We start from the raw sequence: 72089 nt of genomic DNA, 5'->3' as shown, positions 1-72089 counted from the left end.
GGAGACCACTGAAATAGTGGCGCGATGTTTATACGAGTGTTTGGGTTGCCAATAAAGAAACACTTGCTCTCTGAAAAGTTCAGCTTTGCACCTGACATTGTCCCGAATTCACAGAACGCATTCATGGCATGCTGTAGTGACTACTCGTTGTGGACGTAGAGGGTAATATCGACCACGTACGGAGTGATACTATTTTGGCTGTTAACTGTGCTCGCGTTTTATGGTTCTCAAATAAACCTCAGTGCCTTAGGCCAATATAATTGCTTGTTTAAAAAATGATGTCTGCTCCCTCTGTCATAGGAATCGGTATAACGCGAAAGTGAAACGTGTCGTCCCAGGAGTAGTTCATTGTTTAGTGCATTGGGATAAGAGAGCTTGTACAATGTCTACTGTTGTTTGGCAGATATAGCACCGTTTCATGTGGACGCACTCACGTTGACGCCTAGAGGCACATCTCTGAGCCGTCTGACGACAATGCGCAGTCCCTCGTAAATGTTTGAAGCCAGGGAACCGGGTAGGCAGAAGGTAGCTCTGTTACCTTATTCTGGTTGACCTTCCCGCTTTTCTCTCTTATTATTATCTATCTCTCTCTACGTGCACAAGCTTTCACCCAACGTGCAAAGCTATAATGAACGGTAAGACATCTGCAACGTCAACGAAACATGTCGGGAAGGGTGTTTCAGCCTTATTAACGTGAAATCTGTGGAGGGGGGAAGCATGCAGTGTGCGCCGATGTTTCCCACAGACAAAATCACTGCTAATGGGCGGTGAGAGACAGAAGGAAGATTAGGCACAGATACAGGTAGTCCGCTTTTAGTTAACGTGCTCGCTGAGAATCTTTATTGTTCGAGTGCACACGAGAGAAATCTCCCACCGGACCTGCATTGCAAGTCAGGATTTCATGCCTATATATACGCGGTGGCCCTTGAATGGTTGTGCAGCGCAAGCAGTAGCTTTTCAAACACGATAGTTTTCTTGGGATGCTTAAACGCAGAAATGTTTATCTGTCTGTCACACGATTCAGCCACTCGGCCAAAGTTTAAAGGGCCCCTCATCAGGTTTGACAACTTTGAGCCCTGGACACTAAAGTAATGTTCTGGCGCGTTCGAGCACTCATTATGCTCATTGATTCTACCGCGTCCAAGTAAACGTTAATGCGGCACTGGCTCATGATACCGCCACTCTCGTGCCCGTACAAATGTCGCAACTTTCATGCCCGTCCCGCAGAAACAGGCAGTACACCACAAAGAACGCCGACACAACCCCCACGGCCACTACATAAAAAAAGGTAGCGACCATGCATGCGCATGCATGGTCACGTGCGCATGACGTGCCCGAGCCAGCCCGAGCATGCGAGCGGCGTTGCACGGCCGCTACCTTTTTTTATGTAGCGGCCGTGCAACGCCGCTCGCATGCTCGGGCTGGCTCGGGCACGTCAGGCGCACGTGACCATGCATGCGCATGACGTGTTCATGCGTGTGTGTCAAGAGAAGAGGGCAGGGAAGAGATTTGGCTTGCGAAGGCTACACGGGGCGAGTGACAAGGGCTTGAAACTCGCCTCCTCGCATCATGGTTTCGCGCCGTACAAATCATTGTTTTGCTCAGCTCGTAATAAAGCGATTTGAAAAATTCTTGCGGCATACTGCTCTTAATACGGCACACAACAACTTCCAGCGTCTAACTAAAATTTGCTATGTGGCCTGGTGAGGGGCCCTTTAAGCACTTGCTGAACGCCCAGCAATCTTGAACTGGTAGCTGCATTAATACTTGTGAACATTGTCCTTCAAAAAGCAAATATTTCGCATATCTGAGGCGCAACATCAATGCGCAAGTATTTGGTGGTGCGTTCCTTTACCAGAAAATACACAGATACGTAATTCTAAAGATCCTATTGTTTCTTAGGCTGCGCTGAAGATGTGACGCTATGCACAAAAAAGCCCTCTGCCGACGATGTGGTGCTCCCACCTGGCAGTGGTCCTGGGAGCAGCATCACGGGTGGCCGCGGATGAGACCAGAACTCATGCAGCACGGCCAGCAGAAGACTATCGTCGAAAGACGACATTTCTTTCATTCAAGAAACTCGCTAGCAGACGTTGCCTGCGTCGGCGTTGTCTCTCGCGAGGAGGGTGCGTTCTCGTTCCTTGCGAGCTGATAGTGCAGAAAGAGCGTTTCGATAGTCAACGCGCGCCGCTCGCTCTCTCTCTCGCCACATGGCGAGCGCGGAGGCGGTGGCGCCCTCGCTTGCGCTTAAGCAAATCGACAGGACACTACGATGCTCGCCGACACGCCGAGACCCTAAGCTGCTTCGCCCCTAGCAGGTGGCCCAGCGGTCTCATGTGAGTCGTATTCAGGGCATCTCGAAGGTTCTCTAAGCTCTGCAGAAAGACGGACAGGGAGGCGAGGATGCAGCAGGTCTACCGCACAAAGAACAGGCGGCCCTTTATTGAATGCTCGGAATGGGTGTTGTACGAAATTCGTTTAACATGCGCAAAAGTGTATGTTGACCAAATTGGTAGATGCGTCAACAATAGCCTAAGAGATTCTGTCAACCACGTGAAAAATGCTCCTGAAGAAAAGGTCTTGAAGGTTTCCTAGCTAGCCAATGTATAAACTTTCAGGAAACACTTCTGCCATTAAGAAGAACAAAACGCGGATTACTCGAGAAATCCTAGAAGCGGAATGAGCTAGACGCGATAGCGTTAAAGAGCTCGTTTCGCAGAAATGCCGGTGTCGGCGTTGGCGTCGCTGACGGGGTTGTTGGCTGTGAGCGAAAAATGATCATTTTTTCCGTGACCAAAAAACTGAGAAAGATGCAAATAAAATATATACTAAAAATTTTCGGGTTTTTGTGGGAATCGAACCAAGGTCGTCTGCGGGGCAAGCAGGTGTTCTACCACAGAGCCTCGCTACCTCTTGCAAGTGCGTCGAAAAAAAAAAACATTATATATCATGTACTGGAAGGAGTCAGCTTAACGCATGTAGTATGTAATGTTGCGTCGCAGAAGCGTGGAATCGCGCCAGGCGTCAAAACAATGTGAATTGTGCAACGAGGGGGTGTTTTAACGGCCGACCCACTAGCGCTCAGACAGCCTAGTAACGAGGTCGTTGTTTTTGCTAGCCTTGTCAATTTGACTCACACTCACTGTTGGGGACTGCCTAAGCATCGTGGGTTTTATCAGTTTAAATGAAACTTAAAATTGGAAAGGTATAGAATACAATAACCAATATTAATATTTGGGGTTTAACGCCCCAAAACCACGATAGCATTATAAGAGACGCTGTAGTGGAGGGCTGTGGAAAATTCGACCACATGGGGTTCTTTAACGTGCCCCTAAATTCAAGTACACGGACCTCAAACATTGGACAGATTTAGTTGAGCGTACGCAACAACGTACGGACGCAGCCTGCCATAGGAAATGGCTGGCAGGCTGCGTCCGTACGTTGCTGCGGACGCCCAACTAAATCTGTCTACTTTTGCCTCCATCGAAAATGCAGCCGCCCGCGGCCGGGATTCGATCCCGCGACCTTTGGGTCAGTAGTCGAGCGCCATAATCACTAAGCCACCGTGGCGGGGCAGTATACAATACCCAAATTTTCAGATGCAAGTGTAGTCCGCTTTTTGGCTAAGATCAAACTGACGACGTTGCTCGCATGTTGGCGAACACGTGGCTAGAGCGCTCTTGGCGCTGTCCATTATCGATACTGACTCTAGAAGCCAGTTCTTAATGCTGACGCGCCGCGCGCATTCTTGTTGAAGACAACAGATATCCGCAATGAAATGAAGCAGTACTGATCGTCTTCAACCAGAAATCTGTCTTGAAGCTCCACTGGCATTTTTGTAGCTACTAATCTTTATCGGTCGGCGACATCAAACACGACCTGCTTCTACGAGTAATCTTCCTACTGACTGGTTGCCTGGTATGTTCCAGTCTTACTCTGTCTCTGGCAATTCATCTATCTATACTACATAACCTATACGTATATATCAGTTTCGCGGAACTTATAAGTTGCCTATTTATTTGAAACTTGCCTATGTCTTGAAGACACAGCACGAGGAGAAGAAATTATGCTCTTCTCTGTATATTATTGCTGCTTCAAAATAATATTATTCGTTGATCAGTAATAAAATTATTTTTCATAGTACAGCTTTTCTAACATTTGGCTACAAATTTGGCCATCAAACACGTGGCTACTTTCAATACATTTAGAGCGACTTCTTTTGTCGTCAGCTAAACGGCAACCCTGTGATTTGTCTTTGCCCTCAATAGAGCTCCTAGAGGCAATCCCTCTCAGCAGTGTTTGAGCGCCTCGACGACCAGCCATTTTCTGAGCCATCCATTTTGGAATGCCGGAAAGCTTCAGCTTCACACCACAAAGTGAGGGAGGCGCAGCTGATGTTTCGATTATGACACACCCGTATGTGTGTGTATTTCTACTGATATCCTTCGCTCTCTCAATCTTCTCTCCCTTGCTTTTCTGTCTGTTCTTACACCATCCTCAGTGAAGGGTAGCAAACCAGATATTTATATTCCGGTTAACCTCCCTGCCTTTCCGCTCTACATTTATCTCTATCTCTCTCCGATATAACTCTTCACTTGAAGCCGAACAATCTGTTTGTGTTTTTGAGAAGACTTTTTACTAATATTCACAAAACCGAAAGTAAGTGCTTGACCGGAAGTGCTTGGAAAAGAAACAGGATTTGACACTCTGTGCTCGTGCCGCAAATAACGAAGGCGAACATAGGCCATTTTCGGGACACTGCAATCCCTGACAGACTCGCGGTAGTGCTGGGTCTAGGTGGAAGAATTCGGTCCAGTCCTTTCAACATTAATAAATATTGTTACGTAAAATGACACGAGGCGTGACTATTTACAAGTGTATTTGCACTGATGTGCACAGCATCGGTCAAGATGGAGGACAGCACCCACAGCAGGCCGACAGGCCAGTCCTCTTTGTCGTCTTCTATATGCAGAATGTCTGGCTCTTGATGGGTTAGCTACGTAGCATAACCCCCGGCGGTAAAAGCGCCGTCTCGGTGCTCTTTAAACATGTTCTTCAGAAGGAAGGCGGTATTGTTTTAGCCGACTGACGTGCACTACGTCACTGGGCGTGTTTGCAGGCGGGTTAGTCTCCGAGACGGGAACTATCTCGTAGGTGACGTCCGTTACCTGGCGGACGATACGGTATGGACCCATGTAGCGGGATAACAACTTCTCGGACAGGCCAACACGACGAACTGGGCACCACTGGAGAACGAGGGAACCAGGCGAGAAATGAACGTCGACATGCCTGCTGTCGTGGAGGGTCTTCTGGGTTGCTTGTGAAGCCGACAGCCTAGAGCGGGCGATCTGACGCGCGTAGTCTGCACAAGCGATAGCATCCCGTGCGTATTCGCTCGGTGGAGATGTAGTAGCCGGAAGTAGGGTGTCCAGTGGTAACGTCGGATCACGGCCATGGAGCATATAAAAAGGTGAGTAACCGGCGGTATCATGACGCGATGAATTGTAAGCGAAGGTCACGTGAGGTAGCGCCAGGTCCCAGTCATGGTGGTCAGATGAGACATACATGGAGAGCATGTCCGTGAGAGTGCGATTTATGCGCTCGGTGAGGCCATTTGTTTGGGGATGGTAGGAAGTAGTCAACTTGTGCTGCGTTGAGGATGAGCGTAAAAGATCGTCAATTACTCGTGACAAAAATGCGCGGCCACGATCGGTGAGCAGTTGACGAGGAGCGCCATGGTGTAGAATGACGTCGTGGAGCAAAAAGTCGGCAACGTCAGTAGCAGTGCTGGTGGGGAGCGCTCGAGTGATGGCGTACCTGGTCGCATGGTCTATAGCAACGGCGACCCACTTGTTGCCAGAGTTGGACTCAGGAAAAGGGCCGAGAAGGTCTACACCAACACGGAAGAAAGGTTCGGTAGGGATCGAGATCGGGTGGACTAGTCCAGCAGGGGGTGCGGCAGGTCGCTTCCGACGTTGGCATTTATCGCAGGAGGCCACGTAACGTCGAACGGACCGTGCGAGACCACGCCAAAAGAAGCGGCGCCGGACACGGTCGTACGTGCGAGATATGCCCAGGTGGCCGGCAGTGGGCTCGTCGTGAAGCTCATGCAGGACCGTTGAACGCAGATGTTTAAGCACGACGAGAAGTAACTCAGGGCCATCGGGCAGAACGCTACGACGGTACAGCGTGCAATTCAAGAGGACGAACATGCGGAGTGACGCGTCGTTAGGGGCAGATTCGAGACGGCCAATGAGTGATCGCAAGGAAGCATCGCGACGTTGTTCGTCACCAATCTGAAGAAACTGCGACATGGAGATGACGCTGGCGCTAGGCTCGATCACCGATCAGTCTGGCTGTTCAACAGGGTAACGGGACAAGCAATCTGCATCCAGATGGAGGCGTCCAGACTTTTGGCAACTGAGCAGGAGTACTCCTGAAGACGCAGCGCCCACCGACCAAGTCGTCCAGTAGGGTCCTTCAGTGAAGAAAGCCAACAGAGCGCGTGATGATCTGTCACGACACGGAATGGGCGGCCATACATGTAAGGGCGGAATTTTGAAACCGCCCAGACAAGGGCAAGGCATTCTCGTTCTGTTATAGAGTAGTGGCGTTCAGACTTCGAGAGGAGCCGACTTGCGTACGCAATAACACGATCAGTGCCCCGCTGCGTTTGGGCCAATACTGCGCCGATGCCGTGTCCACTAGCGTCTGTGCGCACTTCTGTAGGAGCATCGGGGTCAAAATGTGCAAGAATAAGTGGTGTCGTTAGAGCGGTGATTAGCTGAGAAAAGGCGTCAGCTTGGAGAGGACCCCAACAAAACGGGACGTCTTGTTTGAGAAGGTCAGTGAGTGGGCGTGCGAGTGCCGCGAAGTTTTCACGAAACGGCGAAAGTACGAGCACAGGCCCACGAAACTGCGAACATCATGGACAGAGCGAGGAACGGGGAAGTGCGTTACAGCGCGGACTTAGGTCGGGTCTGGTCGTACACCGAAGGCGTCAACGAGGTGGCCCAACACAGTAATTTGACGAAGACCGAAGTGGCACTTCGAGGAATTGAGCTGGAGGCCAGCTTGTCGGAATATTGATAGAATGGTCGAAAGGCGTTCAAGGTGTGTTGCGAAGCTGGGTTAGAAGATGATCACGTCGTCCAAGTAACACAAGCACGTCGACCATTTAAATCCTTGAAGCAGCGTGTCCATCTTCTCTCGAAGGTTGCTGGAGCGTTGCAAAGACCGAAGGGCATGACCTTGAATTGGTAAAGGCCGTCAGGGGTAACGAAGGCGGTCTTCTCACGATCCATGTCGTCTACAGCAATTTGCCACTAGCCGGATCGGAGGTCGAGAGATGAAAAGAAGGTGGCGCCATGGATAAAGTCGAGTGCGTCGTCAATACGTGGAAGAGGATACACGTCTTTCTTGGTAATTTTGTTGAGGTGCCGATAATCAATGCAGAAACGCCAGGAGCCGTCCTTCTTCTTTACTATTACCACGGGGGAGGCCCAAGGGCTAGACGATGGCTCGATGATATCTTTCGCTAGCATTTTGGCCACTTCTTTTTGAATCACTGCTCGCTCTGATGCAGACACGCGGTAAGGCCGACGGTGGGTGGGTGCAGAGTCACCGGTGTTAATTCGGTGAGTCACAATCTTAGTCTGGCCCAAGGGACGATCATGGATATCGAAAATGTCACTATATGAGGCCAAGACCTGGGAGAGAGCGTCGGCCTGATCAGGAGAAAGGTCTAATCCAATCATGTTTCGAAAAATGGCGGCGTCAGAACCGGGCAACCGTGAGACTTCAGCTTGGTCCGGAGCAGTTACGGCGACAACGTTGATGTCATCGTCGGTTATAGCTGTGAGTTGGGCGAGCGACATCTGGTAGGGCAACACTCGGGGAATGAGGCCGAAATTGAGGAGCGGAAAGAAGACGGAGTTATCCACTATGATGGCGATGGTATGCGGCACAGTAATATTGCGCGTAAGTCGTGCGTCTGTTATAGGTGTAACGATGTAGTCGCCGTCGGGAACTGGAGGGGTCGATGACAAACAGACGTACGTCACTGCTCGAGGTGGCAGGCGAACAAAAGTGGTTGGGCTCAAGCGGCTGACGGGCTTTTCACAGTTATCGGCGAGAAGAGGAAGATCGAGGCTGAGTGTACCAGAAGAGCAGTCAATTAAGGCGGAGTGTGCCGAAAGGAAATCAAGGCCAAGTATCAGGTCATGAGGGCAACGAGCTAGAACGGCGAAAAGGACGACGGTGTGACGACCGGCAATGCTGACACGAGCGGTGCACATTCCGATTACTTCTACAGTACCGCCATCGGCAACACGTATTGCCTGTGTCGTGGACGGCGTCATAATCTTCTGCAAACGGCGGCGTAGAGGGGCGCTCATAATAGACAGGTGCGCGCCTGTGTCAACGAGGGCGGTCACAGGAACATTGTCGACTTTTACTTCAAGCAGGCTATGGTGTGTGGGGAGCGTCAGTAGAGGATTCGTAGGCGTCGACGGTATTGCAGCTTCACCTGCATAAGCTGCAATATCTAGTTTTCCTGCTGCGAGCGTCCAGAGAAGGTCGGCGAGGGAAAGCGTCGAGGCTGCGGAGAGCGGGATTGGCGGCGTTGCGGCGACGGCGAGCGGGAGTAGCGGCGAACGGGCGAAGTAGCGTCATTGGTGAGAGGTTCGTGAGAGGACGAGTAGAGATTGGAGGGTGCAGCGGCTGAGCGTGTATAAGTGGTAGGGCGCATGTAGGTAGGGTAGGTCTGGCGTGGTGGGTTTGACCAACGGCGACGGCAATAGCGAGAAACGTGCCCTGGCTGGTGACAGGAAAAGCAGATAGGCTGGTCATCGGATGTTCGCCATTCCGTAGGGTTGCGGAAAGGCACTGTAGGAGAGGATCGGCGAGCGTTGCCTGGGGAGTAAGGCGGTACTACAGGGCGAGTCAGGGGACATGCAGAAGGAAGGCCGAGGTTTGCAAACTCCTGCCTGACCACAGCTTGAATGAAGGCCACCGATGGCTGTGAAGGGTCAGTGGTGTGTGCTGTAAAAACGGGTGGTTGAATGGGAGCAGGACAGGCAGCTTCAATCTCCCGACGAACAATGCGTGTGACATTGTCATAGGTGGGCGGTTGGGGAGCGGCTTCACAAGATGAGGTTGCGGCCGTGTTGGGAAGCCGCGTAAATCTCTGAGTTATACGGCGGCTCTTGGCTTGTTCAAACTGTCGGCACTCTTTGATGATTGAGTCGACGGTGGCAACGTTGGTATAAACAAGCAGGTTGAAGGCATCGTCTGCGATACCTTTGAGCACATACGAGACCTTCTCCGACTCAGGCATGTGCTCATCAACCTGGCGACAAAGGGCGATGACGTCGTGAATGTACGCGACGTACGATTCCGTAGAGGTCTGTGCTCGAGTTGCCAGTTGATTCCGCGCAGGCATCTGCCGTCCGGCGGTGTTGCCAAAAAGGTCCGGATCTTCTCTTTGAAGGATTCCCAGCTCGTAATGTCATGTTTGTGCGTCTCGAACCACACCCGCGGTGGGCCATCAAGGTAGAAAAGTACGTTGGCGAGCATAAGGGTCGGGTCCCACCTATAGCTGGCGCTGATGCGTTCATACAGGTTGATCCATTTGTCAATGTCAACGCCATCCTGTCCGGAGAATATGCCAGGATCACGAGCAGGAGGTAGGACTACGTAGGTACAAGCCACGGGAGGGGCAGGCGGTGACGACGATGTTCCGTCAACTTGTGACATGGTCGGACCCGCGATGATACGGCCGTTGCGGAGCTTCGTGATGGGTACAGGGAACAACCAGTGCCTCCACCACAAAGATGTTTCGTAAAATGACACGAGGCGTGACTATTTACAAATGTATTTGCACTGATGTGCACAGCATCGGACAAGATGGAGGACAGCACCCACAGCAGGCCGACAGGCCAGTCCTCTTTGTCGTCTTCTGTATGCAGAATGTCTGGCTCTTGATGGGTTAGCTACGTAGCAATATTTATTTGATGAATATTTATCGGTTTATTTATTTTCATATGCCGGATTTCTAATTGCAGGCTGTAGCATATGAAGATATATGCTGTACTATGAACTGCTTTTGTCGCAGGAGCGATCGAGCGCGAACGGCCACCAGTGGTTACATTCTGTCGTTTGAGGAAAAGAGTTAAATGATTTAGCTTACGTTGTTCCATACGGTGTGCTAAACCAGCTTACATTGTACCATACCATGAAAGAGCTATATGCGGATATATGAAGTAACAACTGCGACATTTGTTACTTCAAGCCTGCCCTGTACTTGTCCGTGCGTTATTTTCGGGCGTCCTTCTTTGTGCTTCAGTGGCACGCTGCAAATATCGAACTGCTTCTCGTTCTTCGTGTGACATTCCAATTTCTCGCTATCGCATTCATTGCTTCGCTGTTGCGGCTAAACTGGGACTGTTTTGCTAATAAGATCACGAATAATAACAAGAACCTTTAGTCTTTCAAATGAACTCCTAGGAATAGGATTGTTTGCCGATATCGTTAAGTTCAGAAGTAGTGTTTGAACGTCAGTATTTGTTAAAGAGGGACTTAATGCAATGTGTTCGATGCTGTCAAGTTTACATTTGTCAGTCCCTTGTTATTTATTAAATTATTTATTTTAATTACCGCAGCTTTACAGTGGGCTGTAGCGAATGAAGGTGCGCGTCACCTATGGAACTGCTTTTGTCGCACAAGCGATCGAGCGCAAATAGTTCATGTGGAAATATTGTCTGGTTTGAGAGAAGTGTTAAATGATTTAGATTATTTGTAACATGCCATGGAAGGGGGTGTTTGTGGGTGTGTGTAGATGTGTCGCCATTTAATGGAAGCACGAACTATTTATCACGACAACTCAATGATTTCGAGCATCCAATCATAGGAGAAGCGTATGTGGCCCATTTACGCAGAATTATCACGGAGACGCTCGCCTTTCGAACCATTTAGAGAAGTGGGGGTACTCTGCCTCGGTAGACTGTAAATGGTTGAAGGTCTGAACCAATTGCTGCTGGAACCAAAACATGCATGTCATCTCTTACATCTCCTAAAGCGCACCCGCAGTAATGGCTCTTACATAACTTGTGAGTTTTACTGAAGCATATCGTTACCGTCGGACCTACAAGAGCGGCGCGACATCATTATTAAGCCGTTTTCCGCAAAAATGTACTCTTTCATTTAAATTTTATTACAAACGCATATTGAGGGGTCAAGAGCGCAATATTATGGGTCAATTGTTGCACTAAAGCAATTTTGAACGTTAGATTGTTGAGCAGATTTCCGACCTTTTTAAGCACGCTTCAAGGACCTCTAAACTACTCCAAGTTGATGTTGAGGGAGTGGTTGATTTCCCGTCTTCACTACCCTTCCTAAGGTCCACCTCGCCGCTTTTAACACGAAAGTGTTTTAGATGCGAAGGAGGTTTTGCACGTGGCGACCGTCCGCTTTCTACCACCTAGCATTTGCCATCTGTAACATACTGAGCGCGCGCTCGCGCCAAGGAGAAGTCTTCTTCCTCTTGTTCTTCGATCGCCTTAATGATGATACGTGCAGAGCACTTTAGGGGCCCGGGCTGCCGTATGCCGTCCTAGCTTGGCGTAACGCCGCTAGGACGGCACGCGCTAGCACGTTCGGTCTGTGTAAGCGGCTGGGTATGAAGCTGTGCCCATTCCCCCTTACACTCTCTCAGCAATCACGTGATGGCGTCGGGGATCACCATTCTGCAGACGCGCGATGAACCTGCGTGGCCTGCTCCAACAAGAGTTGGGGACGAGTAACAGCAACAGCAACTACAGTGAATTCATGGTGTGCTCCACTTGCAAGAACGCGTTAACATCAGGCAAGGTGCCCGTGATGAACGGAACTGTAAGTCAACCCATGCGCTGCTTCACATTCCCACATGGTTCTCTTTATTAGCAGGTGGTGTAATTTTTTTCGTCGGCCTCTACCAAGACTATGCTCACCTATTATGTCACGGAAATACATCAGTGAAATGCAGATGACACAAAAAGCAGAAGAAAAAAATGCCCCCACCTCCCCGAAGGGAATCGTGAGGAAATGCGAATGCATTTCTTACGCCGAGAGTACATGGCGTAGTAATTTTAATGACGTAAAGCTGGACACTGCGACGCGCTTAAGTGTCTCCCTTTAGGGCGCCTCTTTCAACGAACGCTTCCTACGTGCGTTCGTAGTCACCTCAGGGGTGTTGCCACCGCCTTTAATGCAGCACAAACGCGTTTAGAACGCGCTGTTTTCAGGCTGTACCAAGGCAGGACAAACGCTACAAACGCGTTTCAAACGCACTGCATTGAGGCGGTGGCGCAGGGAGCAGAGAGAGCGAACGGCGATAGAAGGAGCGGCGAAGCACTGCACCTACCCTCTCCTACACTCTCTCGCACAACATTCTCCGGTTGCTAGGGGGCGAGGATAAGCGCGCGCGCCCGCAGCTGTTGCTATGGGAGAGGGAGTGAGAGCGGAGAGATAACACCTGCCGGCGCGCGGACAACGCCGGATAGCCTGACTAAGAAATGCATTCGCACTTGAAAGTTTTGTTGGTTTGGATGAACTCCTATGGCAGTCGAACCCACAACCTCTCGGTCCGCCAGAACAGGTGACGAACGCTTTAACCCCTGGCTTCTGACGCCCTTGCATGAGACTTGACAAAGGCGCCTTCTCTCTCTCTCACACCTCCCTTTCACAGTGACCTTGGGTGGGGTGGGGTGGTTCCTCCGCTTGGGGTCCAAGTGCAGTTCTGCATCGTGACACTAACGAGCACCGACAATGAGCGCTTCGTTAGTTTCAGGTTTCGGTGCAGTGAGAGACATGCCAGCGTATGGCGACTAGACGCCAGCGTTCCTTTGCACGATGTAATGCTGGCATCCAGGCACGCTATACGCAAGCGGGAAGCGGAACGCCTGCCCACGTTTGCGGCGCAAGCAGCGAACGCTGCCTCTCGCGTTCCCGAAGCGCTGTGTGGTACATGCATGAGCGAAAGCCTAGGTTACCCTGTTTCTTGGAAGCGCACACCTTGGCGTTACTCTCCTCAAATGACGACGCTTTGAGGGAGTGCATAATGACTACCAGAGTTTATTATGTGTTTTAGGCCGCCATTTCTGCGTGGGATTTCCTATATGCTGTATCCAGGTACGTGTTAACAACTTCAGCTACTACAAGGGTTAAATGATGACCATGGGCGTTAGTTTTCAGGACGGGGATGTGCCACCGGGCATCAACGTTGGTGCATCCTCGTCAAACGGTGCTATAACTGCAAAGCACCAACAAACATTGCCTAAGCTCTCATATATCGATCAGGACGTTTACTGACTTCCCTGAAGGTACGTTTCACTTTCGTGTTATACCGACAGATACTACGGAGCGATCACCCATGTTTTTTCCTCGAAAAACAATTGGGCAATGTCAGCACCAAGTGTTGAGCCTAAAAGGAACACGCGCTTTTCGGAGGCATGCTGGTATCTCGAAAACGCCCCAAAAAAAGTGAAACTATATGGTGGCGCACGATTCTCATCCGGGACGAGGTGGCAAGGTAAGTGTAACTGGTAGCGAAGCTTCCATAGAAGCCCATAAGTTTAGAAAATGGCGGCTGATCAGCTGCTCAGAGGCACCCTAGCTGCACATGGGGTTAAGCGCCATCTGTGTGGGGAGGAAAGACTTCCGGCGGTACCAAAATAAAGCGGATGTGCCGCAACATCCGGTACTTAAGCGACGCTCTTTTGTTGGTTTAGCGCGAAATTTGATCTCAAAATTATTTTCGTACGCCCTTGATCGCTAAGGAGTCGCGTTAAGGCGAGCTGGCGACTCTATGACTAATGCGCCTCAAGTCAACGCCAGCTGAACTAATATTGACTCATGAGTAGACAGTGGTGTTTCAGTGTACTGCCGTTTAATTCGGCTTGGTTTTACTAGGAAACTTATTCTTGGAACTTTTAATCGGCGTTCGTGACACTTTCCGCAGTCGGATTAAAGCAACAAGCAGCATGCTCCTCATATTTGCAGCGTTGCTTATTTGCGTCGCACCATACGCAGGTTTCCTAAAGTGCACATTGCTCGTGTGCTCCAATTCTATTAAGAAATGACGCCTAGTCACGCCAAAATTCAAATTGAAGTACGAGTTATAAAATTCATGCGGTATATACAAATACAGAAGGAGGTCTCAAAGTCTTGACACTGTGAGTGAGACCTCCTATAAAATCATACATGCGATATACAACGCAATAGTAAACAGTGGTAGGGATAGAAAAATTAAGATATATAAAATGTACAGATAAGCACGAAAAAACTAACACAAATGTGCAATAACATTCACTCTGTATAATGTCAAGCATTATGACGGTATGGATAGAAAATTTAGATATACGAAATATACAGATAAGCACGAGATAGCGAACATAAGTTATACGAAATATGCACGTAAGCACAAAAAGTAACACAAAAATGCAATGACATTCACTCTGTATAATATCAAGCATTATGAGTTTATTAAGTGCGAACGCAAGCCTTTTTTTAACATTTCGAGGGATCTATTTTTGATCACCAAAGGTAAAGAATTCCACAAGGACACAGACGAGCATTTTGTGGTGAACTTGCCATAATTAGTCCTGGGTTTGGGTCAAAGGAAGTTATTAGCCTTTGTGACATTTCAGTTTTATTCAGTGCTCTCAATAACGCAATTTTATTACACTTCACACAATGAGCACCAAGTGTGGTAATATGCACAAAAAACATGGCTGATCCCTCCGTCATAGGAATCGGTGTAACACGAAAGTGAAACGTGCCTTCACGTTTATTGTAGTGCTTATTGTGTTGTGATATATGTGAGCTTGACAATGTCTCTTCGTGTTTGGGAGCTATAGCACCGTTTGACATGGATGCACCCATGTTGACAGCATGTCTCTATCGCAACGACTAACGCCCATGATCATGATTAAAGCGTTGTGGTAGCTGACAGTGTGAACATATATTTGGGCACAGCGAATCGCGAATCCCGCGTAAGATTGATATCAACAAGCTCATAATCAGCACTGGTACCCGGTATGCACTTCTTCAAAGAGAGAAACGGCACGGTGTGCGCTTTCTAGTAACGGGTAACCGACGCCTGTGCTCATGCATACATAACACACACTGCGCTTCAGCAACACGGGAGGTAGAGGTTCGTAGCCTGAGCCGCAAACGCGTGCTTCCCGCTGGCCTCTGTCTCGCAGGCGCTGCTCTCGCTCCACCAAGGCACGACATTCGCCCCTCGAAATCGCGCCCTTCCGGCAACGCATATTGCAGCAGTTTTGTTAGTCGGTGCTCTCGCAATTGAAGCAGTCGGTGGCGGATAGATCCCGTTGGTGCACGTGGAAGCTGCACTACTCCGATGAGCCGACGCACGCTAACACGAAGCCAAAGGCACAGAACGTAACTGCGTCAAGGCTGCCTCGGCGACGCCAGCGCGGCCAGTCTACCTCTCTGGTATCGAGACGCTTTAACCATGGCCTCCGATATAGCGTGCAATCTCAGAGTAAGCGCTAGTAAGTGTCGATTGTGAAGCATTACTTCTTTTCACATCTCACTGACGGCGGCACTGCCCCGCTCCGCCCGCCGCGAAAGAGAATGTGTGAAAGATATAAGGCGCATTCGCGCCGTGTCTAGCATCTCCCGAGTTAGCTTAGTGGGTAGGGCGTCGGGCGCTTGCCGTCGCGGCCGCAACGTCGTGGGTTCGATTCCCAGCGGGGTATCTTTTTCTTGGTTTTTTCTTTCTCACCCATTGGCGTCCATTTTATCAACGTCATATTCGTGACGGATGTACTTGGTGGACCCCGGCATAAAACACTTTCGTGTTAAAAGTGCCTGGACACTACGTGCACTATGTTTTGCCTTATGCCCCGATAAATTATTATTACATGTAACGTATGCAGGCATGCAAATCGTAGAGCGATACATAACTTGGGGATATGCTAACCGATAGCAGGAGACGAACTTTACGAGCACGCCTTTCAGACATGGCAGGCGTTGCACTGAACAATAATGGAGTGCACTTCTCTTTAGAGGGCGCTAAGAAAAAAGTTTTTCATAATAATTAGACACTGTCATAAAAACATTCTCACATTAATTCTACATATTATTGTTCGGCAAAAAATCCGTGACTTGTTAAACATCAAATTTGCTTCACCCTTAATAAAATTTCAGTTTTCGCTACTAGTGTTTGCTTTCTCCACACTTGTCCCACTTCAATCGCAGCACCCATATCCCCTTGCTGATGTTCCTGGCAATAGGTTCTGAATCGCTTTTCCCCCGAAGCTGAGAGACCTCTTTGGATCGACCTTGGAACGGGTGTGTGACTGACGACTGTAAAAGAAGGGCAGCAGACAATTCTCAACTGATATTTCTCGTTTATGAAACAATAAAGAGCTTATTGCCTAATGACGTCACGGGAACAGAATACTGCCGTCACGAATTCTCCCAAAAAGGCGGGAAATGCCTGGAGAGAATTATGCACTCGTTCTTTGTATTTTCTGAGGATGTTTAGGGACCCATTAAATAATTTCATGGTTGTTTATGAAACATGTATTTGGGTGACAATGTGGTGGCAGGAGTGAATTAGGGCATTTCTCAAGACACCAGAAGCAATTAGCCTGGTGCGCTACCGTTGACGGCGCTGCGAACTGCGATCCGATGACGCGAAAGCAGGCATTCGGCTTTTGGCGTCTGCTAGGATCTGGCTAGGACAGCAGCATTTTGGTTATAGTTCGCTCGCGTCACGCGGCGTTTCTCGACTACTAGCTGTACTTTCTACTAATGATAGTTATTTAGGTGGCTGCTAGCATTGCAGGACGTTAAGAAACGTTAACATTTAACGTATCTTCTATATACCCACAGCCATCGCAGTCAGGATCATGCCCCCGAGTTCGTAGCGTCACTGACTGGGCTGGATGGCGTTCAGATAGCTTACGTGAAAGCGCGAATTTTCCGCAAAGCCAGTGAGAGAGAGACTACGCTGCTTTGTAAACGAAGCGCCATTAATAAAAGTTAGCGTTGTGTAAACAGACTTGAGTTGAACAAAAATTCACACTCCACTCACAATTCTACTCATGTGGACTTGTATGCACAAAACGTTTGCTGACAAAATAAAATTGATAGCTTCACCGACCAGCGGGCGTCATTGCAGCATATTTCATTGTTGATGTTGTGAATCCCTGTTCACGTAGAAACATTAAGATTCGCGATGAGGCTCGCGAAACCTACAGCAGTGACGGTGATGAGAGCCCTGAAAGGGAATGGTACATCTGGAAGAAATGGCACGTGGAACAATTTTTCTGTGTAAATACAACATGGGCTGCGACGAGCAAAACAAAACCAGGCTGGGGTGTTACTTCGCATACCTCCCATTGGTTGGTGAAATTCAGACGCTCCGCCGACGCCACTGCCGAGGGCCCCTTCAATTATGGCCCTTCGGGACGGGGACATCAAGTTCGCGGCGCTTACGTGGGACTTATTTTGCTTACGTCGTCATGGCAACAGTAAAAGGAGCCGCTCGCTCCTTCTCGCGTCTTTGCTCTGAGCATTCTTTTCTGACTTTCTGCCAGGCCTGTATTTTTTTCTTGCCATGTGCGCGGTGCGCCTCTCTTTGCGTGTGTGCATGTACGTGCGCGCGTGCTGTGCTTGGCCGCGCATGCTTGATTTTCGTCTATTCGCTCGTAGTGCGCAATGCGTTTGCATGCACGCAGCCAGAATGTGCCAGAACAAAACAGATGAATTCCACCCACAACACAACACATCTTTGGTCTGGTTTTATGCTACGTTTACAAAAACCCATATTTCTATATAATAGGGCAGGATACACGTTCATGAAATGAACAGAAGGGAAGGATGCACAGCTTTTTCATGACTAAACAACACAAAAGTTCACTATAAGCTCTATAAATTAACGAACAGTGAAATAAAAGAAAATCAAACACAATGAAATGCATAGGCTGTTTTGTGTATAAAAAATATAAGGGACACGAGATATTTATTTAGTGAAATACAGACCATAGTGCCGAGGAGCTTTTGATGTGACAAAGTTATAACAATTAAGGAAGTTCAGGCGAAATGTTAGTGCATGGCGAAAGCACTAAAGGCGCTCAGAATACCTAAAATGGAATAATAATGCGAAGATGGGCATAATAATTACTGTACTAATAAGGAACCGAAAACAAATATTTGTATATTTGATCAGACGTTGCACAAATATCCATGAAATTCTAGACACGTTCACTATTGCTAAACGAAATGAAAAAGCAGATTTAGCGGAGTAAAGCAGTACATTGCACTAAAACAAGTACACATTATTTGGTACTTGACCAGTAGTTGCGACTTAGCTGGTGGCATCGGAATGCAGGCTATAGTCAGTTTATGCTGTAGCACATAACATTCCAAAAAAAGCGCGTTGCTCAGCGGCCAGGTGAAATCAGCCAACAACACCACTTTTCCTTCACCGCGAATACAATACCCAGCTGTAAGATACTGTCACTGATGGGAAGATGGCATACCGGGTGCACTGAGAACTAATGTGATAAACACAAAAAATAAAATTCTGCATATGAGAGGATTGCTGTGCTGAAGGCTCACCAGAAAAATCTCTTCTTGTGTCCCATGCCTACAGTTCAATTTTCTTTGAGTGATTTTCCCATCGGTAATTACAGAAATAATACAAAAACACGCAAAGTACTTTTTCAGCTGTACTACATAGATTTTTCACACTGAAAAAAAGAAAACACTGCGGGCAGAATATAAATATGGTCCACTTGAAGTTGCCGATCGAGACTTCGCAAAGAGAAGATTCTGTAGTTAGCTCCTTCGGGTAGGCTAATGAGCCAGTTCTGGTCTTCTCGAATACTCCGAAAGCGTTTCCGTCGTGAAGAAAGTACAAGTGAAAACTATGAATTCCAACGAGACAAATCACGCAGTGGCTTCTCGCAAAAGTAGTTCCGTCGTCTCGACAGAGTGCAAGTGGTGTTACATTGAGTCTCAGAAACGCGCATATAAAGGATAACAGGTAATAAACAGAAGAAAAAATGCAATGCACGTTTCCAAGTGCGCTGTCATGTCAGAGAAGCTAAGCTATGAGTCTCAATTGCGTTAGTTTTTATGCTTCTGGGAACAATTATATAAAATGTAACATATGGCTCTGTGATGAGTGAAGTGCGCGTTTTCAAAAAGTGCGCGAGAGTGACCAAAGGCGCCGGCGCAAGAAAAGAAAAGACGACGGCTGAATGTGCGTACGCGAATTCTCGGGGCGACAAATGAAGAAGAAGATGTGCGAGCAGGGCGCGTGAAGTTACGCAAGACGAATTTGTCCAATGAGGATGTTCCACGCGAGTCAGAAGAAGAGAGCCATGGGTGCAAACAGAAGAGCGAGCAGACGGGGCTGAGACGTGGCCAAGAGAAGAACGTGACCAGGGCGCGGGGGTGGCGGCCGGCAGAGTTCCTGCATCGAGGCCGCTGCGGGCTCCCACCTGGACCCAAGGCTCTTCCATCGTCTGGCGTTGGCCAGGCACGCCTACGTCTCCTGCTCCCTCTACAAGCGTCGGTGGACGAACGCCGAAAGGTCGCTGACCGCGATTCGCCCGACGCCACTGTCTCTCCGAGCGGGGCCTTCATCAAAGCCCAGTCTGAGAGCGTCCCAGCCGCACCTTCCAGCATCGCCGACTACACTACTGCGTCTCTTCTGTAGGGCTACGTGCACGGAAAGATGAACAGTCTTTCCCTTCCGAACTTAAAACATTTATGCACTATTACCATTAAAAGTTTCATAGTACTGTTAACCTTGTCTATCTCTTGCATGTTTTGTTCCCTTTTCTATCAATTTCTCTCTTTTTCTGTTTGTTCAAATATACTGAGTGTTGTTTTTTTCTTCCGGGCGCAAATGGTCTCGTTTCTCCTTCCCTGGATGATGGTTGTGTCAATCAGGTTTGCTTATACGAACCTACGCGAGAGCTTGTTAATTTAACAGACTCGTGACAGGCTCTCACGATTCATTCATACTTAAAAATATTACCTGTTGCCCAACTCCAATGACACCAAGTGTGGCTGCGCACACTATAATACGTGCATGCTCACCTCTCATACGCATGCTCACCTTTCATTTTACAGCGAAAGCTGTTATGAGATCACAACAACGGCCGCTTTTGGCGCCGCAGTTGTCCGCCGCCGCCTAGGATGGAACGGGGGTTCGAACTTGGGACCTCTGCTTGGAAGCCCAGTATTTTTTCTCAGAATCAACCCGGTGCTTCAATCTGCTCTACAAAAAGACCCTGCAAAAAGGCTTCACGCCGGGAAGGAACCACATTAACATATCTAATATAGCGTGGTAGAAGAGTGAATTAACAACCAGGCGTCACACAACGCGAGTTCTGTAACCAGGTGTCACACAATGCGAATTGCGCAACGAGTGCGTTGTTGAATGCTTCCAACCCATTACCAAGGACTCTGCCAGAATTCTTCATCTTCATCAGGCTCAGCAGCGACAAAGTGCACATAATGCCTTACCGATGTTTAGCGGGTACCACTGTTCTCTGCAGAATGACGAAAAATGGCACAGTGGCTGCTTCCCTACTTCACAAAAATTACCATTATTTATCGCGTAGCGGGTTCTTAGCAAGTGCACTTCGATTGGTTGCCAAGGAAGCCCAGAAGGCCCCCATGATCCATTTGCTCAGGGTCTCAATAACGTTCTTTCCGTCTCTCCCTCTCTTTCTCACGTTACCGTGTGTTATATGCGTGGTGGGAGAGTGAAACAACCACCGGGCGTCACACAATGCGAATTACGGAACTAGTGAATTGTTTAAAGCTTCCAACCCCTTACAAAGGGCTCAGCCATAATTCTTCATCGTCATCAGCCGTCGCATGAGCAAAGTGCACGTAATGCCCTACAGATGTGCACCTGGTACCTCGTTTCTCCGCAGAATGACGAATAATGCCGTAGTGCGTGCTTCCGAGCTTCACGAAATTTATGATTGATGGCGTAGTGGGTACCTCGCCAGTATACTTTATTAGTAGCCCGAAGAGAGTTTATAACGGGCTCTATAAATGCCGCTCTTCCAGCTTACGCTGTGACTGTACTGCGCTTTCCGCGCAGGCCTGGCGTCTTTTATTAGAACACGGAATAATCTTGCGGAGCTCGATCTTGAAATATCATATGCATCATCGCATATAGCACGAATGGCACGTGCCGTTAAACATCGCGGCGGTAAGGGCGCACAACAAGCAAACACCGCGAATACTACACAAAACAGCCAACGCTCGCGTCCATGTGACGGTTCAAGACGAAACTTTATATATGAAGGCCGGCAGCTTGCACGGGCTCCGATATGGCGGCCGTAGCACAGCTGCTGGAGCGTGAAATGTGAGGGGCGGGGTGATGTGGTGCATCGCACGGCTGCATTGACTGCTTGTATTGTGACGCGCCGTGGACGCTAGCTCCAAGGGCGCTTTCAGTTGCAGTCCTGCAGGCCGGCGTCAGGAAGAGTCAAGATGGCGGCGCTGGCCTCATTACGCATCCAACCAGGGCGGCAGTCTTTCCTACTACTGACAAAACACCAACGTCTGGTTTCGATTTCAAAGACGTTGGACGATTCAGTGTATCATGTACACTACTTCGAATATGTTACCGACAATTTCAACAGGCACACCGCCCTTATATGTGTTTAGAAAAATGTAAACGATTCGGAGTAAATTCTACTCGGCTTTTGCAGAGCTACATGCACATTTCGCAAATTTCGCGACAAAAGTACTGCGAATGGAGCCAACCGTACGAAAATTCTCAAGTAAACCTCTTTCTTTTCAGGAACAGGAGGGACGCAAGTTATCCCTAAAACTTCATTTTAAACTAGCATTATAAACTGAACCTATGCATCATTTTGCCAACCACTAGGACGGCATCAGTACATAAGCAGTGAACTGTATTACCATAATTTGAATATAACTCGTAAAACACTACATTTAGCGTAATTATGACGGCTGAAAGTTTCGCTTATGTCGCTTACACCTTGTACAAAATAAACACACGCGTTTAAGTTTGATATGAACGCTGTGCATGGCTTGGTGAGTTTTTTCGTCAGACATCCAGAGTTACCCCGAGCTCAAACCGGTAATCTGGGTAAAGCCGGAGGACGCTTGAGTTTCGCCTTCAAAAGTGCTAGGTGATAGCGTAATCGGGGCTCGTTCGGATCATCTTCTCATTCGCTTCCCACTCTTCGCTCCGTGGTGGACGCCTCAACTGCGCCGCTAGGACAGGAACGTCTGTGTGTGTAACATTGGCCGTTTTTACTCTCCTACAATGCCTACTACAACACAGTTGCGAGGTGCTCTTTACGCACCACCTTATCACTTGTACACTGAAAAAGCTACGAAGCTGCGGCAAAAATGCACAAGCGAAGTGAACATTGCGATAATCACTCAGACCAGGTAAAGAAGGAACTGGTCAAATGAGCGAAATATTAGTTCGTATACGAGGCGAAGTGTATTCGAAGGAAATGGTGTGACACACTTAGATTGAAAGATTACTTCGTTTAAATCGAAATCCTTAGACACCTTTACAAAATGATCCCATTTGGCAGAACGACATGCAACTTCTTTCCTAACCACTTCAAATAGTGTCAGGGCTTTATTGGTATTATTGTTTTTTTTCTGTCACAACACAGTTGCTCCTATTTCGGAGGGACAGCTGCACTGATGCTTTGCTCATTCTCTTCTTTCTTTCGCCCCTTATTACCCTCACCGCATCTAGAGTAGCAAACTGGACATACTCTAGTTAACCTCCCCGCATTCCCTGTATTACCTCTCTATCTGCATACAGACTTTCTCTAGAATGTCTAGCCTTCGAAATATTTCGCAATAAAAGGAAAGCTTTCACTGAGACGTCTTCCATGTTTTTCTCACTGTAGCTACTGCGTTGCCGAATGTCTCAGACCCTCAGTGGTAAACCTCGCTGAAAGAGGGCCCACTCCGGATCCAGCTCGACATGGTCATGAGAGCGCGCAGGAGACCACGGGTCTCAGGCTGCTGTACTCAGGACTCCACCCACGACCAGGACCCATCAACGCACAATGCTATTTTTTGTTTCCCTCTTAAATAAACGTTTTTCCTCACCGTTTCTGAGACCGTGCTGCTGTAGGGCAACAACGTTTGTGCCACCGTGACACCGTACTTTCGAAGCACCAAGACAGTATGCGCAGAAGCCTGTTTTCCTACCCAACTGAGCTTACCACCATCGCTTTCCGAAGGTGTGTACTTCACACCTCAACTTGTACCGGTGGAACCACAGCAAGGAGCTGAAGTTACTCGGAGCAAAGAATTGCAGGAACGCGCTAACGAGCACAAAATCTAGGTGAAAGAAGACGTAAGTGTACAACCAGACAACGACGCTCCCGGGAACGCAGCCACGCAGAAATCAGTACAATCATGTGGTATAGGACTCGTCGGGAACAAGAAGCGCACCGCCTATCCGTCGTTCTACGTTAATCCAATATGCTGCTGTCGCGACAGCGCTCCTGAGTTTGACCGCTGATTTTTCAGTGCCTCTAGCATTATACCAAATGACCACAAAACAGCGGGAGTTTAGTTAAAAACGCCTAAGCATCATTTAGAGGAATTTCGCAGGATATTTTGCGCGGCGTTTCATCAAAGCTCTTTGCTGACTCCCGAGCGAGAGAAGACCTGCGATTTTCTGCACAAAACTGCAATCGCGAGCGCCTACGCTGATACATTTAGGAAGTTCCAAATCAAACGCACAACCTCATATTTATTGCAACTCGTTGTTCTTTGTGTTTAATTACTGTCGCGATGATTGATCTTTTAGTGTCACATTATTTTTGTTGATGCTTGAATTGGCGTCCACTCTGCTGCACCATCTGAGGCAACAAACATCCAACCGCCAAATTATTCAGTGTTATTTCGAGAGCAGTTCATAAGCTTTCTTCAAGAGGTGAAGTTACATGTTGTAAGCTTCATGGCGTCATCATTAGGCTTATGGAGACTTAAAGCGTTATATTTATTCTCTCATTATGCAGTTCAGTGCTTGTATTACGGAGATCGTCTAGTCATTTCGTAAAATAGCGTCTATGTGAGGTTTAGACAGTTAATTTTAAAACATTTGCAGTGTAGAAACCTGTTGCGCATATGTTGGTGAAACGAAAGGGCATTCCCTGGGAATGTTCATATAACTGGCTCCAAACGCACTGCGTGTGTTGCTCGAATGCGTCTTTTGGTATAGAGGAATGCATTTGTATTTCGAGGGACAGCTTAACGCTCTCCCATAGAGTAACATAGTAGGCATAAAGAGTGGTCAACGGGCGCCTTCCACGGCCCGGGCACGTAGGGTTCATGCCGACTCTTAGGTGGCGCGCCGACATAAACTGCACTAGAAGCAATCGCTCACCATGCTGGTATTAAATAACTTATGCATGAAAAGTAATATTTTAAAATGCCTAGTGAGTGGAATATTTCTTCGTACTTTAAAACGGCGCTTACCATGGCTCCAGCGCATCCGAACGAATCATTGTTAGACCTGACAAAACATGGATCACCTGCATTACAGTGACGCCATTGTTGTTACTCTCGGGCTTCAGCGGTACCCACGTTTACACACTTTACAAGAAAAAAAAACGCCAGGCCTGCGCTGAAACCGCAGCACAGTCACAGCGAAAGCTGGAAGAGCGGCGTTTCTAGAGCCCGTTGTAAGCCCTCTTGGGGCTACAATACAAGTACACTAGAAAGGTACCCACTACGTCATAAATCCCAATTTTTGTAAAGTTGGGAAGCACCTACTAAGCCATTATTCGTCATTCTGCGGAGAAGCGAGGCACCAGCTACACGTCTGTATGGCATTATGTGCACTTTGTTGACGCGACGACTGATGACGGTGGCTCAGCCCTTCGTAATGGGTTGGAAGCTTTAAACGGCCCACCAGTTATGTAATTTGCATTGGGTGACGTCCGGTCGCTATTTCCCTCTCCCGTAATGCTGTATAACATACGCTGACGTGGGAGAGAGACGGGGGGGGGGCATGAACTTTACTGAGTCCCCGAGGAAATGGATCATGCGCTTATGGGCTTCGTTGGCAACCAATACAAGTACACTTGCGAGGAACCCACTACGCTGGGTAGCAGGCACTGTGCCAATTTTCGTCATTCTACGGAGAGCCGTGGTACCTGCTAAACGCATGTAAGGCAATATGCGCACTTTGTTGATGCTGTGCCTGATGACGACGAAGAATTATGGCAGAGCCCTTTGCAATGGGTTGGAAGCATTGAACAACCTTCTCGTTGCGCAATTCGCATTGTGTGACGCCTGGTTACGGAATTCGCGTTGTGCGACGCTTGGTGCTTGTTTTACTCTTCTACCACGCTATATTGCATATGCTAATGTGTTTCCTTCCCGACATGAAGCCTGTATAGGACCTTTTTGCAAAGCAGTTTCAAGCACCGGCATGGCTCAGAGGTTGAATACTGGGCTCCCACGCAGAGGACCCAGGTTAGAACCTTGTTCCATCCTGGAATTTTTTTCTTATTTCGTTTTTTTTTTCTTATTTCGAGCGATACTGGTTACGGACACCGGCGGCGGCGGCGTCGGCGGACAACTACGGCGCCAAAAACGGCCGGTGAAATGATCTCATAACAGCTTTCGCTGTAAAAGGTAGGCAAATCGGATTAATTTACGTTGCAATAAGCTTTCACAACTTGTCCCTAGGCCACAGATACCTAATGAAAAGCGCATTTTCAAACGCTATACCATGCGATTGAGGCAGTTGAGCACAAGCGTTCTAGCGCGTATGAAAGCGTCCCCATCACACATCGAGCAATTCAAACAACCGACATATTTCAAACCAAGGAAGCAGGTTATATTGTGCAATAACACATAAAGCATGGCGAAAACAATTTTTTTGGAAAGAAATACTGGTTAAAACCGCCACCTGCTAATTACAAATAATTATGCTACCATACCTTGAAGACGTTTCCAGTGACATAATCCCAAATGACCAGCCCAACATGGTATTGTGCTTCTAATTAACCAGTGCCTTTTCGTACAGGAGATAAGCTCACCTTCAACTAATCAATGTTGCCCGACCTTCTCTCATGAGCCTTTTGTGTACAATGGCTACGCATAACTGACTCAGTCGTGTGGGTAAACAAGGAAGGGAACATGAATGGCATTCCACTTACTGAAAACAATGTCACCCTTGGCTAGGACGCTCGGGTTCTCCATTGTGAAATCCACCGGGATTCGACATAGGATTCCATCTCTAGATCACAATGTAATCGTTGGTGAAGTTGGTGAAGTGTACTTTCGTTTATGCTGAAGGTGACTTTCCTTTTCGCAACTGCAACTCATTGAAAATGTTTAGTTCAAGATGGGTACAGTTCCGTGCAGGGGCCTCAAGCCAGGGAATAAAAGGAAAGCACTGAAATGCTATCAGAGCGACTATTACATTCGCACCAGTTTGCTGATCACGGTGAGTACCGAATAGCTTCGTGCGCCTTGAATAATCCCATGGAAAAACGGAATAGTCCTCCCGTTATCTTCACGCGCATAACCTCATACACCATGGTGTTCACAAAGGTTACAAGCGGGAGTGGATCGTCATGATAAAGAACCCTGAATCAGACCACTGTTCACAACCATTCCAGTACAGCAATTCCCGACGCGAGGACTTGTTTAGACCGTGCAAGAGAGCACGAAGCTGGGAAAACTTACAAACGCTTATTGAATGCAAGGGCTAGTGAAGAATGAAAGTCGCCACCAGAATAAATGAGCAGTTTTGAGATTTTGAACTAATATGACAATAATAATATCTGTGGTTTAACGTCCGAAAACCGTGATATGATTATGAGAGACGCCGTAGTGGAGGGCTCCGGAAATTTTGACCACCTGGGGTTCTTTAACGTGCACCTAAATCTAAGTACACGGGCCTCAGCAGTCGAGCGCCATGACAATTAGGCAACCGTGGCGGGGTGCACTAATAAGAGTAGAGCTAACAATGCCGTGACAGACCGCCCACCCCTTACCCAGCTTACACAAAGTTAAATGGCAGCCTTCACATCTTCCTCAATCTTGTGTAGCCGCAATTGACGGCGGAGTGGGTAGCCCGGTTGTTCCTGGACACCACTCTCCCCCCCCCGCCCCACCGTGAAGTTGTATACAGGAGCGCAAAGCGTCCGCACGCCTTCCCGGACAGCTAGTATTAGACAGCCACAGCGGCAGGGCTAATTTTTCCCAGAACATGCATTATATGCTCCTTGGTAAAATGGGGCATTATTAGTAAACTTAAAAAATTTGATCCCTAAAATAACCTGACCTTATTTAGCTCACTTCCTTAAAGAAGAGCTCGCCTTTCACAAAAACACCCCGTCCCAATCTCATCTCTAAAAAATGGGAAAAGTACGCTTCTAGCTCGGGAGCGGTGAAATACGATGTGCCCCGAACATTTTCCCGCCATAACGGCCGCGAAGGTTGGAACAAAAAGAAAAAGAAAACACGCACCGTGATCAAAAGTCGATTGAATTTTCCGAAGCCTTCCTGTGTGCTTTTTAAGCAAAACACAATTCTGAATCATCCCCAGTTTTTGCGTTCATATTAGAATACGCACAAGTTGGCCTCCGCGCTTGAATAATCAACGGCACCGCACACGCATTCAAATAACAGAAGACACCTAATATCCCGAGTTCCGCGCCCGTCTTCCTAAATTCATTCCACTGATAGCTCATATAAATTCAAAGCAGGGCCCATAATTCCCTAAAAAAATCACACCATCCCCGCTAAAGGGAATCATGAGGCGATGCGAAGCAGCGTTTCGGCATGTCGAGCCCGCGTTTGAGAGGTTTAGTGGAGCGGAGGAGGAGAAGTGGAGAGAGAAGTGTAGTGGAGAGGGTAGAGAAAAAGTGGAGAGGAGAAAGGGGAGAGGAAAGTGAAGTGTAGAGGGGTAGATGGAAGTGGAGAGCGAGAGGGGAGTGGAGAAGGGCAGAGGGGGAGTGGAGAGGTAGTGTGGAGAGAGTGTGCGCATGCGCAGTGAGAGTGGACACGCCACACACCACCGGTTTGATCTCCGCCATAAGATGCTCCGCATCTAATAACCACTGCAGGCACCTCCATGTGTAGCTAAAACAAACATACGAAGGCTGGAACAGAACGTTCAAGATGAACGACGCTGCAGCTTCTGCCGATTAACGCGCATACAGTTGCAAATACAGTTTGCACTCGGGAAAAGCGGACGCGGGCATTGCAAGATGCTGCAGTGCATTCCACGTGGTTCTCTCGTGGAAGCAGCATAGTGAAGCGGGCGCTACACGGCTCAGAATTAGCTACCGCGTTAGTCGTTTTCTTTTCGCCAGCCCGCGACCACACGAGACGCAAAGGACAATGGCGCGCACCACGCTTACTAGCCGTTCACACAACAAATTTAGCCCGGCCTGCCGATGCTTGGTCGAGTTCAAGCCCAACAGCTCCCAACGTTCCCGGCGTACAGGGTGTCGGAACGCAGCGAAAACCAAAAACGAAAAACGAAAAAACACGATAGTTTTGACCGGAATGAAAACGTAACCGAAACTTTATCTATTGTTTCGTTCCGGAGTGAAACCGAAATTTTTTAAATCGTTTTTCGGTTCACGAGAAAACTTTGCAATCCGGAACAACTGAGGTCATGCAACGTCAGCAATTATGCCCATCTTAGAGTACAGTATTAGCGCGTACCTCAGGCAGGAATTCCAAAACAAAGATATGTTCAAATTCTGCGGAAAACGAGAACAGTGGCAATCATGAGATGTTTATATTAACGCAAGGCGACATTTGCGCGCCTTTCACAAAGGCCAGCGTGGAGGGGGCATGGTCGGCACCGAAGTTTGTTACAGCGAAAGCTGTTATGAGATCACAAGCAGCCGATTTTGGCGCCATAGTTGTCCGCAGCCGCCGGTGTCCGTAACCGCTATCGCGTGAAATAAGAAAAAAAAAATGAAACCAGAAACAAACTTCTAGGATCGGATGGGATATTAACCCGCGCCCTGTGCGTGGCAGTCCAGTATTGCACCACAGTGTCACGGTGGTGCTTGTAACTTCTCCGCAAAAATACTGTATACAGGCGTCATGTCGGCCGAGGAATCGTGTTAACATATGTTATATAGCGTGGAAGAAGACTAAAATAGCAACCTGGCGTCACACAAATCGAATTGCTCAAGGAGTCAGTCGTTGAAGGCTTTCAACCCGTTACAAAGGGCTCAGCCCTAATTCTTCATCGTCATTAGCCACAGCACAAAGTGCACATAATGCCTCACAGATGTGTAACAGGTGCCACGATTCTCCGAAAAATCAGGAAAATTGCATAGTGGGTGCTTCGCTACTAAAAAAATTATGATTTATGGCGTAGTGGGTACCTCGCATGTGTACTTGTATTAGTTTCCCCAAGAGAGTATATAACGGGCTCTAGAAAGGCTGCTGTTCCAGATTACGCTGTGACTGTGCTGCGCGTTCCGCGCAGCCCTGGCGAATTTTTTTATCAGATAAGCGGCCTCGCGTAGAGAGTGCACTCAATGACGTGCTGCTTTTGAGATCGTGCTCACTCCCTTGACACAAATCATTGAGCCCGCTAAAAAAAGTCGTAATTGACTTTTGAGAAAAGAAAACTATGACTTTGAAGGGTCTAGTTCTGGTTTATGCTAGTTGGTACGAATTCATGGTACAGTTTCTTCCATTCCTCTCAAGAACGTAGAAAGGACGTGTTTTACCCCTGTCCCACTTTCTTAATTAAGAGGAGGGCAAGTAACTATATCACAAATCCAGTGTTTTTATGATTACCTTCACTTCAAATTATTGCATAAAAAACGTTACGAACCGTTACGGAACATTTTTTTTCGTTTCGGAACAGAAACGGAACGGAACTTTTTGCGGTGGAACGAAACTAAAGCCGAAACGAAAAACATTTTGTTCCGACACCCTGCTTTGGGGCCCGTCTCCGTCACACAGTGGTCAATACAGACCTAAAACAAGGCTCAGAATGCTGAAAACCGGTGCATAATAAACTATCAAGGCCTACAATAATATAAACTACAGAAATGACCAACAATCATTCGCAGTAATTTGCCTAAAATCGCGAAAAACGCATCGGTAGCATCCGGCAGCAACCCGCGCCACGCAAGAGAGGGCGCGATTGCCAAGGGATCCGCTGGGTCGCTCGTTCAACGCACTTCCTCAGGTGTCCCGATAGTGGAGCTGCATTAGGCGCAGGATTTAGAACTGCAGGCGAGCGTCGTAACCACTCGGCTATCCAGCATACCAGCACAGCATAGCATAGCCTTGAGTAGTATAGTATAGCTAGGGGTTGGAAAGGCAATTAAGGGTGATGAGGAGAGCTTTTTTAGGATGAGGCGTAGGTAAAGGAGGAGGGTAGAGAGTTAATCCTAGCATAGAAAGAAAAAAAATAGAACAAAAAAAAGAGAGACAGAAAGAAATAGAGAGAAGGAGAGAAGGAGATAGAAATAGGAAGCGCGCAATTCAGAGAGAAAGAACGAAATGGAAGGAAGAGAAAGGAAGGAATAGAAATAAACAGAGAGAAAACAGAAAGATAGAGCTAGCATAGTCATGTGTAGCATAATACAGCCAGGGGTGGGAAAGAGAAAGGTGTGAGGGTAAAAGCTTAGCCAAGCCAAGACCAGCTATGTGTTCACCACCTGTGCAGTGACCCAGCCTTGGTCGACTTAGTGGAAGCAGCGCTGAATTTTTTCCCCTTCAGAGAAATGACTATCTAAATCCGTGAGATACGTTGCAGTGGAAGTAAATTCTTACAACATGGAGGATTTCATTGTGTTTCCATTGTGCGGGTTACAAGCAAAGAGTTTTGAACAGATATCACAATTCGGCGATTTAACCAGATCGAGCACAGAGGCTTTTCGGGATGACGGGAGCTAGGTTGGCGCTCATTCATTTCGCTCCATTGACAGTCCGTGGTACACGTCCCTGTCGGCTGATTAACAATCGGGGAGGGATATCTCACTGCGCCTATCCGCCGAAGTGGTTTGCGCAGAGTGTCTATGGGACAACAACGACAGCGTCCTCTGATTCTCCAGTGTCGACTTTTGCAGCGCGTTGCTCAAGCACAAAGACGTAACAACTGCAACACATGCCTGTGCGTTCTTTTCGGGCGTCCTTCTTTGTGCTTCATGGCCCGCTGCAAGTATCGAGCTGCTTCTCGTTCTTCGTGTGACATTCCAATTTCTTGTTATCGCATTCATTTCTTCGCGCTTGTGGGGAAACTGTGACTTTTTATGAAGAAATATTAATTGGATTAGGAATTACATCACCGTATGATGAGCCGGTCCGGCAAACGAAGCAAAATGCATGAAGGCGATCAAAATCTTGGTGTGGCAGGGTTCACTTACGCAGCGAGAAATATACAGGGTGTCCCAGCTATCTTTAGCCAAGGATTAAAAAATACAATATTAGAGGCAGGCGAGTGAAATGACCTCCAAATTGCTGGCAGCCATCTTGCGCACTACAGACAATTTTTTGTTTTGTAATTAACTAATTTGTTAATTAGGTCGATTTAACTAAATTGCTAAATTTTGACTTTAGGCAAGAAATGCTGCTTGCAAAGTTCGAGAGCGTCCTCAAAAACCCCAATCGCATCATTTGCGATAAAGAAAGTCTCACGTATACCATTTTTTCCAAGCTTGAAAGAAAGCCCGCGAAATACAAAAAGAACCACGTGACTAGCGCGCTCGCGCGCCGCAAGAATGCTGCCCTCAGCCGTGGTTTGAGCGAACGAAATCAGCTGCGGCCGCGACTCGGCGTCTCCGTTGCAGCGGTAGGCCGATAAGTTAAAGGTGGTTTCTTGGCTCGCGCTCGCTACAACTTGCACCGTCACGCGCGCAGCTGGCTGGCAACGGGCCAAGAAACCACCGCCCACTTATAGGCCTACCGCTGGAACGGAGCCGGCGAGTCCCGGCCGCAGGTGATGTTCGTTCGTTCAAACCTCGGCTGAGGGCAGCATCCTCGCGGCGCGCGAGCGCGCTAGTCACGTGGTTCTTTTGTATTTCGCGGGCTTTCTTTGAAGCTTGGAAAAAATGGTATACGTGAGACTTTCTTTATCGCAAATGATGCGATTGGGGTTTCTGAGGACGCTCTCGAACTTTACAAGCAGCATTTCTTGCCTAAAGTCAATATTTAGCAAATTAGTTAAATCGCCCTAATTAACAAATTAGTTAATTACAAAACAAAAAATTGTCTGTAGCGCGCAAGGTGGCTCTCAGCAATTTGCAACTGATTTCACTCGCCTGCCTCTAATGTTGTATTTTTTAACCCTTGGCTAAAGATAGCTGGGACACCCGGTATATCAGGAGGTGTTTACTCCGCCGGCAAAAAAAGTGCCCATACAGTATCTTAGTAATGAAAATGTATTTACCTTAGTCACTTTACTATATCGATGTGGTGTGTAAAAAGCATGTTCAAAAAAAGAAAAAGCAAAAAAATCACAGCATATCCACGGAGTGAATGATGATGAGTGGGCGAAGCTGCGGAGGTTCATCGGTAAACCGTGAATCTTCCGTGAATTCTGCCCAGTACATCATCACCGACGTGAGATCGGGCGCGTTTATACTAAAGGTTCGATGAGAGTTATGACGACTTGCAGGTCACTTTAATTTTACATGTACGCTGTGAATTTTCATTGTTTAGAAAACCATTGCTTAGAAAACATCTGGCGTCTTTCGTTAAGCAGCTGGCGTCTTTTCGTTTCGCTTTAGAAACATCTGGCGTCTTTTCGTTTTGCATTTAGAAAAAATTTGGCGTCTTTCGTTGGTTTATTTAGTCAATCAACGGTGTTTTGAACAACATTTTTATTGTTTAATCACGCACAGGAGAAATCTCACCAGGCACTACCTTGGAGGAAAAGAATGGCTGCTAATGGGAATGAGAGACAGAAGAAGTCGGCTTTTAGCTAACACTTACACTTCTACTTCTACTAACGTTTCCTACTGGAACATGCCAATGGCTGCTAATGGGTAATGAGAGACAGAAGAATTCGGCTTTTAGTTAACGCGCACGCTGCGAATTTTTTATTGTTCAACAACGCACAGGAGAAATCTCCCACCGGCACCACCTTGGAGGTCAAGATCTGGTACTAGCGTTACGACTGGTTACGCACTACGAGGGACGAACGGGTGCCGCTTTAAGGAGCTTCGCCCCTAAAAAATCACAGGGTTCCCCATGCATTTCCCTATAAGACGACTATATATCGTTTTCTTCCCAGTCGATGTATTGACCCTACCACGCCCACTCTCCGAAAGGTTTCTGCACCAGACGTGGTTTTCCACTGCCTCCGCGATCTGTCCACTTTTGAGCAAGCGACGATGACATATGATGACGTCTTTAGGCGACGTCCTGACAAATAATACTAAAAGGCTTTCGTAGAGCGTTGTCACGATCATAAGGACAGTTCTGCGATTCTGATTGATCATACCTTCGATTTGTAGTTATCAGATATTTGCAAATTTTACCAGAGTAATTGCTGCGCCTGTGTTTGATAACATGTGGCCTTGATGAAGGATAATCTGGCTCCATCAGCACGGAGTGCCTCTCCGCTGTCGCTTGTAATATTACGGCCAGCTGCGCGCGTTCACGCGTTAGAGCACATTGTACCATAGAGAAAAAAATTACGCCATCTCCCGCTAAAGGGGACCATGAGGCGATGCGAAGCCAGAGCACTTTCACGATCGCGTTCCATTGGCGTTCGTTGGCCATGCTACCGACCTCGCGTCGTGGAACGCGACGCGCGTCGTGTCTTCCATCTAGCCTGGCCGTTAATACTCACAGGCCGAGCGGGGAACGCGGTCGACAGGCGCGCGAGAGGGGGGCAGCGTAGGAGAGGAGAGGGGGAGGCGATGCGCAGGCGCTGGCGCTCATCGCGGCATTGCGCAGGAGTGAATTTCGGCATGTCGAGCCCCTGTTTTAGAGGTGGAGTGGAGAGGGGAAGGGGAGGGTAAGTAGAGAGTATAAAAGAGAGAGGGAGAAATGGAGAGTGGAGAGGGTTTGCGCTTGGGCAGTAAGGGTGGCCACGCCACACACCGCCACCACCACCACCACGGGTTTGAACTCCGCTATAAGGTTCTTCGCATCTGAAAAGTCAGTTTCAACGCAAGGGCGAAGCAATGAATGCGATAGCTAGGAATCGAAATGTCACACGAAGAACCAGAAGCAGCTCGATACATGCAGCGTGCCGCTGAAGCACAAAGAAGGACACCCTAAGTGAACGCACAGGCATGCACAGGGCAAGCGTGAACTAACAACCGCCACAGTTATTACGCCTATGTGCTTGAGCAACACGCTGCAAGTGTCGACAATGGAGAATCAGACGCTTGCTTGCTTGCTTGCTTGCTTGCTTGCTTGCTTGACCCTTAATTCTTGGCTCTTACCCACTACGGGGGATTGGCCAAGAAACCGGCGGTTAATATAAGTGGGGAAATAACAATTTAGACGCTCTTAGATATTTCTTCTTCTCTTAAAGGGCCCCTCACCAGACCACATAGCAAATTTTAGTTAGACGCTGGAAGTTGTTGTGTGTCGAATTAAGAGCAGTATGCCGCAAAACTTTTCAAATCGGTTCATTACGAGCTGAGAAAAACAATAATTTGTAGCGGCGCGAAACCATGATCGAGGAGGCGAGTTTCAAACCCTTGCCACTCGCCCCGTGTAGCCTTAGCAAGCCAAATCCCTTCCCTGCCCTCTTCACTTGACACATACGCATGGACACGTCATGCGCATGCATGGTCACGTGCGCATGACGTGCCCGAGCAGGTGGCTTTGGCCCGAGCCAGCCCGAGCACGCGAGCGGCGTTGCACGGCCGCTACTTTTTTTTTTAGTGTAGCGCCCCTGGGCGTATTGTCGGCGTTCTCTGTGGCGTACACTGCCTGTTTCTGCGGGACGGGCATGAAAGTTGAGGCATTTGTACGGGCACGAGAGTGGCGGTATCATGAGCCAGTGCCGCATTAACGTTTACTTGGACGCGGTTGAATAAATGAGCATAATGAGTGCTCGAACGCGCCAGAACATTACTTTCGTTTCCAGAACTGGCGTCTGCTCGATGCGCTAACCGCGGGGGCACGAACGCATGGGAAAGGGAGGCACATTAGCCCCGCATCTCGCTGCAATTCACGAAAAAAAAAATGAAAAGACGCACACATTCCCTTAGTGTGTCTCATTATTCCTCTCAAGTTTTATTAATCTATTTAAGCAACAAATTACACAAACTACACATGTCGTGTCAAATAATTATCGCAGTGTCACGTGCTACTGTTGGCGACGTCAGAGCACAGTCGTCTACGTAGAGGAGCGACGTCACAGCACTACCATCTACGTAGGGTCATTTTCTCATGTACGTCATCCCCTCATTCTCTAAAGCGCGCGCCCGTGAGAGGAAGGGCAAGCAGCGTTCACCTTGAAATTTGACCCATTTCCGCGGCACGTAGCGTTGCAAATTTTGGCAGAAGTGATCGTGGACGCCCAGTGTATGCATTGCGCTCGTTAGCCCAAAATTGTCAAACCTGGTGAGGGGCCCTTTAAAATTGCGGCGCGTGGAGTGACCCTCTGCGTCTCCTACCACAGGAGGCGTCTGATGCAAGGTGTGCCCGGTGTTCTTTGTCTTTTTTTCCCCTTGCACATCTCTAGTGGGTACAGAAAGTGGCCACTTTGTTGTGCGCGACTCCAGGGCAGTATTCGAAATGAAAGAAAATTAGGAGCACTGCGTCTGCAAGTGTCGACAATGGAGAATCAGGCGCTCTTAGATATTTCTTTTTCTTCTAAACTGTGGCGCGTGGACCTACCCCCTGTGTCTCCAGCCACACGGGGGCGTCTGTTGCAAGGTGTTCCTGACGTTCTTTATTTTTTTCCTTCCACATCACGAGTGGGTACAGAAAAGGGCCACTTTGTCGTGCGCCACTCAAGGGCAGTTTTCAAATTGAAAGAAAATAAGAGCGTTGAGTGACAGAAAACACGCTCACGCTACTCCGAGATTTGCTTACCAGCAGCGGTACATGGTGTATATAAATCGCTCGCCGTTATTTCGCCGGTGCATACATGGCGTGTGGCTGGGATGTCTAACGCAGCGCGCTGGGGAGTTAGGGGTTGCTGGTTCGAATCCGCGGTCGTGTACTTCAGAAATCTTACTTCTGCTTTATTTTTCTTTGCGCCTTTTATATATATATATATATCTATATATATATATATATATATATATATATATATATATATATATATATATATATATATATATATATATACGGGACATAACGGCGTGAATGTCTAAGCCGAGAATGTCCATATAATTGCTATAGCAATAAAAGACTTTCTCTATATTGTACTTTATCGAACACGTTATTTCAATTATTTCTATGCCGATTTAACGTGAGCACTGTCTGTAAGAAAATTCCTATGGCGGTGCTGGCTATGTACCAAGGAAGACTAACAAAAATGTAAGGCAGCTTTGCGCTAGTAGTGCCACGCCAGAAGGAATTGCGGAGCTGGGTAGTCTTCTTTTTTTCTCTTCGGTTTTCTCCTTCTTTACTCCAGTCTTTCTTTCTCGTTCACTACCTCCGCGATCGGTCCATCTTTGACCAAGCGACGATTACATGTGATGACGTCCTCAGGCGACGTCACGCTATGAGACGCCAAAGTAGTCATGATTATGTCACAAATTTTGGCGACACGTGACCATGAGTGACGTCACGATGACCTCGATGGGGGCGTCATCCCGCCGTGTAGACTTTTTTGCAAACTTGTGTTGACGCCGACGCCGAAGATAACTATTAGCGTTTGATGAAGGATGGTGTTGAGCAAAACACGTGTTGAGCAAAATGTACCCGGAGGACATTAAGCCACAATGCAAGTGGTGCCAGGCAGTGGAAACATGACCATATACTGTGCGAATGTAGCAGGGTGCCGGCGCCGGCAGATATTAAGCGTGATCCCTCTCTCGAGCTGTAGGACGCTGTGTTGACCAGCTCAGACCCAGTCGTCGAGACAAGAGTTGTTGAGTGGGCCACACAGGTCGCCATCAACCTTGGTTTGATGGTCATCTAACACGGAATTGTCCGCAGCTGCTTTCTGACGAAATAAAGCTTTTCCATCCATACATCTCATTTACGAACTTTGCAGAACTTGCCTCTGGCACGTAACGAACCTACAACCTGCGGAAAACGCGTCCGATGCTCTACTAATCACCAAAAAATGAGTCTCTGTTTCATTTCCTCTCATTCTCTCATAGCAAGGTTCTCGTTCCGGCAGACTTGATGTCTTTTGGTTGCAAGCAAGTGTTTATTGGTCAGCCGTGACCTTTCAAAGAACTCACACCGTCCCTAATTCATTCACTTCAGACGACTAGAAGGCGAAAGCCAACTCCTGTTTCTTTTGAGCGGGTGTACTGACCTTCGTCCAACATCACCCCCCCCCCTTCCCCGCCGTGTCCTATAGCTTTTTGTTAACGTCGCTTTCCACGGGAGACCAGTGACGTCATCACAAGATGATGGTTGTTTGCTTCACTCGTGTTGACTCAGCCGAAGACGACAGTCACTTTTAGCGTTTGATGATGCATCTAGGTTTTTTCCGTAAAAAATGACAGCTAATCAGAATACTGCATACTCTACTACGGAAGACAGGACAATGTTCTCTGTGTACTCGCGGACAACTTTTCTTGGCAATGAAGGGAAAGATACGGGGGCGGAGCGTCAGCACATATACTGCTACGCGAAGTAGTCCGGTTTGGCGCGCGTCTCGTGACGCCGTGGAAAGTGATTGCTAGCGTTGCATTTCGACGCAAACTCTGCTTAGCGTCTAAGGTACGGGTAAAAGGCGCGACTTTTTCACGCATGCAAAAACGCAAAGTGACAACGTATAAAGCAAAAGAAATACAGGTATCGCGCTTGTGTTTGCTGCGTTCCGTCTCAAAAAGCTACATGTAGAAAATGAAAGAGTATTTTATACATCTCACGCAGAAAATACGGGCGCAATTGTGGGACTACATTCATCAGCGGTAGGATACGTGCATTGTGACTCTGTAGCCTTCGCTTTATTGCCAAGAAAAGTTGTCCGCGAGTATAGAAGAAACTCCGGAGCCTTTCCCTTATTGGCGAAGTGGGGGCAAGCGAAGTTTAGCGTTGGCGCGTCTTACCAACTGCTTTTCTTTCCTTTTCTCTTAATTTCTTTCTTCCTTTCGCATTCCGCAATGATCCCTCCTAATGTAAGCTTTCAAGTTTGTTAAAGACGGCGCCCTTCCTGGTGACGCTGTTTTCGGTCATGGGATCGGCATGGAAGCTTTCATGCTCTTACGTGCCTTCGTCAGCTTCTATACTCCGTTTCATACATCAAGTGCAACGCTGCAGAAGCTATGCGAGAAGTGTGGCCAGCAAGATGTGTGAGTACGCGCGTCTATTCCTTGGCTTTCGTCACTGTAAGCGTCCGTGCGGGCCGAGCACGAGGCCCCGCGTGATGCATGGCGACGGGCGGCAAGTGAAACATTAAGGAGCCAAAACAGAGAAGCTAGGTGGTCCAGAACAACTTAACGACAACTCTATAACGACGTTTGTTGGTATCTGAGGAACAAAGCGTCCTCATTTATTAGGCCGAAAGCCTTTGATGTCTCATTAAACCCGAAAATTGACGGTCAGCGTCGGCGGTGTCGGCGTTAACACGAGTGGCGGAAAGATCATCATCACTTGATGACATCACGATGTGACGTTAGATGATGAAGTCATGACATGACGTCGTTGCTAGATCAAAGGTGTGCCGGTCACGGAGGCAGTGCAAAACCAGGTGAAGTGAAGAAGACTTGCAATGCCTTCGATCCTGGAGGCAGTGAAAAACCACGTTAGGTGCAGAAATATCTCGGAGGGGTGCGCGGGAGGTTCAATACGTCGACTGCGAAGAAAAAGGAGATGCCTTCGATGTCTTGGGCGAAAAAGACGCCTTAGATTCGTCCTAGGTGACTGCGCAAGGGACCCTGTGAGTTTTTACTCAGCCTAAGGACGAGAAGAAATCACACAACGGGTGGTAAAATCATTGGCCTATATCTAGGTGCGAACGCATCTACTGCGAGATGTCTCGTCAGCCTCTACAGCGTTGCACCTGATGTGTGAAGCGGAGCATAGAAAGGCCCAACGAAAGGGCAATCACGCGACCATGTACACGCAGGATAGTAATTTAATTTTTGTCCAAATCGGAATTTTCCTGGAATGAGCAATCTATGATATCGACCTTACCCGGGGTCCGGCAGATTGCTTTTACTCCGCCAACATTAAATATTTCCATGAAGCGCCCATAAGAATTTCACTGCTTCACAATTGTTTCTTTTTCTTGCATCGTTGGTAGAACGCATTGACTGCCAACGGAACCCATTCGTACGCTTCAGTTCGGTTCAGATTAGGCAAGCATGCACGCGTGACCTAGTGGTGAAGGCACGCGTCTTCGGAATGGCGGGACAAGCCACGGAAAATTTATTTCGTTTTATTATATGTTTGGTGCGCGCCAGTTGTGGGTGCGGATGATTTTTGGGTGAGCGCGTGACGCGGTTTTTCCACGGCGCTCGATTTTTTGGATCACCACCAGCGTCAAACGTTAGTCAATACAAGCTTCGTTTCAATATAAAAGAACTAGGGGTGTGCGAATATCAAATTTTTCGAATGCGAATCGAATACGAATATCCACCTTCGAATATCGAATCGAATATCGAATATCAAAAGAAAAATGCCTCCATAGTAACAATATTTTATTTAACAGCTAGGTATTTGAAAAAAGAAAACATTACCAGCCTGACTGGCAACATAACATACACTGCTATCTCCAGAACACAATGTCCAGGCTAGCACAATGCACATCACAACACTAGCAAATGTCACGGCACAATGAAATTATTGACTAGATGTTATCATGAAGAAATATGAGTTGCTCCACATGATCAGGCAGCAGGCGCTTCCTTCTAACAGAGACAACCCCCCCCCCCCCTGCCACTGAAAAGGCACGCTCGCTTGGAACAGAAGTTGCTGGTATAGGGAGTTACATGGGGCAAAGCTTTGCCAGACTGGGGTATCTGAAGGTGCCTACAGTCCGCCACCAGTCACGCGGGTCACTGTCTTTCTTCAGAAGTGGTCCCGCGTAGTGAACGAGTGGTAGTGCGGCACGTTACGGCCGCATAATATTGAAAATGTACGGTTACATGATCGCCAAGAGCGCTGCACGTCGGATATGCACCAGCAATAAATAATACGCATTGGGGCGCTCGTCGCAGGCAGATATCGTGCCTCCGTGTACTTAGGATGTTTATCGCTCCTCTCGGCAACGTTTTTAGCGATACGAACGCAGCAGAAATGTGGAAGACGAGTTATTTTATGCATGATAAACGAATCGCATATTCCAATTTTTCGAAAATTCGAAGTTATCGAATATTCGAAACTTTTCGAATACACGATTTTCGAATCGAATACGAATATTTCAGATGTAATATTCGACGAATATTCGAAACTTTCGAATATTCGCACACCCCTAAAAGGAACACTATGGACTTAGCTGCGAAAAAGCTTTCCCTCCATCCAAAGATGCATTTACAGAAATTAGACTTCTCGCAAAGGAAGATATATCCGAAGAGAACATACTCGACCTCAGACTACAGCAATTGGATGCGAATGTATGGGGCCAGCCCTACGCATTCGCTACTTCACTGGAACTTCGATGTTGATCAAGGCAAATGTGCTAATATTGAGCAAATATGACGTAAGGTTTGTACGATAAAGCCATATTCTGTCATTTTTAAAGCACAATTTCAATGCTGCTGTGTTTCTTTTAGCGTTGGCTTCTGTTCTGGCCGAAATAACAGTACACACGCGAATTCTCTCTCAAATATAATTAAAAATACTACTGCTGAGGGGCCATTTTTTTGTCGTAGTCAAATCGTATAGAACGTCCGTTGATGAATTGCTATTTGTACCGATTTTAGATGCGAAGTATCTTAAGGCGGAGCTCAATCCGGTGGTGGTGGTGGTGGTGTGCGGCGTGACCACCCTTACTGCGCATGCGCATACCCTCTCCACACACCTCGTCTCCACTCACCCTCTTCCCTTCCCCTCTCCACTTTCCCTCTCCACTTTCCATCTCTACTCCCCCTCTCCCATACCCATCTCCCCTCCATCCCCTCTCCACTTTCCCTCTCCCCTTCCCCTCTCCACTTTCCCTCTCCCCTCCCCTTTCCACTCTTCTTCTGAAACGCGGGCTAGACATGCCGAAATTCTCTCCTGCGCAACACCGCGATGAGCTCGAGCGCATGCGCGTCCCCTCCCCTTCTCCCTCCTCTCCTACGCTGCCCCCTCTCACCCGCCTGTCGACCGCGTTCCCCGCTCGCCCTGTGAGAATTAACGGCCAGGCTAGATGGAAGATACGACGCGTAGCGTCCCTCTTCGCGTTCCACGACGCGAGGTCGGTAGCATGCCCAACGAACGCCAACGGAACGCGATCGTGCAAGTGCTCCGGCTTCGCATCGCCTCATGGTCCCCTTTAGCGGGAGATGGTGTAATTTTTCATTGAACTTGGTCTCGACGATCCTCCGTCAGCGTTACTAATATATGTAATGTCTATGAACCCACAGGCTTGCGATAAGGAAGCCCTTAAGCCCCACAGCTCATGGCCGAAGGTAAATGTTAGGAGGGAGCATTGCGCAACACGACTGAAGCCTACTACATCGGTCCAACAAGCAAAGAAACATTAGGCAGATCCCACGTACCATGGGAGTCGATGTTATGTCGGCGTATTTTTTTTCGCTGAGCGAAACGTTACAAAATGGCAATAAAGGTTTGTACAAATTTTTATACGCACACATATATGCTGAAGAGCCGCATATGTGTTATATAACCAGTTGCTTACAGTTGGGTAACGCTGCCAACGGCAACGTGGGTATTATACCAACACGAGAAGCGGTAAGCTGATATGTTGTGCTTATACTTTTCCCGTATGATGGAGAATGCACGCGCGTTTCACGAATCCGTGTGCATGTGTGGAGAAGTTCTTGACAGTTTAATTCTTGAACAAGATGATCATCCCCGTGATCAGGGAGCACCAGCAGCTGGTCATGACTGTGTTATCGGATCAGGTCGGGATCGCGGTGACGAGGGGTCCATGTGTGGTGAAGTATGAGACGTAGTACAGCTGTTGTAAATCGTGGATGCCTTGGTCATTTCGTCGACAGAATGTAGGTCGATAGAGCTGGCGACATGTCGGAATCTGAAGTCACCCTTCGCGTTTGTGAGGTATATAGGACGTCGAGGGTGGTAGGCCTGGATAGTGCTACGTAGACCAACATCAGTAGATGGAGGATGTCGTATTCGTAGACTACCTGGGCGAATGTGGCCTACGTAGCCTAGTCTACAAAGCGGCTGTCAATCAAACTGGCATCATCCTCGTTCAGCATGAGGCCATCGCCCAGCCTCGTAAGAAATAGGGTACACTGCGTCGTTCTGGCGGACTAAGATCACTTTACGGTGCGATCATGCGAATATCGTGCGTAACTTTCGTTAATATATTCCTCTGGGGTCGAGCAACGCTTTAATATAGCTTGCTGAATTATAGGAATACAAATGTAATGTTTATTAGAGCGCTATAAATGCGGAGCCAACAATGGAACCACTGCCTTTAATCTGATATGACGCCTCTATCGTACGAGTATACATATCGTAGGAGTATCGTGTAGAGTTTATTGACTTTCTTGTAAAATTAGATAGCAAGCACCACAACCACAATTGACGTAGCGCCGCCATTACGAGTGCATAGGCTGTTTTTCAAAACCAGTTTATAGACCTGGCGTGGCTCTGTGGTAGAATGTCTGATTGCCACGCAAAACGCTTGGGTTCGATTCCTGCTGGGATCAGAATATTCATTCCTTCCATTCGTCGCGTCAACGATGCCGATGTCGGTTTTTCTTAACGCTGTCGCATTTAATGTCTGTTCTCGCCGTTCCTGGGCAGATATAAACTGTCAATCACCTGTGGCGCATAGCCGTGCACCGCGGCCCATGGTAAACGGGTATGTGCCACACGTGTCTGGAGGAATAGGTTTGACGACGTACGCGAAAGTATTTTCACGTTATTCATGTCATGACACGACAGTCATATTCGTCAAATCCTCTAACCCTCCCAGGCCAATTTTGGTCTACACCAAGTAAAGGAGGCGATCATGAGAGCACCCAGACGTAGGCGGCTAGATAGATAGATAGATAGATACGTAGATAGAAATGCTCAAAGTGCCAAAGGTTCGCAAAGAAATGCTTCAATTAATTGTGAGTGCTGACTCTGTATAGGTATTGCCTTGACACAATCCATCACGAAAAATATCGTTACTAGCGTTGTTGCTGCTCTACACCTGTTTTGTCATGCGGTATTATGAAAGCGGCAATACGCTTAAGGACGAGGTAAGAGTGCAGAGCGTTGTTTGTGCCATCGTGGGGAGGTTTCTACGTAGCGTGCTTGCAAGGAGATGGCAACCCGCTAGCTGGTCGCCAAGTATAGAGCAGCGACACTCGTCAGTTAGAAAGGTGTCAAGGAAAGACCACTGACAGTGCAGCGTGTTAAGTGCTGTCACGTTAAGCAGCCAAACAAATCTAAGTTGGTTCGGAATGAAACTTATATGCTTTGAGCAAGAAAGACAGAACTTTCGGGATGCAAACAGATATTTAATTAAAATTAGGCAAAGTTCGTCGCAGTTAAATTTTTTTGAAGTAAACACTTTTGTGCATAGGCCTTTGGTGCTTCATTATATATATCTATAATAGCAAATTTGCAAATGTATCGATGTGTCTGAAGATACAATTGGGAAGTATTGTATCGGATAGAATAATTCCTGAAGTGTCTTTTGTATGTATCTCAAATACTTCTTGCCCGAGTATCTTGTATCGTATCGCGATACAACTTTAAAGTATCTCTGCCGAGCCCTGACATCGACTGAGAAGAAAAAGAAGATAAGTTTCGCCTTCGAATCGTGTTAGGCGAGGCAGCCTACGTGGCTTAATCTCGCTTATCCCTCACCCCTTCGATTGATAAAGTTGTTCGGCGAGTGTTAGGCGAGTGCTAGGCGAGTGTTAGACGAGTGTTAGGCGAGATTCGTGTTATGCGAGTGCATAAGGGACCCTGTGTGTTTTCGCATTGTTGATATACCACATTGCTATGCTTGAGTTCAGTTCACTTTGGGCAAGCACGAACGCGTGACCTACTGGTCAATCATGTGGTCAAAGCACTCGCTTTCGGACTTGGGACACCCAGGTCACACCCCCGCCGCGGAATGAAAATTTGTTTCGCTTTATTATTATTTCATTGGCGCGCCAGTTCTTGGGAGGAGGCTTTAGGGTGAGCGCGTCACATGTTTTTGCCACGGCGGTGGGTTTTTTTGGAACACCATCACCAGCATCGCAGGACACTCAGTACAGCGTCGCTAGAAATGTGTGTGGTTTAGTGTAAGATATACTTAGGTACGGGAGAGCTGGCCCTGCATTCAATACAGCATATAGATCTATTAGAGACGACTTACAACATTATGTGCTTTACAAAGGAAGAGAGGATCCTGAAAGAGCCTAAGGAGGATATTATGCCTCCCATACGAACTATGCATGGTAAACTAAAAGCGAGTGCATGCGAACCAGTTGGTACGAAGTCCATAGTTCAAAACAGCGTGAAGTCGACACCTACAAGAAAGTACACAGGACTAGCGCTGACTCGTTTATTGTAAAGACGCCCAAATATACACTGAAACGGAAAAATTTGGGAAGGGAATCATAGCAGAGCTTCTAGCAGTGCATGCATCAAGCGGCCCATTATTGTTCAGTGTTAGCGCGCCCTCTATTAATCTAACAGACAAGAAGTGTTGCTGTCTCCGTAACTAATCGCTTATGACTGAAGAATAATGTGCCGCTGGACGCATCCGCTGCTAGGAACTCTGGTGTCATTCCCTTCCCCGACTTTTCCGTTTCAGTGTATATTTGCGCGTTTTAGGGGCGAAGCTCCTTATAGCGGCACCCGTTCGTCTCCGTCGTAGTAGTGTGTAACCAGTCTTAAAAACGGAGGGGCGTGCACAATGAAGGCTCCCTAAGACAATGCGCTGCGACAGTACGTGATATGTATCGCCCTCTCCTCTCCTACGCTCCCCCCTCTTTCTCCTCTCCTACGGTATAGGGGATGCTATTCGTGGTAATTAGGATAAAGTGTGAAGAAAGCAAGGTGGACGTTAAGATAACTTGCCGCCGGCAGGGACCGAACTTGCGACCTTCGAATAACGCGTCCGATGCTATTTACCAACTTCAACGTCGACTCAATATTTGCCTATAGTGTCCCTTTAACGCTGGAGTTGGAACAGCCGACGGCTGAGCAGCCGGCCATGGCTTTGCAAGGCGATAATACCGCGTGCGAGAATGCCGAACAATCAGAGGCCAACGGCGGCTTGGTTCGCCGTCTGCTTGCCTCGAACCGGAAACCGGCAGCAGACGACGCATCCCACAATATCTCGCTCTTTTGCCAGTCACCTATCGAGCTACGGCAGCGGTCATCCTGCCGTCCACTTCATAGGTTATTTGTGTGCATGCAAACCTGGGAGTGTTTGCACTCGTAGACATGAGCGCCACTCGTAGACATGACGGCGTATGTGGAAAACTCGCCACCAGGGTTTTCATTGTAGTAATATGTTGGATTTCTGTTGGTTTTCATTATGGTGTTGGTTTTTCTTAGGGTTGTATCAAACAAAGAAGCGAGCCCTCGAAATTTCCTTCCTTTATTCATTTGTAGCATCGCGCCACATTGCTTATCCATGAAATAAACCGTTTTTCAGTATGAATTCAGCTATTGCTGTTTTCAATAATTGTGGTGGCTGCGATTTCAATAAAATGAACCGCATTTAGAAGTACACGGTCAAGAAAGCACTGAATATTTATTTCAGACCGCACTGAAAGAAAATTCAAAACACGCAAACTGTCGTATTTCGGCTGGATGCATTGTAATGGTGCTTGCTGTTGGAGAGGAATATAACACTGACGGATGATCAAGCACCGAATTTATCCCTATAACACATGGCTTTTATGCTTGTAAAATTTTTCATGCTCTTTCTGGTCCTGCAAGGGCAGTTGAAGTGCCTTTTTGCGTTCCTAAGCTTCCCAGCTACCACTTGTTTGGGGACTTTCACGTCCAGCTGTCTCCCGACGAGGGATCGCGCATGGAAGTGTGGTAAAATGGCTGGTATGGTGTCATGCTTTACCCTTTTCGGCTTCAGGGACACCTGCATCACACTCCCCGGACTTCTCACAAACCTGAAAAGAAAATCGCCCCAGTGTAATATAGTGAGAAAAAAACACACTGAAACAACAACTTTACATGTGCACTGAGTTCGCTAATGTCCAGAAAAAAAAACACAGGGATCAAAGAAATGTGGAAGAGGAAACATAAGGTTCAGTAAAGCTTGCTGCTGGCAGAGGTTGGGTCATACTTGCAAGGCAAAAATGGATACGCACAAACTATAGACAAGGACGCAACTATGTAGACAAGGACGCTTCAGCGTCCTTGTCTATAGTTTGTGCGCATCCATTTTTTCCTTGGTGAATAAATAAAGACTGATACGAGAAACTGCAGCCGGCCAACGTCTTGAATGGCATAAGTGGGAGAAAAGGGTTGAGTAAATATTTCCTGAAAAAAAAACGGAGTCATTCTTACTTACAAAGAATTTTCAGGTAAAATTTTAAGTAGCAGCACTCCGTTGACTATAATTATGCACCTACTGTTTTGCAATGTACGCCATATCTAGGCTATATAACCTAAAGGGCTGTTAGGCTTCACGCTATTCGTGGAAAAATGCGCGCTTGCGTGTGACTGAAAGACTGCGCGAAACTACAGTAGTAACATCTTTCAAAAATGCGCAGGCATACAATCAGTAGTTGTCATTGTATTTTGGTATGAAATCGTCATCGTAACACTATGAAGTCGTCATTGTATTTTAGAAAATTCATGTATTGGCTTATAAGTAGCTTATTCACTCTTGCGAAATAATTGCAAACGTTAGGGGGTGACTGTAACCACTAGCCCCGAAAATCGCTTTTTTTCTCTCCGTGCAGCGTCCCTCGCCAAGATGGCACTCGGAGGCAAACCTCCTGGTCGTCGCTAAGCCGGCTTCGCTTTCAGGGAACGCCGTGCTCCGAGACGACCGATCGACTAAATATCGAACAGACGTCCAAAACACTTGCGCGACATATCTAAACATATCAAAATACGTACCACTGTGTTTTGTCGGCACGAAGTTCTATCTTGAGGCGGCTTTCGTCCATGCGGCCGTTTGAGGCGGATCTAAGGAAAAGATGAACACGCGGCTTGCACTAACTCTAGGGCAGTTGAGTGTGTAGGTAGGCGCGGAGCAGCATTCAGGCGTGTTCAACCGAACGTGCCGGCAAATTGCTAACTACTCAACCAGGGTTCAACGATGGGGCCAAAGCACTCGACCACAGTTCAGCGCCTTGCTCACAACATACGTGCCAATCCAACGCAAGGGATATCCAACGCAAACTGATCCGCATTCCGCACAACCACGCGGTGTCTCTTCCCGCGTCGTCGCGCCTCAGATGTCACTGCGGTGACGTAGTGGGTGGGGAGAGGAGGGCATGCGCAGGCCTTCTTTTTTTTTTTTTTTTAATGGGGTTGCCTAATCTCCCTCGCTTCTTCAAGGTGTAGTCCCAATTCACTTTTTGTACCGGTAAAGATAGCGGCATTTTCTTTCTCCATCAAGAATTTCTCCTCTCTCTGTACCGGCGCAACGGCAGGAACTCGCTGACGAACGCAACCAAGAAGAGGAAAGACGCAGTGCGCATACAACGGGACAAATACATTCTGTTGAAAGCCGCAACGCGAAGTAAGCGCGGGAAGTACAAGCGTGTTGTACTGGACGCCAAAGGGAAGAAATAGCGCCCTACTCGGCTTTCCGTAGTTTCACGCTCACTTAGCATTTAGGTGTTGCGACCGCGTTTCTGCGTTTCTCGCAATTACAACAAACACGGCAGCATGCGATTACAAAGAACCACCGATTCGTTGCAAACGCTTGCATGTTGTTTAAACGGATACCAGAGGGACTTGTTCCGCGGAAATTATCTTAACCATCTTTGCTAACTTCCGAGCACAATAAGACCTCCTATTTCAATCACAGAATGGCACTCACAGATATTCGCGCTGATATCATTATTCATTTCCAGGGTTACTCGCACCACCTCATAATTAATCTAACGCCAGCATTCCTTTTCTTTAATTACGGCAGCGTTTATTTGAGCTTTCATTGTCACGGTGTCTTTTTTGGTGATTGAATTTCATCTTCCCCACTGTCTGCCGCACTAAACGCCCGACGTTAGCGAGACTTCTGCATTGTTAGAAAGGGAGTTCATAACCTTTTAGGTATCATCATTAGGATAAAAACAGTCTTTAAGATTTTATATTCCATTTGGTAATATATAGTTCAGTGCTTCTTTCACGGATCTCAACTCCTGTTTTCCTAAAATGGTGTTTGCATAAGGTTTAGACCTGTGGTTTGCAAATAAATGATACGAAGAAACTTGTTCCAGTACTATTGGTATAACGAATGAGGCTTACCTTGGAATACTGTAATAGCTGGCTCCATGCGCACCCGTTGCACTCTCCTTGCGCCCGTCTTTGATTACGACACTGTACCCTACTGTTAGTAGCGTCCTGTGATGAAATAAACTTTTTCTTAACACATAGCCTACGACGTTAGACGAGAAGTGCTTGAGTGCGATAGTGAGTGCAGGAAAAGAAAAGAAGTTATCCGCCCCACATGCTACCCACTATTTCTTATAACGGCCAATAACCCGCCACGGTGGTATAGTGGCTTGGGTGCTCGACTGTTGACCCGAAGGATGCGGATTCGTATCCCGGCCACGGTGGCCGCATTTCAATGGCGGCGAAATGCTAGAGGCACATGTGCTTACATTTCGGTGCATGTTGAAGAGCACCAGATGGTCAAGATTTGCGGAACCCTCCGCTGCGCCGGCCCTCCTAATCATATCGTGGTTCTGGGGCGCAACACCCGAGCAAATATTACTATAAGCTTGAACACAATTTCTTCTCTGCTGCCATATATGCGATGCCAGTTGCTTTAACCTAGTAGCGGGTGTAATGCTCGGGATCGTTTACACGATCTCAGCTCACAGCGGCCGCATTTCTCATGAGGGTGAAATTCAACAAGCGCCCGTGCGCTTAGTTTTACGTGTGCGTAAAGTACCCCATGTAGTGGAAACCAGTACCGTGTCCCCTACAATGACGTTCCTCATAATGCTGTCGTGCTCTGGGCACGTAAAGGTCGTCTCACATGACGGAAAAGACAGCGATGTTCAGGCGGCGAATTCGTTCGCAGCAGAAAAACCACTGATCGCTCTCGCCACAGCAGTCAGCGGTGGGGATACGAACATGCTAGAAATTCCTCGCACTATTCGGAGCCGCGAAGTCGACTTTTCGGTGGGGACCCGTCGAAATTACGATAGAGGTTCCTATAGATATACTAGAGGAACTCTGGCGCTAGTGTCTATGGGAGCTGCAACGCATGGCCAGCTATGGGAACGACGGGTAGTACACGGATTTGTCTAAACTTCGTTCTTTTGGCTCCGTTTGGCTCCGCGTCGCCTGCATCCGCTTTGTCGCAATATGATATTCAGCAAAAGTCTGCACTTTCACTCACCACTTCAACTTTTTAGGCTCACCAATTCGAATCTGGTCACGAAGTTCACGACGGTCCATTGTTTTATCCGAAACGAACGCCAAAACACAGCAATAAAGAAAGCCACAAGTGCGTTCGAAGCCGTAAGCACGAATATTAGGCAAATCCCTGTCTACCCATCATTTGCATGGTGGCTGAACAATCGCAGCGCCAGAGTTCCGTCTAGGTCATCATCGTCATCATCATCAGCCTGTCTAAGCCCACTGCAGGGCAAAGGCCTCTCCCATGTTCCGCCAATCAACCCGGTCCTGTGCTTTCTGCTCCCCCTAGGTGTCTCCCCCTAGGTGAGCTAAGTGATCTGCCTTCCCCAGTGTTTTGGGGCCCCGAGCTAACAACTCTCTAAGATTTGATTTGGTTTATTGATATCCATTAACAGATGCGCACTCATACAAATAACGCGCACAAAGATTAGTAAATGGGGGAGGCTGAGGAGAAAAGCCCCGCTAACGCATCTTGAGGAAACCTTACCCAATTTGTAAATACGGCTGCATGATTTTGAATACGAAACACATTATACAATATACTGAAACGGTGCCCATGGAAGGATTACAGTTTCTAAAAACGGAAACAGACAAGATGTTTCGTTTGTACGATATATTTAGAGATAATGCAGCAATGAGAAAGAGAGCATGAATACATAATAACAGGCACACATAAAACAATAACTCCAGAGGCATTCATACCGCACATGAATGCCAAAGAAAAAAAGCAACAAAGGTTTAAATTGCGATGGTTACAGACCTTGTAATGAACAAACTAGTCTACTGTATGAGTTATGCGACTTGTATGAGTTATTGGCAACATACTCTTGGTCTAGGGGATTAATATGTCAAGTTCGGCGAGTTGGAGTGCTAACATATTTCTTTGAATGTGGAGTGTGGCACAAACGAGTGAAGACGAATTGGACGCCATTGCCGTCCAATTCTTCAAAAAGTGAATCCATTCTTTGAGAAAGGCACCGTCCGAACCATGGCCTATCCCGCTAAGTGGGTTGCACCAAATGTATGAGGAACAACAACAACAACAACAAGAATTCTTCGTCCCTCGTCTGCGCCAGCATGGCAGGTTCAACCATGTGTTTCGGTCTACAGTTCCGTCGCGCAATCGGTGTTTATTGCGTGCATGACTGTCGAGCCCGGCTTGTTCCGCTCAGTTTCCTTTAGCATCACTTTTCGCACAATGGTATGTTAAAGCGCAATGATCTAATAATTATATACAATATATAGTGATTACATAAGAAACAGGAATAAGACGAGACAGTGATGAAAGATGCAAGGACCGGAATTAAAAGCTACCGAAACAGCTCGCTGATGAGATGGTTGACCCTCAAATTTGGAAACAGATTGTCAGCAGCAGGGACTGCAAAATAGATGCATACGCTAACACACTTATCGCCTTCTTGGATGATTTTCTTCGCCTCAATAATTAATCTTACCCATTTATCGTGGCTTCTGGCGACAACAGAGCAGGCGCGAAAATTAGGCCAACATAACAATCACGGCTATGAATTTCGAGGTGGCTTTCTTTGCCACGTCTAACGTTGTTGTTATGCTATCTCAGTCTCTCGCTTCAGGCATTGCTCGGCGTGGCCTACGTACTTCTTACCACGCGGCAAGAGATCTCGTACACCACACCCGTCTTACAGCTGGCGTACATGTTTTTGTGATTCATGGTGCAGGCCTGAGCTCTCTCGGAGACACGGGTTGGTCATCCTGCCAGAGCCTGGAAAGCTTTAAAGGTGCAGAGAAGACCACCTTTACATCAGCATGTTTAGCGATCTTTTTGAAATTATATGGGATGCGATGCACATCGGGAATCACGGCTAGCTTACATTCTCTTGTGGCGGCTCTTCGTTCTTGCGGCAAGTTTCGCGACTTCTTTTCTTCGTAACAGAAACCAGAATTGGGCTGCGGTAGCCTGATCCTCTAGGTGTTAAACCCCTTGAGGAAACTAGCTGTTGCTCTGGGTAGCAAGACTTCATAAAAGCATGTACGTCGTCGTATAGCAAAAACATATTTCAAGTGCGACGTTGCCCCCTCCCCCCCCCCATTTCTATTGCCTTGTGCAACTGTTGCGCCAGTATTTAGGATTGAAAGTACAAGTATATACGTCACTAAAAGGACGCAGAGAGAAGAAGACGAGGTCGAAGACGCGTGTCTTTGTCTTCATCTTCTTCTGTCTGCGTACTTTTACAAGTACACACCAACTAGGCCAGGAACAAGTTCTCCTCACTGCTCAGCATTCAAGTGTAGTAGCCAGAGCATGGCAACTGGTGAGAGCACGCAGTTCTACACAAGGACAAAAAAAAGATACACACACGCACCGCTTCTTTTCTGTATCTTCATTTGTCCTTGTGTCTAGTTCGCGCTGCAGTAATTTGGGTCTAGTAATCGACTAACAAGCCCACTTAGCGACTCTCAGAGCATGGCATTTAGTATGAGCGAGAACGTTGTTGCAATTGATTGCGGAAACTTTAGTGGAACAATACCAGAGAAACAAATAAGGAGCCTATCCAAATTTCAAATGTGTAAAAATCATGAAACCCAGCATTATTCGGGGTTATCCTAAGATGAAGAACCTGCAATGAAAGCGGTGCCAATCAGTCGTCATGGCTCCTCCCAATTGAGAAAGCATGCCCAGAGGATTAAACCATAATGACAAGATTAACTCATCAGCACTAGTCTCTCTGGTGAGCGGCAGAAGTCAGTTTCGTTCCTCTGGAGTAATGTTGACATGGAGTAACGGGGTACGCTGCTTCCAGAGCAACACCAAGCAAGCATGTATCCCCTCGTGACATTAGATAACTGCGTATTCGAGTAGACCGTAATACAATACTGTTTGTGCATGATAAATTTCCTCTTATTCCTTGCTGTGTAACAACTTACTTTCACGTATCGGCTTGGCGAAACAAATGTTTTCGAGGAACGTTTGTAGTTGTACTCTTCGTAAGCGAACGCGTACAAAAAATTTTCATTTGATTTACAATTGGTTTCCATCATTTCAAATTGCTTGAAACTTGAAAATTTCCTATTTCTACACTCACAGACAAAATTCAAGTTCACGCAAGCCAGCTATCAAAAATACAGGTGATGTATGGTCATCTACACATTGCAAAGTGCAAAAAAGAAAAAAAAACTAAAATTAATAAATGAAAGCCACAAGAATTCACAAAAGCTTACTTGGATCCAAACTTGGGTCACGCGTCAGCGAAAACACGCAACAAGCACTTTGCTTAAAACTAAGAAAAAAAAGAAACAAATGCGCAACTGCTTGTGAGGTAAGGAACCTCCTAAATGCATTAGTCGTAATGACTTAGTGCATTCTGCTGTGCTACGTTGGTGTTTCTAATTAAATGTTTTTCCGCTCCTTCTTGTCGACGTATCAGCGCTAACATCACTGTCTTTTGGGAGTCCAAGAATCGCGGACGCGGAGAACGATATTAGACCCTTTTATTTGAGCGGCCGCAGAGCGCTCCGACACACTATTAAAACGACGTATTCACGTGCTTGTCGCCTATTACCTTCTTGGGGTGTACTAAAGCTGTATATTACCCACCTGTATAATAAAAAAACCATTGATAAAACCTAATCTTCACACAAACCGCCGTATATTAAAGGGGATAAACGATTGCGGTAATCAGTTTCAACTTATACGAGCCCATGCTCCCGAACTCGAGAGTCTTACGCACTGGGTTCCATCACGCACTCGTTTCCTGAAGGTGTAGAGCATGTGCGCGTGCTGTAACGATGACGGTAGCGCCAGTTCCTCTCTCGTACCAAGAATTACTTGTCTCTCTGCACCGGTTCAACTACAACGAGACGCTGACGAAGGCCAACGACACGACGAAAGACGGCCTTTGCATGCCATACGACAAACATTTTGTTGAAGGCCGCAACGCAAAATATACGCGAAAAGTACAAGCACGTGATACTGGATGACGTCGGCAACAAAGAGAACACTAATTTGATCTTGTTGTGATATCATGTTCATTATCATGCTCCACTTCGCTCTTAACACTGACATAACAATTCCATCGAACCTAGCGTCACGCATTGATGGAAGAACTGGGCATTAGTAGCAAACTCTTACCCTAATTTAGATGGATCAGAGAGAGATTTTGGGCAGAAATTATTTGAAACCACTTTACTTACTTTCAAGCGGAATATGGCCTGTGATTGACTATGCACACAGCTGCATTGGGGTATTTAGTGCTTAGGCCACTGCTCATTTCGAAATTACGTGCACCATCTCGTATCTGTATTAACCCCGTACTTCATCAGATTTCATAACTACATCGTTGAGTTTCGCTTTGACTTTCAGAGCGTCGTTGTCGGTGCTTGCGGTTTAATGTACCGCGCCGTCTCAAGCGAAAAGGTTCCCCTGTTACCGAATTCTTCGTCTTATTTTAACAGGAGGTTGATAAGGTTTGAGGCGTCATAGTTAGGCAAAAACCGTGCTTTAGGATCGCATGTAGAAGCCCACATTATATAGGTCAGTGCTTGCTTTGCTGATATCCCCTGACGGTTTCCTAAAATGGCGCTAATGCAAAGCTTAGGCTTCTAGTATACAATCAAGTCGTAGAGAAGCTTGTGCCACTACTGGTAGTAAAAAGAATGACCCTTACCTGAGAATTCTCGTAAAGCTGGCTCCATTGTGCACATTTTTTCCCACATTGAATCCGCCTCTCTCCCTACATTCACCGCAGCCCTCCAAGGGAACAAATGTGAATAAAAAAAAACGAAACTAAGAAAATCACAGCATATCCACGGAGTGAATGATGATGAGTGGGCGAAGCTGCGGAGGTTCATCGGTAAACCGTGAATCTTCCGTGAATTCTGCCCAGTACATCATCACCGACGTGAGATCGGGCGCGTTTTACTAAAGGTTCGATGAGTTATGACGACTTGCAGCTCACTTTAATTTTACATGTACGCTGTGAATTTTCATTGTTTAGAAAACCATTGCTTTAGAAAACATCTGGCGTCTTTCGTTAAGCAGCTGGCGTCTTTCGTTGGTTTATTTCATCAATCAACGGCGTTTTGAACAAAATTTTTATTGTTTAATCACGCACAGGAGAAATCTTACCAGGCACTACCTTGGAGGTAAACAATGGCTGCTAATGGGAATGAGAGACAGAAGAAGTCGGCTTTTAGCTAACACTTACACTTCTACTTCTACTAACGTTTCCTACTGGAACATGCCAATGGCTGCTAATGGGGAATGAGAGACAGAAGAATTCGGCTTTTAGTTAACGCGCACGCTGCGAATTTTTTATTGTTCAACAACGCACAGGAAAAATCTCCCACCGGCACCACCTTGGAGGTCAAAGCGTAAGACTGGTTACGCACTACGACTACTACTACGACTACGAGGGACGAACGGGTGCCGCCTTAACGAACTTCGCCCCTAAAATTACACCATTTCCCGCTAAAGGGGACCATGAGGCGATGAGCAGCCGGAGCACTTGCACGATCGCGTTCCGTTGGCGTTCTTTGGGCATGCTACCGACCTCGCGTCGTGGAACGCGAAGAGGAACGCTACGCGCGTCTTGTCTTCCTTCTAGCCTGGCCGTTAATTCTCACAGGGCGAGCGGGGAACGCAGTCGGCAGGCGTGCGAGAGGGGAGCAGCGTAGGAGAGCGGAGAGAGGGGGAGGAGACGTGCATGCGGTGGTGCTCATCGCGGAGTTGCGCAGGAGAGAATTTCGGCATGTCTAGCCCGCGTTTCAGAGGAAGAGTGGAAAGGGGAAGGGAAGAGGGGAATTGAAGATGGAGAGGGGAGACGGAATGTGGAGAGGGGGAGGGTGAGTGCAGAGTGTTGTGTCGTACGACCCCTCGTGGCACGCGGAAACACCAGTGCAGTAAGGGTCCCTGTACATGCCAATGGGTGGAGCTGGGTCTCCCCCTTGCCTCTTTGCTATCAACAATCCGGCGTGGCCATGCCGGTCATGTGACCCGTGCCTCGCGGACCAATAACCTTTCTTCTCCCTCCTTAAAACCGCCTGCAATAAACGCGGGATAGCAGTCTCCCGTCAGTCTCACCGAAGCTTGGTCTCTGCGTCGTCGCTCCGCGCGCCCTCCGCGCTCCCGTCGTTCGGCCTCTCCGTCGGCCCACCGCGGGTTACGCCGCGCTCCTGCCCTACACAACACATGGCGACGAGGTACTGAACCCGGTTCAAAAGGCGACGCCAGGAAGAGCACGACGTACGTGACACTACGCTACGGGTCACATTTTACTGCTGCGCGTCGGTGCTGCTTCCTGCACGCTACAAGCGCGTCGACCTGACTTTTCTTTGTTCCCGCTCCGGCTCCCTCTACGACGCCACCTTCCTGCTTGAGCCTACTGCCCACCTCCTGCACACATGGCGGCCCATTTTGCAAAACTTCCTCCGTTCCTCAACGTTCCCGGCAAGCCTTCCATTCCTTGGCATTTATGGAAAAAGATTTTCCAGGTACACTTGAAGGCGGCCGGCGGAAGCGGCTGGGAGGACGAAAGACGCGCGTCAGCACTTATCAGCTTGCTCGGCATCGAGGGCCAACGCAAATATTTCGCCGCGCAAGAGCAGCTTGAAGCGGAGGCGGATGGCACAGTTACGGCGTCGGGTTCGGGCACGGTGCCGAAGACAGAAGCGGCGACGGCAACGGCGTACGACACGGTGCTCCAGTTTTTAGACGGGCTTTTCGCCGAGACAACAAACTGCTAGCGAGCGGCACCTTTTCACAAGCCGCGAACAACTGCCCGGCGAAAACATTTCTCGACTTCGTCACCGCACTCAAGAAAGGCCCTGTCATGCAAGTTCGCAGCTACCTACGACGACAGATGCGTGACCAGATAATTCATGGGCTCGCCAACGCACATGTAAGGGCCAAACTTCTGTCCTACGGGGAAGCGCTTACGCTGCAAAAAGCCGACGAAGTTGGACGCGACTTGGAGGCGCTCACAAAGCCAACGCAGCGTTCGGAGAAAATGACGCTACTCGGCTCGCACTTCCGGTTACGGCGGCAGCATCCAGTGCGTCGTAGCGGCTCAAACGTGCAGGTCGGCGCTTCGCTGGCCCCGCATCTGACTCAACATGGCGGCGGCTTCCCCCCCAAGTCGGGCGGCGGCATCCAAGATGGCTGCGCGGGCTCGACGCGCTGGTTCAAGACTGCTTTCGCTGCCAGCATGTGCAACAGCTTGCGCCCAAGCCTCAGTCGGTCCATGTTTTCGCTTGCGGCAAGTTAGGGCATGTGGCGACTTACAGAAATTGTCCGGCCAAAAAGAAAATTTGCCAATTTTGCCGTATCAAAGGGCATTTCGGCGGCAGTCTGCCGTAAGCGACGAGCGTCGGTACAGGAAGTTGCCCCCGTTCAAGACCGGGCCTCCGGCACTCGCCACTGTCCTGTCCGTGCAAGCTGCACCGACTAGCCCAAGGGACTTGCGCATCCCTGTTATCGTCGGACGACATAGCCACATTCAGTGCTGGTGGACACCGGGGCCACTGCATCGTTAATGACCAAGAAGGACTTCGACATGCTTTTCGCTTCGAAGCACGACTGCTCCAATGTCCATCCAACTGCAGCATTTTTCGAAGCACCGCACACCGGTCCTAGGGTATTTCCGCACGGACTTGCAGCACCAAGGCAAGCGTGTCTTCGTCACCTTTTACGTGACAGCACACGACACTTCACTGCTGGGGCTCGACGCCATCCAGCAAATGGGACTCCTGATCGACGGCGCAACGTTGACGTGTCGTCTGGCTACACCAGTTTACTCGCAGCTTCCTGTAGCTGTACCTCCGGGGTTTCGAGCACCTGCCTGGCCGGGCCAAGAGGGGACAGCCACATCGTGCCAGTGCCCACCAAGCTGCGTCGGCTGCCTCTGGCGCTACGGCAGCAGGACGCCAGCGAGGTGCGCCGGCTCCAGGACGACGACGTCATTATCGGCGGCCGCGGTCGACGGCCGCGTTCAAGATTGCACATCGACAACCAGGTGTTGCCTGCGCAGGCCATTCGCGATGGACCCTGCTGTCCAGTGCCACTGTGCACCTGCTGAAGCGCAGCCACAAATTCCTGCAGCCCAGGATTGTCGCTTGGGCCTCGGGAGGAGAGTCCTGGCATTCTTCCTTCTCGCCGCAAATGTGCAGCAACCCGTCAACGACCGCTTAAGGACGCAGTTTCTGCCAGGGGAGACATATGTGTCGTACGACCCCTCGTGGCACGCGGAAACACCAGTGCAGTAAGGGTCCTGTACATGCCATTGGGTGGAGCTGGGTCTCCCCTTGCCTCTTTGCTATCACCAATCCGGCGTGGCCATGCCAGTCATGTGACCCGTGCCTCGCGGACCAATAACCTTTCTTCTCCCTCCTTAAAACCGCCTGCAATAAACGCGGGAGAGCAGTCTCCCGTCAGTCTCACGAAGCTTGGTCTCTGCGTCGTCGCTCCGCGCGCCCTCTCCGGTCGTTCGGCCTTCCGTCGGCCCGCCGCGGGTTACGCCGCGCTCCTGCCCTACACACACAGAGGGTATGCGCATGCGCAGTAAGGGTAGTCACGCCGCACACCACACCACCACGGATTGAACTCCGCCATAAGATACTTCGCATCTAAAACGTGTCAACAACACAACAACGGCTGTATGCAGAGCGCGTTCGACCAGATTAAGTAACAACGGCGCGCGTCTGTTGGTCTGGTGAACCGCAGCGGGTATCTATCGGCGGGACGACGCAACTTAAAAGAAAAGAAAATGATTTCTGCACCGTTGCTATAGCAACCGATGGTTCGGCGGCTCGCCGGTGTTCGCCGCATGTCTCGTTTTAGCTCGTGAAAAAACGCGGCACGCGTTTCCAACTTGAGTTGCTGGCATGCCATAGCCGCGTTCGCCGACTAGGAAATTCAGATTTCCCGCGAAGCCCAGTCTCTAAAGGAAAAACGCGTTTTTTGTGTTGAAGGTCTCGCGTCTCGCGAGTGTCCTCACCTAAAGAGTATATATCTTACGCCATGCTAAATTCACAGGGTACAGCCGAATCGTCGCTCATGCACTTGGTAAGCACAAACACAATTCGTTTCGCGTGACAAAAAGTGCGGCAACCGCTTAGGAATCCAGTTATAGTTTACTCTTGGGAGTAAAACGAGAGAGATAGAGAGTAAACGTTTATTAGCAATTCCTGCTTGCAACTAAAGTTGGCGGGGCCCTTCGTCCAGTGCTCCATTGGCTATAGCGGCTCGCCGGGCCTGGTCTAGGGTTGCCAGTTGGCCTCCCAAGGCCTGATCCGAAAGTCCGCGCCGCCTACGACCAGTGTGGTAATGTGTGTGTTTTTATGAGCGCGGAATTGCCGCAACAGGAAACGAATGACCCTTACCTGGGAATCATCGTTAATCTGGCTCCATTCACAGTGCCCTATACTGTTCTTTCACCTAGTAACCGGCAATACAATTGGTTTCCGCGGCCACAAGTGGTACGACCGCTTCACAATTCAGTTGCAGTTGACTGCACTTCCACAGCACAGTTTGTTTGTATTACTGTGAATCGCTCATCTTATTCCTCCACGGCGGCCTTATTTCTTATACGTGTGAAATACAAAGAAGGCTAATGTGCTTAGGGTAGCTGCACGTCATAGGATCCCAATTGGTCAAAACTAACCTGGAGCCCCTACACAAGGTGCCTGATAATCACATTGTGGTTTTGAGTTCTCGTAAATCCCTAGCCACTTTTCTTGTCGACTCTTTCACATTCCCATCTGAACAAATGCCGTAACGTTTCTCAAGAAGAAAATCTAGTGTCTGGATGGCCTGCCGTTCCCTCCTAGCTATTACAATGTATAGTTTCTGCGACCGTTAGTCACTTTCTAAACAATTTTTTGGTGATTAGGCAGCTTATCTCTCTCCCACAATAGAGACCATAGTGATCTTTATGCCCTCTGCCTTTCCCCACTCAAAGAAGCAAGTTGCGGGAAAATCTACTAGTTCCGTCTTCTTCCACCTGAAAGAGGAAAACTTCTTACAACTCTCTACACAGTACAGCGCTAACAAATACTCGAATTGTTTCCCTATTTTTCCTAAACACAGCACTTTTCCCATTGCAAGACAAATGCATCCTGAAACATGCGCACCGTTGCAACAATTGCATTGTTTTTCTCACCTATGACAAGTATTTCCGCAACTGCTTGAAGAAACATCAGATTACATCAGAGTGACTTTATTTCTTCTGGCTTCTATGCGTTACTTTCTTTAGCCATTATATGTTGAGATTCTGCCGGTCTCAGTCTTGCGTGTTTGCATAGTTTTACTTCCTCCGTTTGTGTCATACCTCTCAATGCTGTTTGGAACGACTTTTATGAAGTCTGTCTTTTTATTGTTTTATTATCTATACCATGCATAAGAGCGAAAGCAACACTCCTGCATGGTAAAGAGGTATAAAGGAATCTTGATACTGGCACTTAACAAACTGCCTAATGTTGCGGCAAATATAAATACGGTAAAATTACACGGTGCAGGGAGTTGAAAGTGACATAGATGGGCGCAGCACTGTAGAATAAAGTGTGCTGGTGAATCACAGCAGTTGTAGAACACATCGCAACGACAGTTAAATCCATCACTGTTGTAGCACTAACAATAACTTATTGGTCCAAACGTTACCTCTTACAAATATTTCTCATTCCACCCCTGCACATCCCGAACACAGTTCATGCGGTGCCGTTTCAGGCCACCTATTCAAATTTCTGCTTTGGAGGGCTAGCAAAAATCACATTTTTATATCACGGTAAACATGGTGCACTTTTCTGGACTAAGAAGTGCGCCAATCACATGAACATCGTTTGTTAGGTATGTTTTTAAGGCGAACGCCTTGGATGCCTCATCAAACACGAAAAATGACCGTCGCTTTGGCGTCATATGATGATGACGTTACTATAGCGTCCCATAACGTGAAGTCACATGATGATGCTTGGTCCTATCGTTGCTTGGTCCTAATTGGGCCGATCATAGAATGAGTGCAAAACCAGATTACGTGCAGTGAGTTTGCGATGCCTCCGATCTTGGAGGCAGTGCAAAAGTAAGGAACGTACGAATAGTTTTCATGTCGCGGGAGGGTCCATACATCGAATAAGAGAAAACAAGAAGACGGCTTTTGTTGATGTCGTCTTAGGCAAACGCATAAGGCAGCCTGTGAGTTTTATTGCTATGTCAGTCTTTGCCGGCCATAGTGGGTTGCATTCGGTATTTCTTGGGGTTAGAGAATGTGCCTTTGGAAAATTGACTGCTTCGGGTGAGTGGAGAAACGAAGCACTTTTTGAGCATGCGACGTTATTTATTGTAACATCAAAGCTTTTTGTATTTTATTACTGCTGCTTTTATTTTTGCGTTTACTCACACGGGGTAATTGTTTGTGGTTGCATTTTTTTGTCCCGCAATTTTTATCGCGAAAAACATGCCATGTTGGCGAGCATTCCGCGTTATTTGGAAGAGTCGAGATACTTTTAGGCGTCTGCAAAGTGCGGTAACGTCACTCCTTGCTTCAAAGGCGACAGTTGCCACTTCCCGACAACTGCAGCCGGTGGGACCGTAATATTTAACGGGAAAAGCGTGCGGTGAATGTTACGTACTACACATTAGGATGGAAGGTTGGGCGAGTTGGTACATGATGAACGTGAACAAAGGAGCAATAACCTAGACGCAGCGGAAGGAACAAGGAACACAAGATGAGCGCTAGTCCTGTGTTGCTTCTCCTTTGCCTACGTTCTATTGCGCTGTTTCCTTTCAATGTACTTCCCGTTCCGGAACATGCCTTATCTACTACTGGTATTGGATGCTTGCATTGCTTTTTCATTGGTGCAAAGTGTTGTTTGGTATGTCTTCCTTCCTAATTCTCATCAAAAATCTATGTTTCGCGTGGGGCCAGCGCCACTTTTCGCTTTAATTTGTGTGTGATCTTCAGTAGACTGTCCTGGTAATGGAGACGAAGAAGTCCCTGGATATGGGTCATGTAGAGCATGCTAAAACTGCAACAGTTGTTTGGTAACAACTTTACTGGTGGTCCTGCAGAGCTTTCGCAGACCGGGCCTTAGGAGTTCCAAGTTATATTCAATAAAATTGCATCTGATGACGTTTACGTTGTCGCATAGTCGATTGCAAACGCTCCTGAACACCATTGCTCCACTCGCATCACACCGTAATTCATGGCGTGAATTTGTATCATGCATTGTTGGTGCTGGCGCAGAGAATGCGAAACACATTCTATCGTGGCATCTCGTACACTGCGTTTCGCAACCGGAATCGCTGGGCGAGCTCCTAGAATGCACTCGAGGACTCGTCTTGTTACAGACCCCATAAGCGTTCAATTGTCTTGCCGCTTTTCGCAAATGTTCACATTTGTAAAAAATTATGTTTATGGCACGGTTTAATCAATACTTTTCTTGGCTTGTTTCATTGAACCTTTTCTTTCTGGCAAAGTTGGACAATCATATGGCAAATGCCAACCTCGCAACAAAAGAGCAGTAAATGGATTTTTTAGGGCGCATCTTTCAGATAACACGACTGCAAAGCAGTGCAGTGCACTTCATTTCCCGGCTTTTCTTGCCAGAAATACAGGCCTCCTCCCGGTGTAAATATTTACCACATGTGCTTTTGTCATTTATTCGTTTTATGTCATTCTTCTTGCGTTTCATTGGTTCACGCATGTCCGTCATTGCTGCCAATAGCAACAGAAGTGTTGCACTGCAAAGGACATGTGTGAATGTTTAATTCCCAATGTGTAGGAAGGAAAAATTGGGGAGTAACTTTGCGCAATGCGACAGAAACAAAAGAAAGAAAGAGAGAAAAAGAAGAAAGAAAGAAAGAAAGAAAGAAAGAAAGAAAGAAAGAAAGAAAGAAAGAAAAAAAATTGGACCATCTCCCCGAAGGGAACCCTGATGGGATGCGCAGCTGCCGCGTTGCGCACGGGTGGCGTCACGGGTTGAATGGCGCTAACGCGGGTGCTGCGGTGAGCGCTGGAAGATTCGTTTGAAGCGAAACTCGGTGTAGCGTTTACTGGTGTAAACGTTTGTTTGAAACGCAAACGCGGGAGGCGAGCGGGCGTTGGAGCCGGCAGCTGCGGGCGCTCCGGCGGGTGAGTGAGAGAGTGACGTACGCGCGCACCTGCGAGGGAAGCGTGCGAGGGGAGCGTGACGTCAACGCCCAGCTGCGGCGTGACCTACTTGGCACCGCTCCAACACCTGCGCCGAGGGAAGCGCGTTGCCTCGCGTTTGTGCGGACGGAGTCACAGCGTTACACAGGCTAGTCAAAGAGCTACTTCGCTTCTAAAAGAAAGAAAGAAAGAAAGAAAGGAAGAAAGGAAGAAAGAAAGAAAGAAAGAAAGAAAGAAAGAAATTGGGTGAGCACGCGCACGCGTAGCTTTACTTGCCCCCATTTTCCCGACAGCGTAAAGGCCTCTTATTTTTCTTTAGCGGGCACTCCCTCATGTTTATGTTAAGACCTAAGTTCTTTCATGAACAGTGGATAAAAAGAAAAAGGTGTTGCCTGCTGCGCGCCCCAAAAATGGCGGGAGCCGCCTGCTTTAGCCCATTACCGCTCTGGTGCCACAAGATGGCACGCACCTAGCTTGTTTACAGAGAACACAGGTGTCGTTGTGTTCTTTCTGAAGGAGCCTGGAACACTTGGTAATATTATTGGCGATGTTACCATAAATCCCATGGATGCACTATTTTCTTCGAAAACAATGATCGTTTATTCTATCATTTGGACCTTTAACGATATTCAGTGTCGTTATTCAACGTCGGCTACCACGAATTACGACATTCAGTTTCGAAATTCGTGGTAGCCGACGTTGACATCTCTTGTTGTCGTTCGAGGGTACCTCGAAATGCAGCGGCTACTCGGCATGCTTCTACATGACAGGACACGGCGTCTCGCGCACGCCGCAACCCTCGATTTATGTTTTTGTTAATTGTTATAAAGGTGCGTGACTGTACGTCTACTACTGCCAACGTGGACGGAGCTGTTCCCGCTGGTTCCCATGTGTTTCAGATTGACGCAACTGCCGCGCCTTTTTTAAATCATTTCTTTGTGAACCTTTGGCAATTTGAGCGTTTCTATCTACGTATCTATCTATCTGTCTATCTATCTATCTATCTATCTATCTATCTATCTAGCCGCCTACGTCTGGGCGCTCTCATGATCGCCTCCTTAACTTGGTGTAGACCAAAATTGGCATGGGAGGGTACGAGCATTTCGCGAATATGACTGTCGGGCCACGACATGAATAACGTGAAAATCCTGTCGCATACGTCGTGAAACCCTTTCCTCCAGACACGTGTGGTACATACCCGTTTACCACGGGCCGCGGCGTACGGGTATGCACCACAGGTGATAGACAGTTTATATCTACCCAGGAACGGCGAGAACATACATTGGTAACCTAAATGCGAGAGCGTTAAGAAAAACTAACATCGGCAGCGTTTACCCGACGAAGAGAAAAAATGAAAATGAGGATCCCAGCGCGAATCGAACCCAAGCATTCTGCGTGGCAATCAGGTATTCTATCACAGAGCCACGTCAGGTCTCAAAGCTTGTTTGGAAAAACAGCCTATGAAGGCGTAATATCGGTGCAACGTCAATTGTGGTTGTGGTGCTTGCTATCTAATTTTACAAGAAAGCAATAAACACTACATGATATTCCTACGATGTGTACTCCTGCGATACATGCGTCATATCAGATTAACGTCTGTCGTTCCAGTGTTGGTTCCGCTTTTATAGCAGTCTAATAAACATTACATTTGCATTCCTATAATTCAGCAAGCTATATTGAAGCATTGCTCGGCGCTGGAGGAATACATTAACGAAAGTTACGTATGATATTCGCATCACCGCACCGTAAGGTGCACCTAATCCGCCAGAACGACGCAGTGTCGTCTTCATTTCCTACGAGGCTGGGCAATGGCCTAATGCTGACCGAGAATGATGTCAGATTGATTGACAGCCGCTTTGTAGACTAGGCTACATAGGCCACATACACTCAGGTAGTCTACGAATACCACAAGCGCCATCCACTGATGTTGATCTACGTAGAACTAGCCAGGCCTACCAGCCTCGACGGCCTATACCTCACCAACGGCAAGGGTGACTTCATGTTCTGACATGTTGCCGGCTCTATCGACAGACAATTTTTCGACCAAATGACCGAGGCATCCACGAATTCATACAGCTGTACTATACCTCATACTTCACTACACCCCAGGTGGCACACATGGTCTAGAAAACGTTTTTTAGGGATAAATGAGATAAAACGGATTCTAAACCAATTTCGACGTTTTAAAAACGTCGCAGAAAATCCGTATTATATCCGTTTTTGATAACGTCTAGAAAACGCATTTTTTAAGATCATTTTGGTCTGAAACGTATATGTCATGCCGTTTGTTCGGTCCTGAACCAAATTCGACGTTTTAAAAACGTCTTGTTCGTGACGTCTAGAAGACGCACTTCATAAGACGTTTTGTCGCCCAGCAGCGGACCGCGCGCCACTTGGCCCATGCATGCATGGGCATGCATGAACCACCGCGAATTGAAATTTGAACTCGAGCCTGCGCACGCCATCTCTCATTGCGATAAAAAAGTAACGCGCAAAAGGATCAAGACGTATGGTGTCTACATTGCATCAGCAATAATGAAGACTTCAAAGTTCGTTAACCAGTTCACTTTACAAAATTTACTGTAATTTACTCGCAGCGATAACCGTCTAACCTTCGCACCAAGGCCTTAGCGCTGACTGTATCCATCCGCGTGGCCATTGCTTCTGCAATGTCAGTTAAGCTCGCCGATTTCGCATGGCCGGTCGAGCTCACCGGTCATGCACTCTTTTGCTATATTTCGTGCTGGCGTCGTGGTTCGTGGAGGCTATAAACGCAGCTGTGAAGAAACTGTACTTCGTTGCTTGTTAAACTTGTGGACCCGAATGCAAGTATGTCTCTGTGGAGCGACTGTAACGCTGACTGACGCTTAGAGTCACGTAAGATTCTCTGCGGAAAAATTCACTCATCAGCTTGCGCGCGGGACGCTCTCGCAGCTTCCTTTCTTCTATGCTCGAGGGACGGGCGTGGTTACTTTGATGTGCGATTAGTTTTATGTGGATTTGCGGATACTTTAAACCACGGGCTTCCGTCATTTTTGAAGGTAAGTTCATTTATACTGCATTTGCGCTCAGTATTTGAGAACTATGGCAAATGAAAAAGCGCGTTCCATTGCATCACGGGCTGCATGTGCGGCATGTTTCAGCTGTACGTTACTGCGGGATTTATTCAGCATACATGATAAAGCTGTCTAAACGTAAATGCACGTCATGGTTTCCGTTCATGCTCGAACGAACATGAGCGAGAACCATATTTATATTTGTTAACCTATTTTCAGTAAAATGACTGTCTTTTCTTGGCCGCTTGATGAGGTAGTTTCAAGATACGCATTAGCTTAAGCTACGTGTGCCGCGTAAGACGCAGTTTTAGAATAGGGTACGCAAAGATAGCGTTCGTTGGGCGCATATGCTATTTCCGCCACTTAACGTGAGTACGCAAGAGGATGGCGTATGACGCATGCGGAGTAGTCAGTTTTACAATGGGATACGCAGATAGCGTTTGTTGCGTACGTAGCCTATAATGCATGCACAATGGCGATGAACGAACGCAAAGCTTCGCGCGCCCAATTTTAAAAATGCATTGTTGGAAGTTACGGCATGTGTCATCTGTTTTATTGTGTCACTTAAGTTTGTGGATGAGAGAATCTTTGCAGCGACAGCGTACTGGTTCATGGTTTCTTCCACAGTACTAACTGCATCTAACGAGAGGCTGGGCACGCTTTTCTGTTAGTTGCGAATTTCTGAGGGCATGAGAGTCAAAGACGCGTTTCACAGGGAGGAGTTCGGCATTTTTTCTCAGTGCTGCCTTGACTATCTCGATGCGCTTTCGGACTTGTGATTTGTTTCCCCTACTCTGTTAACCTCCTCCTTTCTCGGTAAAGCCTGCAGCTCTTAGCAGAACCAAGAGGTTCTCTTACGCGTCTCTTGTGCCTGGTTAAATATTGTTACGGACTCGTAACGTTAACCACTGTAACAATATAGCAGGCTCGCTCTCTGTCGCCGTGCGGTGTTATCGAGTTTTCATCTTTTCACACCGTCCTACAGGTATAATAACAAATACTGAAATGATCTCTTCTCCTATTTATTGCAGATGGTACTTGCCCTAGATGTTTAGAAACAAGTCTAAACCAACTCTGGGCCGTCCGGCAAGCCGAGGATGCCGCCCGGGTCCAAGGGCTTCAAGCCGTCACCTGACGCCATCAGCAGCGACGGAGAGTGGGACGGGACAGGGGTTACTCCCCTCTTCCCCCCGCCTCGCCCGGACTTTTAATAAAGTTTATTCACTCACTCACCAACTAAATTATTACTTTCTTCTTTTTGATGGGCTGACTGACAGGTTTTAGTATGAAAAAAGATGGATGTCAAGAGATTGACATTTTTCTCTTTCTCTTGGAAACATTCAAAAACGAAAGATCACACTTTTGTAAAGCAGTTAACCTTCTTGAGCGTCTGTGTTTGTCGGCATCTTCAAGAAACCGCACTAGGGCTATGTGCTAAAATATAATTGACGTGGAACGCTGCCCCATGCTGCTAATGGCACAACTTTCGTGTGTATGCTATTTGTAGCGTTCTTTGCAGACTTCCGGATGTGCCTAGTGATTTCCATCAAGTACCTGTCATTAAGCCATGTGTTCAGACTGAGTTGCCACACGTTGTGATATTTTGACACTGAGCAATGTGATGTACTAAGTGCAATACCCTGATCTGCCTCTGACAATCCTCAGTTTACAGCTGTGTGCTTATTGAGTAAAAAATGGGGAAGAGTCCCAATTTCTTTAGCTGATGTGTCTTATCATTATAGTAATTTGTTCTTTTAGCCTGATATTTTCTAATACGGGGCATCATAAAAGAAAGATGTTTTTTCATCAGGCTGGTATTTTCGTATTCCTAATTTTTATTTATTCATTTTAGTAAGTGGCTCATTCATTGTAATTTTTGTGGGCGTTTCGATTACTTTTCTGTTCATACATTTTGTTTTCGCGCTACAGTTGGTTTAGTTGTACTTTTTGTTATATTTCGCTGTAATTTACAGTGTTCATATTTTCTGCTAGGCATGGCACATTTAAGCTTAACTGTGTGATCTCTAGGGGTGTCAGAGAATAATATCTGTGATAAGTTTTGCACGCTGCATTTCGAAGCCTGAAACCGTTACATCTTTAAAGGGCGCCGTTTGAAACGCGGATGCTGCATCCACAAATATTTTTAGCTAACGTCTAAAATGGCGCATTTTGTTCCCAACGTCTAGTCTTACTTCTGTAATGATGCCAGAGTTTTTTTTTTCAACATTTTTTCAGTGAGAAATGTTCCAACAGAGGCATGTTGTGAGAACGTTCCTAAACGTTTCACTTCAGCAACAGTGATTTTGCAAGCAACTTACGTTCTGTTTTTCATTACGCATTCTTGGCTGGGTGGGCCAAATATTATTTTGCAGTTTTGTTTTGTTATTAGTGATTTCAACACATTGGAGTCGATTTCCGCTAACTGTGGTCTTAAGTAGCGCTACTGAACGATTGTTTTCAAACGAAGGGAGACACACACCAGGTGCTTGATTCATGCCTCCTTGCCTGCTTTGAATGCTGTGTTGGAGCAAGATGGCGAGTTGGGCCCGTTGGTTTACGTTCATGTTTGGAAAATTAAGTTGAAGCACACTGAAAAAAAAACGTGGACAGTAGAAATGGGCAGGTATAAGCGCTGTCCTGTCCACTTCTACTGTCCACGTCTTTTTGTTGTGTTGCTGTGTTGGCTGTGGCTCGGTCTAGCGTCTTCTAACTCATTCACCTATCGGATTGGTAGGGCACATTCATCAATGTGCGATAACTGCAACTGTGTAGAGACTATCGATCATCATTTGTGCCGCTGTATGCTATTTCAAACACATCGCCGGACTCTCCAGTGTGCCAGTGTGCCTTCAGGAGACTTGACGGTCGGCCTTTTCCCGAAGGAAAGATCTTGGGAGTGTGTCTTCATAGCGCATCAGCCCCGAAAACCACACGAGCCCTCCTGCAGTACTTCAAGGCAACAAAATTGAGTGACCACCTGTGATACACTCCTCTGTTTGTGTGTTGTGAAATGTGTCTCTTTCTCTCTATTTTTACTCCCTCATTCTCCTCCCATGAGCAGGGTAGCAAACTGGACGCTAGTTAACCTCCCTGCCTATCCTCTGTTCCGTCTCTCTCTCTCCTTCCTACAAGAAAAAAGTTTAGCGGAAGATGAAGCGTTGAGGAAACGTTTCATCATGAAGGCTTGTCTTCGTCAGGACCCTGACGGCAGGGGAGTAGCCAAGGGGGGGGGGGGTGTTCAAACCCCCTCGAAAATTTTCAGTTTTGCTGGCGTTATATACACGCACACATACAAACGAGGCACGAACATACATAAAGTATGGTTGAACCCCCTCCCCCTCCCCCCGAAAAAAAATTCTGGCTACGCCCCTGCCTGACGGAAACTAGTCCCCTTGTAGAGTGGTTGGCTTCAGCGACATTCCCTTTTCGACAGTTTCTCTTCACTTCATTCTTGTGTTTGATTAAGTAAAGCTAATTAGACGACGCTTATATATTGCAGAATGGCTGTAGCAGATCCTAAATTTTGTCATATTGCACTGTTAGTTGTTTGACAATTTTGCGAATAGTGAATCGTGCAACAAAAAGTGTTCTTGAAGGTTGGATACTATATAGCTGCATTTTATTTACCGCGATGTTTTGCGTTCTTTTGCCGTTTCTGAATAATGTTATATAGCCGCATGTTATATGTCTCATTTCGTGGTTTTTACGTTTCTATGCTGTACAGGAATCGTTGCTGTTTTACATAATAAGTTATGACATGACCACTTTTGTCTGTGAATCTACGGAGCTCTCACTCTGTAATTGTAATTACAGAAAAAAGTAACTGTAATTACTATAACAGAGAGGGCTTCCTAAAAACGGGCACTATTATAATTGCATGCGCAAAAACAAAACAGCTAAAAAAAGGGATCCTGCATGACGTCTTAAAAACGTTTAGAAAACGTCTTTTCAAAGACGATGCAATTGGATATTTTTATTTTAAAAATGGGATTTTTTGCGACGTTTTTAAAACGTTTTCTAGATCGTCTTAAAAACGTTTAGAAAACGTCTTTTCAAAGACGATGCAATGGGATATTTTTATCTGTTTTAAAAATGGGATTTTTTGCAACGTTTTTAAAACGTTTTTAAAACGTTTTCTAGATCGTCTTCAAAACATTTTTTAGATCGTCTTAAACATGTTTTCTAGATGGTCTTAAAAACGGACTCTAGCCGGACATTAGACGAGCTATAAAACGTTTTCCACACCTTTAGCTTCTATTCCGTGACGTTTTCTAAACGTTTTTATCGTCTCGGATAAACGTTTATAAAACGTCAATTATCCGTTTTGTGCTACCTGGGACATAAACCCCTCGTCCCTGCGATCACGACCGGATCCGATAACAAGTCATCACCAGCTGCCGTTTCGCAGTGATCACGGTGACGATTACCTTGTTCAAGAACTGTCAAGAACTTCTTCCACACAGGCACACGGGTTCGTGAAACGTGCGTGCGTTCTCCATCATAAGGGACGAGTACAAGCACTACATATTAGCTTACCGCTTCTGGTGTTGTAATACCCACGTTGCCGTTGGCAGCGTTACCCAACTGTAAACTGGTTATGTAACAAATATGCAGCTCTTCAACATATATGTTTGCGTATAAAATTTATAAAAATCTTTAGCAGCCTCTTGTAACGTTTCGCTCAGTTAAAAAGTACGCCACAGTCACCTTCCCGCCGCACGCTTCGCATTACATCAACTCTCACGGTACGTGGGATCTGCCGAATTCTTTTCTTGGTTTATTCGCACGTGCTTAATTGTTTAAAACCACAATATAAACTATGTTGTGCGACTGAGCCAATGAAGTTTTACTTCTTGCTCTAGCGGCTACAAAGAATGGGAGCCTGTATTTCTGCGCAATTAGATGAAGCAAAACTTTGCGCACTCTGCTTTTCTGTTTGCTTGAATACGCGTACTGCTGTAGAAATACGTGGCTTCAGGTCTTTTTTCACCGCCAACCATCCTCTGCAGACGCTAGTTCATGCTTTGCGGTATCACAAGGATTTGCAAATCGCCAACACATCAGGAGATGGTGTCGCTAACATTCTACGTTCACACCTCGACATTTAGTACTTTTTAACATGTGTTTTATGCCGGGGTCCACCACGACTTCAGTGACGTATTTCCGTCACGGATGTGACGTCGTAAAAATTTACACGATGAAATGGCAAAGAAAAAAAGCTCCGTCAACGGGCGTCGAACCCACGACCGCTCGGTCTGCAAGAACACATGCCGGGCACGCTATCCACTGCGCCACGGTCACAGTCTCTAGAGGCTTTACAAACGCTCCTTTTATATCTACCACTGTCCCAGTCGGCGGGGCGGTGTTGCCCACTGGGAGCGGTAAAGTAATTCGTTATTACTGTGGCCTCCGCGAATATCACCTGCAACGCGTTACACGTCCGTCCCATTCGGCGCGTTTTCAATAGAAGTTCAATTTTATCAATGCCTTAACACATTCATGTCATTTTTAAAGACGATAGTCTTTCTTGGGGAACTTAAACGCAGAAATTTCGGTCTGTCTTTCTGTCTTTCTGTTTGTCGGCACGTCACCCGATTCAGCCAACCGGCCAAAGTTGAACCACTTGCTTACCGCCGACCCATCTTGAACTGGTACGGCTGTTCATACTTGTGAACGTTGTCGATCAACAAGTAAATATTACGCATATCTGAGGCGTAACATCATTAGGTAAGTATTAGGTGGTGTGTTCCTTTAATAGAAAATACATAGATACGCAATTTTAAAGACCTTGATTGTATGCGTTTAACGTTGAGACAGTAACACGTTTATTAAAAGATTGCCACAACTGAAGCGATCAGCGGTCCAAGCCGAGCAAGCGCGAGCGCCAACAACAACCGTCTTCGTCTTCTTCTTTCGCAGGCGTTCTTGTCTGCGCCCTACCATGTTACTAATCACTCCCCCGCGGAAAACGAGCCATCCTGGCGACCTAAGGAACAGGTACAACTGGTGGGTCATAGTGCGGCTTCAGTCGATCGACGTGAACAGTCTCGCGGCCGCGACGACGGCGGTCCGTAGATGATTGAACAGGCTCAATCATATAGGTAACCGGGGATGCTTGACG

The sequence above is a fragment of the Rhipicephalus sanguineus genome, chromosome 10, assembly GCF_013339695.2.
Source record: "Rhipicephalus sanguineus isolate Rsan-2018 chromosome 10, BIME_Rsan_1.4, whole genome shotgun sequence".
Lineage (NCBI taxonomy): Eukaryota > Metazoa > Arthropoda > Arachnida > Ixodida > Ixodidae > Rhipicephalus > Rhipicephalus sanguineus.
The sequence above is the reverse complement of the archived record's forward strand: the minus strand, read 5'-3'. Positions refer to the sequence as shown.